The 52,031-nt window shown below is 44.4% G+C and overlaps 1 protein-coding gene across 2 annotated transcripts; it reads left to right on the forward strand.

The window, feature by feature from the left end:
• The first annotated feature begins 3,196 nt into the window (after positions 1–3,196).
• Positions 3,197–32,813, forward strand: TNNC2 (troponin C2, fast skeletal type). 2 transcript variants are annotated; one of them, XM_029612811.1, is made up of 6 exons: positions 3,197–3,215; positions 25,451–25,505; positions 27,381–27,524; positions 27,630–27,744; positions 31,160–31,296; positions 32,357–32,813. In XM_029612811.1, exons 1-6 carry the CDS (start codon positions 3,213–3,215, stop codon positions 32,386–32,388), a joined length of 486 nt encoding a protein of 161 aa, XP_029468671.1. In that variant the 5' UTR covers positions 3,197–3,212; the 3' UTR covers positions 32,389–32,813. The 2 variants fall into 2 exon arrangements, with proteins under 2 accessions (XP_029468671.1, XP_029468670.1); XM_029612810.1 differs by lacking the exon at positions 3,197–3,215 and adding an exon at positions 24,444–24,629.
• Positions 32,814–52,031: the final 19,218 nt, after the last annotated feature.

Below are 52,031 nucleotides of genomic sequence, written 5' to 3' on the forward strand. Positions count from 1 at the left end.
CCGAGAAACTAAAATCTTTGTAGAGAAAATGTTGGCAAACAGTGAAGCAGAGTCCCTGTGAGCTGCAAAACCCTTTGCATTATCAATGTTCTCCCAGTCTGTTTCCATATCAGATTATGTGTTCTGTGCTAAGCAAATCAATGGAAAAATTGTTGAACTTCTGGATGTTGAACAGTGCACTGCATACCAAGTGACTGTTCTGTGTTATGTATGGAAGGAGAGATGCAGAGACCAGGAAAATACGGGAATAGTCCCAATTGTTGTGGGTGCTACTGGTTGATTAAAAGAACTTACAAGCCCAACTGGATATGTTGTCTTTACATATTACACCTTGAGAGCTCCAGAAGAAAGCTCCCTTTGACACACTGCAAGTCTTCAAAAAAGCACTAGCAATAAATTTGAGTGATTGAGATCATGCCCAATAACAAAGTATCCTGCCTTAAGAGTGAGGTTCATTCCTGTCAAGGATTGTGCGTGGTGTGTCTGGACAGAAACAGACAAAGGTGAGGAGATATTACACGCTGCACCTGGCATTACTTTTACCTCTGCTGCATGACCAATAGAAAGATGAAGGTGGAAATGCCTTTGTACAGAGCACTGGTGACACCGCACCTAGAATATTGTGTCCAGTTCTGAGGGCTGTGCATCACTGTCCACCCAAACAAATTCTGCATTCAAAGAACATGGAGAAAGCCACTGCTGCTGCCAGTGGCCGATAAGTCGAAAGATGATGGTGATGATGGCAGGATCAGGGAAAAGCAATGATGTCACTTTTATCTTGAATTCAATCAAAGACTGATGAGGACTAGGCACATGCATCTTATGTAGATCGCCATCCTTTCATTTATCATTGGATTTATCATTGGATTCCACATGATGTTCTCCATCATGAAGAATAACCTTCTCCAATTCTACCATTTCTTCTGTCAAGTTTAAATTAACAGTAGCATCCTTTATTGATGATGTGTCATAGCCTCTGGTTCTTATCATCTGCCTCTAATTTTGGGTGAGTCTCTACCACTTTGATTAACACTGATAGTATGAGCCGCTTGGACATGCAATGTATTCTCTATAACTCGATTTGGACAATTCAAGACGCAGCTGTGCTTTCTTTGGCTGGCCGGCTTCAGTGGCTCAGCTCATTGCACCACCAGTGGCAGAAGCAGGAGAAGGTAATGCCGGGCTCGATGTGGTGGTCTGCATGGAAGTGGCCCCAGCGGCACAGCCGCCGACTGCCGATACCGGTATACCGATTTTTCTTTCTAAGTGCGGAGGCGGTCGCCTCACAAGCATTTTCCCAACCACTGCCACGTGTATGATCATCAGCCCCACCTCATCCACTGGTGGCAAACACTTGTTCATTTTCCACAGACGCGTAGGAACCTCATTGCTGCTTTTCTGGGCTTTAGTCATAATACCAGGAGACGTGGTTCACACAAACTAACTCTGCTCTAGAAGGAATGAGTGCCCACTGCCTCAGCACAGGGTGGGGCTTGCAAACTGGTGTGATGCCAATGGTGGGCACTATGACTATGACTGGCCTGGTGCATTAAGCCCCACAGAAGCTGGGCAGGGGGCATAATCAAACTATATTTTCTTTTGGAAGGGAAGGAGTGAAGTAGAACAAGTTTCTCTCACAAAAACAAAAACTTGTTTATTAAATATAGTTTATAGAACCAGACAATAAGAACCTGTAACCTTGCCCAGTGGTTCTAATCCTAGAGACCAACCAGCAGGTCTGATTTTCAGAATATCCAGAATAAATATTCAGGAGACATATCTGCAAGCGTATGGTCTAAGATCAAGGTTGATTTGCATATTTTGGGTACCATAAAATGCAGATCTATTTGAGAACCAGTGATCTGGCCTGCCCTGGTCTACTCTAACCCTTCTGCCCATGAGAAGATACGCAGACTACACCCCGCAGAATGACAAATATGAAAACACAATCTTCATGGAATTACGTCAATATCCATGACTTGCCCGCGGGCATGAATCTGCCAAATTTGTGATATTCATTTCAAATCATGAATTGTTCACCCTTCTCTCCACGGCAACAGACAAGCACCACACACAAAAATAAGAAAACAGCAGACATCCAAGCATACAGCTACCTCACGGGAATACAGACACGCTGTGCACACCACCAACATATATGCACAAAGGAACCTCACACATGTCACACATCTCACAATATCCAGAAATAAACACAACAGCCTAGCCAGAAGCAAACAAGCAAACATTACCAGTGCATGCATAACACAAGCACAGACAGACAGATATACATGCTTCGTCGCACGCTCAAACATACAGACATACCAAAACCTTGCTCAGACCACATCACGCATATAGATCAAGTCTCACACCCACTCCACTCCTGGTCCTTCCACTCCACTACACTCCACTTCACCCCTATCCCTCACCCCCACCTCCACTCCAGTGTCTTGTGTAAATTGGATATAATTCATGCCCCGATTGAATTTTCTTGACATAAAACATCTTTTTGCTTGCTCGGTTGGCTTTCCCATCAGATACCTTAGCTTCTCCTCTTGTTTTCTTTGCTTTCTATTTCTAACACTGGCATTGCAGCCAGGGGTGTGTGTGTGGGGGGGGTCGGTCACATGGCCCTCTTTCCTCTTGTTTCATCTTCCAGAACACTTGGTTCAGCGTGGGGATGGGGAACAGAACACTGTAAATCCTGCAAGGAGACCACCAGAGCTATGTTGAAGGATTTTAGGGTCTGGAAGGGAGGGGACAAGCTGACACTTTTTACTGTTCCCAGTTTGGGTCTCTTGCCATATGTTCCTTCTCATCAGCTGCTTAGAAGGGATTAACATTAAATTCCTCCTCCCCTTCTGGTCCTCCCCCTCTCCTCCTATCTTTTACCTGATAACTATTTTTTTTCCACTTCACGCAATTCTCCCCCCACCCCATTAATCCTCTTTCTAAATTTGGTAAAATGCTGCTGCCAGGGATCAGAAAATCTCAGAGATGGATTGGCCGATTGGAGAATTGTATGCGAAGGCATGCCGTCCTGGGTGGGGGGCTGGCACCGGCTGTTGGCTGAGAGGGGCCGGTACAAATTAGAGGGTGCAGATTTTGAGAGGAAGCTTCTCGGTGCCAAGGAGGAGACGCGAGGCAAACCTTCTCCCTGCCTTTTCTTCTTCCCATCTTTCTTTCAGCTCTGCGGGCATTGAGGGTGAACAGCCAACATGGTAAGGACCTTTTCCATTCTGGGTTAGCATACAGCGGCTGTGCTGTGGGGGTCAGGGCCGGGGGGGGGGGGGGGAGAATCCTGCAGGGGATTCAGAGGCTGCTGTCCGCCAGGCAGGAAGTAACCAATGTGCTGGCAGCTCTTTGCTTTTGCTAGACTTTTCCTTTCCTTGGTGGAAAGATAAGCCTGGAGCATCAGATCAGGATCAAACACTTTTGGATGCAGCACCTGGGCCTCAGCTACAAAGTGGGGATTCTCTGGCACAGTGACTGACGGTGCTTCCTGGTCATGCTCCAGCAGCGTCACGGTGGTGGCTTGTAGAAATAAGAACTTTTTACCTTAAAAAAAAGTATATTCAAGCTATTTGGGCTTTTAGCTTTTACGACACATTTCTCTGGCATCTCCTTCCACTGAAAAGAATGGGTGTGTAAAACTACAATGTTTGAATTGCACACATGAGCTCAGCAGTCCAACTCAAAGGTCACGTTTACTCACTTTGGGCCTCATGCACTAAAGGATTTTGCCCATTTTTTTCTGGGAAATTGCTCGGTCCTTCACACCCTTCCTTAACTAGAAATCATTCCCCCCCCCCCCCCCCAGTTACTGCATGAAGGATCTGGTTTATGAAGCTTAAGCTGGGTGCTCTCTGCTGCAGATGCCACCAGAGAGAGACTTCGGCTTTGGCCAGGTAGAAAGAACAGTCCCCAGTTTGGGGGAGAGAGGGGAATTCAGGAGCTTCAATCTCCGCAGGGAGTAAAGAAACCAGATTTTAGAATGACAGCTGCAAGAATAAAAACCTTTCTGCCACTTTTCTTTGGCCCAGGAAAGGAGAGGCTGGGTGCTGCTGGATTGTCACTAAAATGGCCCCTTTTTATAGGATAGCAGCCGACCCCCGTTTCTCATGCATGGGTCTCCTTGGCAGATTCCGTGACCTTTGACTTTTTAAGCATAGCATGAAGCTTGAGGAGGAAGTATTGAAAGGCAGGAGAGTTTGGATTCCAGTGAGGAAGTCTATTCCTTACTGCGAGACAGGTTGGTGAGAGATTAGCACCCATCACATTCTTTCTATATGATTTCTAGGATCGATGTAATAAGGGGCCCTAGCAGGGCGTACATTTTAACCTGCAGGTGTGTGCATACTTTTTGTGTGCGAACTTTGCTGCCAATGTGGCAAGGAGTCTGTGCGCACGTGCAGATGGTGCCCTCTCATGCACATCCCATGCTAATGATGGCATTAGCTATTACCCATCAGACACCGTGAACGTCCCAATGTCAGAAGTAGAGAAAGACGGAACATCTTTCATTAGCTATTACCCATTAATGCAGAGAAGTGCGCTGGCTTACCTCGTGTTTTCTTAACACTGGAAACTTAGCTCCTAGTCTGAGGTGGAGAAAAGATCCCAGGGCTAATGTTAGTCTTTGGGCAGAAGCCAGTGCCCATATAACATGTTTTCTGTGCATAAAATATGATTTATATACACACACACAAAAAATGTTTTCTGTGTTGAAAGCATTTTTGTGCTCAGAGGTTATGTTTAAGTTAGGAGCTGCACAAAGTTGTGCTCCAAATTTAAGTTACTGAGATTTACACACAGACAACATGCACAGAAAATGTGTGCCAAGAAAATATGGTTGATGTGCACAAATCATGATTTTTATGCACTGAGAGCTAACATTGTTTAGTGCATGTATGAGAGACTGCCCGCTGAATTTTAGCATTAGCATAGCATTAACTTACTGCATGGGGAGTTAACATTTTTAGTGCATGTGTTAAGAGATTGCCTGCTGAATTTTAGCACGCTGTTTTAACACACATCTCCCTCTCTGTTCCTACAATGAGTGATACTGAGCAGCAGTGTATGCCCACGCCACAAGCTAACTCCAAACATCTAATCTTTGCAAAGTGACTCGTGGCTTGGGAAGGACACTTTAACTCCACTGTCTGATCAAGAGACTCTGCACATGTCTGCCTTTCTAGCTCTGCCCACAAACTTTGCCCCTTTGAAATGTGATTTGATGGGCTGACTTTGTTTTATAAAAGAATTCCAATGCAGCAGAGTATTTTTTGAACAGCAGAGTGGATTCTGTGCTAAGAGGGAGCTCCCCACCCCCCTCTTCAAATTACTGTACAACCTTTGAAAAGAGGGAAGGGGTAGGGACGTGGGTGCCGAGGGCTTCTGTTTAAAATGAAACAGAATATTTATTTATTTATTTAAGGCTTTTATATACCGACTTTCTTGATACAAATCAAATCAACTCAGTTTACATCGAACTAAGCAGTTAACCATAACCAATTAACAAATAAATAGGGTGTCCCAGAGGCACAAGGAGTATCATTAACACACCAGAAACTATGCAACAGAGATTTTACCCCAAACTCTCTGCATTCACAGAACTCTCAACCCTCTTGCACTGGAAGACGAACACAACTCTCTCAGGTTTGGCTGCATGATCATTCATTCCCAAAGACTTCAGCAGCAGCATCCCTTTGACAATCAGCAGGTCTCCAAAGCACCCAACTTCCACTTACTTGTAACTTAAAAGCTGGCATGCAGGCTATGCACATTCTCCGCTAAAAGCACGTGCAGAGCCTTGCAAGCAAGCTGAGGGCGATAGCGGTTCCATTGGCTTAATGATGCATTTGAGAGTTATCCTTTCTTCATTAAGTCAGTGCAGGTGAGGTTACCTGAATATTAGTCCCTGGGGTATTGATCTGATGTAAGCCATGCACAAACTGGTTGGGTTAAGACTGTGAGAAATGAGCGACGGGGACATTAATGTGGTTTGAAGCTTTGATGAAAGCACAGCTACTCGAAAGATTCCATCCGGTGCTAACTCAACACATTCCCTGTGTAGGCCTAATAAAAAGGCGCTGCTAGCAATTTGTTCACAGACTCTCGGTATTTCTAAGGGCTAACATAGCGACCATGTTCCTTTTACTGAACATTCCAACAAAAGCCAGCAATAAAACAATGCTTAATAATTTCTAAGAGTGCCCTGGGGCTGTGAGACTGAAAGAGTTATTCTGAGCTTACCTACAAAAATAATGCACATATCTCAGAGTATATTATAAATCACTATTTATAATTAGCTGTGTGCTTATCCATGCAAAGATGGACATACAAAAATCCCAGCAGGAAGGAGATAATTTATGTAGAGCTTTGCTGTCCTAGGGTTACTGCATGCAGGATCTCTTTCTGAATGTATTGTCAGGATTATTCATAGAATCTCCCATGTCTTCTCTATGGACATCTGCCTCTGATAAATCCCATATGTCTTCTTTGCAGCTTCGCTCCAGCATAAGGTGTAATGAATGCCGCCCCTCCCCCAATCTTAGTGCCTACAGTACTGATTAAGATCCTGAGAATCTTATTTAGGAAAAGACTGGGTGGTGTATTTTGCAGGGGTTACAGGCGGCACATTAGAAGGAATGCTATGGGCTCCAGGGTTGGAGAATGAGAGAATGCAGCAGCCTTTTCAAAGCAGGCCCTTGTGTCTTTACATTGGATTTGGGGTAATAGAGGTATCTTGGTGCATTCCTAGGGTATGAATTACATCTGAGCTACTGTGCCCCTTGAAAAAGGGCTGTTGAGCAAAAAGCCATCTTTGTGAATCATTTTCTTCCTTCCACCATTACTGCCTTGGAGATGTTTTGAAGGTACATCTTTAATATGATGTCTCTTCCTTTGCACACCTTCCCCTGGAAACTGCCATGATTCCCAACTTAAAATGGCTCAGTGTTTACCAGATTTCTTTCTGGTAGTACAGTAGAGTCCTAGCTTATAGGACAGTGCTGAGGGGAGATGGAAGCTGCAACTGGGATTGACAGCTAACCAATCCTCATAGCATCCTTGGTAATAAATAAAAAAAAGAAAATTGTAGTAGGCTTGGAAGTTATTATTGTGCAGCACCCAGCTATGTTGTATTAATTTCTGAAAAACCTCTCGCTGCTAAGAAGGTTGATGCACCCTTTCTAGATTCATTAGTGTAATAAGCTCTCAGCATGATCTAAGGAACTTGAAAGCAGATGTGAGTCTTGCTACACACAGGCCTGGGCTTTGCTTTGCTGTTTATGCATGGGACATTTATCCTTTTTATAATGATGACAACCTTTTTGGGTATAAAGTTGTTAGGATTTGTGGGTTCGTGGGCCCTGGGCCGAGGTGAGAGATGGTACCGCCCACAGGGAGGAGCCCCGTGAGCCTCACCGTAGGGAGGCGAGGTCTCAGCTGCTAAGTGTGCAGGACAGCAGGTACTGGAGAGAGAGTAGAGAGAGAGGCACTGCCCGCGGAGCAGGGAGTGTAGCAAGAAAGTCACACAGACACAGAGGTGCCACAGGATCTGTGGAGTGGGGTATAACCAGGAGAGAGGATTCCTCTATAGAGATGATACAGTAGTGGTCCTCAGGGCGGGGTACACCGATGAGTGTTCGTTCCTCAGTAGAGAGAATACGGTAATGGTCCGCAAGCGAAGTACTCACAGTGGAAGTAATGATAGTTCCAGAGGGAGCCCCGGGGAACGGGGTAGGCAGCAGTCATAGGCGAAAGGCCTTCCGAGGAGTGGATAGCCAGAGACGGGGAAAGGGCCCCCGAGGAGCGGGTACCCGGGACGTCTCATGCCGAGGAAGCAGGAGCTGGAACGGAAGGTTCGTAGTGAGCGAAGCGGATTCAGCAATGAGGGAACTCATTGCCAAGTCGTAGGCAGGCAGGGCCAGCCGGCTTAAGAGTCCATGGAGAATGACATCATCCGAGGGGGACGCCCCCGAGGTTCCCGCCATGGCATGCATAAGACTGACCCGGAAGCGCTCACGGAGGCCTAAGGAGCTCCGAGGGTAAGATGGTGGTCGGCAGCGTCCACACCGTCCAGGGAGGCCCGGAACAGGGGCGGGAGGGCAGGCCGGCGATAGCTGGCAGAGGCTGCCAGTCTTCCTAGTGGAGTCAGGGCAGTAAAACAAGAGGTGAGCAACAGCAGTCGCAGCCATCTGCGACTGACGGGCATAAGAAAAGTACCACGTGAAAGGCAATTTTCAAAGAAATTTTCACAGATAGAAAGCATTTTAGCCACATTCAGCCACTGCCTTAAAATCGCTGTACCTCGATGGAGTTAGATGTTTGCATGGCGTTGGACAAAGGGGATGGGCTTTCAGCCATATTGAGAGGAGGCACATGCAGACTGGAAGAGGAAATGTGCATGTATAAATGATGCTTTCCAGTCTTTGCTTATGGTTTTCCAAGGAGTCTACCACAGATAAAGCAGATACTAGTGACCCTGGGCAATTTGTACCCGTCCTGTGGCCAAATGCATGCGCACGCTTGCTCTCTTTGAAAATTGATGCAATGCTTACAAAGTAGAAAGCTCATGGAGTGTTTGTCCCAATAAGGATAATTTGGTAATTGCTCCTTTGATTAATAAGTGCAGGAAATGTTATGTAGTGGAAGCTCTTGGTCTTACCAGTGGTGTGATAATGAATACACTGGAAGTTACAATAATTCACCCAAGAGCGGTGGGAAATGCTGGCTAGTCTGGAAAATGGTTGTGGAATGACATCTACCCAGATTTCAGACAGGAATCAATAATGAACTTGCTTTACTCAAAAGTAAAATTAAAGCAAAATAGCTTTAAAATACATTGAAGAACCATTTGCTTCCTAGTGAAGGTTTGACCTCATGGCACTTCCTGGGCCTATGAGTGTATGACTGCCAAGTCCCAGTGTCCCTTTCTACACAGCTGATTCTTCCACTCTGTACCTACAGCAAACTGGCTGGGAAAATTGTCCACTCCTCTGGATGTCATTAGACATTAGACAATGGCCAACAGAACTCTAGCGAGAGGGCCCATCCAAAGCAAGCATGAAGAGGGCAAAATATGTGTCAGCACATGGTCGATGTAAGTAGAGTCTAGTGCTTTCCCGTCTCAAGCCTATATTCAAATAGATCCAAAGTATGTCATCATCAATACTTGGAAGGGTTAATTAAATAGTCCATTGTGCCCCTAAGCTCATCCAGTTTTTTCAGTCTGATCCTTGCAGGATTATGCCACATCCATTGCTGTAATGCCCACACACTATTCAAAGTGGGGAAAACATAAACCTGCACTCCACTTTGGCATCTACATGCTTGCATACTCCAGGCTGGTGCCCACTTTGGCGGGCGCCCACCCTCACCAACAGGTCGATACAGTACAGTGCGCTCCGACGGAGTGCACTGTTAACCTGCTCTTTGACGCGCGTTTTCCCTTACCCCTTATTCAGTAAGGGGCGGAAAACGCGCGTCCAACCCGCGGCACCTAATAGCGCCCTCAACATGCAAATGCATGTTGATGGCCCTATTAGGTATGCCCGCGTGATACAGAAAGTAAAATGTGCAGCCAAGCCGCACATTTTACTTTCAGAAATTAGCGCCAACCCAAAGGCTTTTCTGTGCACCCTCCGACTTAATATCATTGCAATAATAAGTCGGAGGTCCCGAAGAGTAAAAAAAGTTAAAAAAAAAATAAATTTGAATTCGGCCAGCGGCTGTCGGGCCAAAAACTGGATGCTCAATATTGCCGACGTCCGGTTTCCGAGCCCGTGGCTGTCAGCGGGCTCGAGAACTGACGCCAGCAAAATTGAGCGTCGGCTGTCAAACCCGCTGACAGCCGCCGCTCCTGTCAAAAAGGAGGCTCTAGCACCTCCTTTTGCCCGTTTTTACCGCCGGGCCTAATTTAAATACTGAATCGCGCGCACCGGCAAGTGGCTGGTGCGCACGGCAAAAGAGCGGGCGTTTGCCCGCTCTCCCGCGGACTTTACTGTATCGGCCTGCAAGACCTGCACCTTCTTTTACTCAGCTTCCCATGTGCGCTGTCTTTAGGTGGATGATAATTTAAACAAAAGGCAGTCATATGCATGGTCAAAATCTCATGCTGGTCCATCCTATTTCTTTTTACCTTTCACCTCCATGGGTTTTTCCCCTCCAAAGGATAGAATGGAGACAGCTGTCATATATCAAACCAGTCATATCCCCCAAAAATAGATCTTATATTTTATTTGTTAGAGTAGACAAATTCTGCTTTAACAAACCTTCTTATAGCAAATAAATTGACTTTGGGGGGAGTTTGCAATCAAGAGATACCCCTGCATCTAGAGTAGCTAAATGTAGCAAATACAGTTGACACTTGAATAGAGAGACAGGCATTGTAATCAAGTGATACCATGGTAAAGTTATTGTAAATTGCAAATAAAAATAAAACTCAGAACATTAAATAGAAAATTCAAATTTCTAGGAGCCATACTGATCCTGGAGAAAACTCAACTCTTTTCCAGGATTTGAAAGCTTGTACTGGACCAACATAACAATTACCCAAAGGTGTTGTGCACGGGTGTTTGAGACCATATAAATCCCTCCAGGAGATCTCGGAGGAAAGAGCCTATGTGGCATCTGAAGGGCAGACTCAATGTCATCATGAGATAACTCTTATATTATCAGTTATCTTCAAAATATGATTCTAGGAGCCATATGATTCACGACAGCTTAGTCTTATAAACAAAAGAAAAAGGAGATGGTGGCTTCCATATATTTTCCTAGTGCTATACAAATAACATCCATTCCACTATAACACTCCTCTTAAATCTGTTTCTATTTCTCCCTGGAGACAACTAAGCCAAGTAGTTCTCCTCCCTCAAGGAGCACAGTGACTTTTCCCTTTACTTAATTTAATTTCTATTGCATTCCCTCGCTATATAGCTCAGAACAGAATTTAGCAGATTCGTCTTAAGCCATCTGTAAGATATTTGAACCATCCATGCAAATGGCTTGTTACACTGGGACGTACACGAAGCAACAGCTGCAGTCCAATTCCCAAGCAACGATTCCAGGGCTAATTAGGAATACATCCTTTGATGTGCTGGGGGAGTAGGTGTGGTTGAGTGGGTCATGCTGGTATTCAGAGTGCTAAATAAAAAAAAAAAAACCACCAACTCCATTAAAAACGAGATCTATTCATAGCCAAGGAACAGCTGTTGCCGTACGAGCTCTGAGCTGACATTTGAGGCGGGGAGTGGCGGAAGAAGAAAGCAGGGTGGAAATAACCAGGTGCACGATCCGGGCACAGGGAGCTGGCAGGTCCTGCTTTGCAGAGGATGTCGATTCTACGCTTGTGCATATGCCAGGGGTGCGCAAGTACGGGGTGGGGGAAGGCCGGCCTGATCCTGAAGGGGAGGGGGAGAAATGGCTGGCTGTCTGATAAAGACCTATAAACATGGCTGCGCGCTCACTGCAAGCTCAGGAGGCAGGCAGGCAGCAGAGTGACGTCATTGCAAGCCGGCCACGGCTTAAGCCGCATGTCTGGTGCAGTGGGTCCAAGAGAAGAGCCATTGCAGTGAGCTCTTCCCCTGTGGCAGGGTCGGGCGTGGGGAGGATCTGCCTGTGGTAGTCCACTGATCAGGAAGAGCTGCCATCCTTAAAGCCCCAGCCCCGGGAGGAGTTTCTACTGTCACCTGGTCCCTGTTCAGAGAGAGAGAGAAAGAAAGATTGCAGCTACTGCTACCTGCCCAGGGTGGGGGGAGGGGAACAACTCGTGTGGTAAGGGATGGGAATGGGCAGACAGGCCAGGAGGAAGGAGGTGAGAGGGACGAGATGGGGGAGGCAAGTTACAGGTTAGAGAGGAAAATAAAGGCAAAACGTGTTAAACAAAATTAAAAAGATGAGCAAATTAAGAAAAAAAATAGAAAAGAGTACAATAGGATCAATTAGTGAAAACTTTAGCATGTGCCTGTGGTGTGTGGGCTGTCTCTCTCTCTCTCTCTCTCTCTCTAGTCTAGGTTGGCTTGCCAACTTTTCCATAGGCCAGGGCTGGACACTTGAGGACCGGGGTTGGGGTGGGGGAATGGTACCCCCTCATTTGCATCAATTTTAGATCCTGCCAGTGAGCTGCCTAAACAGTGTAACTATGTATCTGCAGAACCACTGGGAGCTGAGGGCTGTGCTGTCCAATCACAGTATGGGGAAGGAGGCAGGGATACAGCACAGCTCTCCTCCCATAGGCTCCGGCCTGCCTCTCTCTTCCTCTAACTAAGAGGCTGTGGGAAAAAGAAGGATCCACCTGCAAAACCGGACATTTAGTGTCCGGTTGGTACTTCTGACTGGACACTGTATAGAATGCCTGAAAACCTGGCTGTCCGGTCCAAAACTGGACGGTTGGCAACCCTAGGTCTGGGTGTGCAGTATGTGTGTTTGTGTTTATCTGGTCTGTGTGTGTTTGGTGTGCTCTGTCTACCTATATCTGGGTGTGCAGTGTCTCTCCTGTGCTTATCTACATGGATATGGTGCGTCTGTCTTGTTTGTCGGTATTTAGATGTGGGTCTCTGTGCAGGTGGGATCTCTTGTGTCTTTCTGGCACCAGGAGCCATATTCACAACTACCTGGGAATTCCCCCCCCTATTTTAATAGACCCTCCCACTCCTCCTGGTCTCATCATTGCAGTAACGGTCCCGAGGCTGGAAGTCATGCTCCAGGGCTCCTTCCAGAAGGACTACTATGTACCCTAAATCTGCCCTGGATTAACCATTAAGCAAAATAAGCACATGCATAAGACACCGAGAGAAGGAGGGCACCACAGAGTGTTGAAAATTTGCATTTTGCCTGTTGCCCCCTAGTTATAAATAACAATTTGCTTATATTGCTTACTGCTATTTAGTGTTAAATACAATTTTTAAAAAAGTTTATATTTAATATGGTTGTGAGGTCTGGCCTGGGGAATGGCCTGGAAGAAAACTGAATTTTGAATCTCTTATTTCACCTTCAGCACTTATTGAGTCTTAATGTCTTGTCAGTTAAGCAATGGAAGGCCTGAGGGAGCACCACTGTTGGGCTGTGCTTAGGCCATCAGTTGATCTTAATCTGGCCCTGCCCTAAATCCGACCACCAGGTGCTGCCCTTAATGATGACCCTGCGGTGGTGCTTTGCCATTGCCTTCTGCAGCCCACAGCACCAGGTCTTCCCTGGCATTCTCCCATGTGGCTAGGTATTAGCTAAGCCCATCCCTGTTTAACTTCCAAAAGCTGACAGGCTCACACTTACTCAGGGTTGTGTTGCTGGGAGTGGCTACTACTACTCTGCGCTACATGGAAGTAGTGGGAGCAAAAACAGTAACAGAAATTTCAGAATGTATTGAACAAACACGTAGGATCCCGAGTGAGTGGGGAGAAGCGGAGAGTGAACATTGGAAATGAAGCAGAGCGTGTGGTATCGTAGTGGGAAAGGAGGAAGAGCAGGTGAGATAGTCCTTGAATCTATTACCTTTCATCACGCTCTACATGTGTTGGGCTGAAGTTAAGAAATGCCAGGTTTGTCTTTGTACTGTCTATGCTAACAACACTTGTTCATGAATTGTTGGTCCTGGCAATGCCTTCTCCATGTATGGGCAAACCACTGGACCCTGACGGTTCCACTGTAATTTGTAACTGCAACTTGCATAGTTGTGGGCCAGCCCAGTGGCTCAGAAGTAAGTGCACCGCCAAATGGAAGGTCTCTGGCTCAGTCCTCGCTTCCTGGGTTGGCTGGGACTGGGGATGCTGAAGTGGCATCCCCTAGGGCAGTGATGGCGAACTCCAGTCCTCGAGTGCCACAAACAGGCCAGGTTTTCAGGATATCCACAATGAATATGCATGAGAAAAATTTGAAAGTACTGTTGCCATTGTATGCAAATCTATGTCATGCATATTCATTGTGGATATCCTGAAAACCTGGCCTGTTTGTGGCACTCAAGGACTGGAGTTTGCCATCCCTGCCCTAGGGGGGAGGGAGTCACAGTCATTGCTCAAGGGTGCCACCAAGTGGCCGGATTCAGGGCCCATGGTTGCAGGGTTCCAGAAGGAGCCGTGGTGCGCAGTTCCTGGCCCAGGACTGCCACGGCAATGACCAGACTTGGTATGTGGAGTGGGAGTGGGGAGGCGGGATATAAAACAGGGAAAAAAAGTCCCCAGTGAATTATGAACGACGGCTCACAGTGCCAGATCCCGGCCCTAGTTCAGCTGGAACTACAAAGAGGCATCACAATAGTGCAATAAATGTGCATGATTGCTAATTCCAGAAACAGCACAGCTGTTATTATTTTCTCATGTTTCCAACACAAAGCAGAGAAGACTCGCCTGAACGAATGTCTTAACCGAGCAGAACCCCCAGCTCTAAGCTACTTCCAAGTGGCGACTCCTTGTGCATTCTTACTGTGAAAAGTGAGATGCTGGGGAATTCTGGCCCTCGAGGAGACAACCATCAAGAAGCACAGACATGCTTCCCTTGGACACATTCTTGATCATATTTCAGTATCAGGATCTCATATCTCTTGGCACAGTTGGTATGGGAGGTTACTTGTGGGTGATTTGCAGAAAACGCATGAGTAGCTGCTCCATCTGTCATTCACTGGCAGCTTTCCTTCTCATTGGGACATAGATTCAGACCACAATTTTTTGGGGGGAAGGGGGGGGGGTTGTATTTTATCTTTCCACATCATGACTTCAGTGTGTACAGTTTGCTTTCTGGTTACTGTTTTACTACTGGAATATCTTGGAAGTCCCCCATTCCCCCTGAAAGCCGGAAGTAGCTGAGGCAAAATGCAGACTTTGGGATTCATCCCCTAATCTGTCCCTTTTATTCTCTTAAAGTATGGAGGCAGAATGTTTAATGGATGTCTGGGGCAGAAGCAACCCTGGGGTGTAAATTCACAGCCCTTCCTCCAGGACCACTCCCTGTGAATCTGGTAAAATCCCCCCCCCCCCCCCGAGTTCATTTCAATATAGTTGGTTAGTGCAGCTACTGCTGTTAACACTAATACATATCCTGGTTCCCTGCCTCCTTGGAAAGTTTTTTTGTAGTCCAGTGGCAAACATTGCCTATCCAGTCATCCATCCCAGAGGTGCTGAATGCATGCCTCTGACATATTTGAAAAGCATGCTACAGTGCTGATTGCATGGAAGGCGCCAGAGTGTTATTGCGGATAGAGATGTGAATCGGAACCAGAATCGGATCCGATTTCAGTTCCGATTCACATCTCTATAAATGTGAATCGGAACCAGAATCGGATCCGATATCAGTTCCGATTCACATCTCTAATTGCGGACAGTAATATTATTACGGTAAATAGGTAATAGATTTTACAGCCTTTAAGGGTATAAGCAACTTGCATTTACTTATTCAATGTACCATATCTAAGTTTAAAATGAGCAATCCCCAAGATCTGCCTCCTCAAGGGAAATATAGCTGATCAGTCACTGGAAAAATGAAACAAGATATGTAATGTACTCGTACTTCTTAATTTCAGTAGTTTAAGGGTCAACACAAAAGTTGTAGGTGGCACCTTTTTATTGGACCAATTTAATCCATCTGTGATGAGCTTTCTATTAAGTTACTCCATAGAAAAGGTATCACCTACAGTTTATTTGCAGACCCTTATTTCTACATATTTTACACTGCAACCAAACTACTGTGCTTAAGTTTAGTACGTAACACTGTAGTGCTCCTAAAATACTCCTCACCAGTCCTCTCTGAGGTGCCTCAGGCTCTGGGTTCTGTTCATCAGCTGATGATGATGTCTGCCCCCCATCTGTTACTCCTCCAGATTAGCACCCACAATGCCTCCACTTCCCTCCCCCCCTCCCCTCCACCTCCATCCCGAGCAGGCAAGTGTACTGGATGTGCTGCTTGGGAAGGAAACTGTAGGGTACACAACACTGCACAGCCTGCAAGATTAGACAGATATTGTGCCTGAAAACCACCACAGAGCATATCATATATACGGTAACATTTATTTATTTTTTTAGATTAAACTGTAACATTTACTTACAGATCATAAGAAATAAAATACAATGCAAATTAGTGTTCACATATGCAGTATAGCCACAAGTAGAAGAGGGAGCGTCCCCAGAAGTGCGCATGACATTCTTTTTTCCCAGGGATGTACACGTTGCACCTGAGAGAGTGCCGTCCAGCTGGTGCATGTTTGCTCCAGCTATTTTCCCTTACTGTGTCCGTCGTGACTGACTCGTTCAGTCCTCTGCCTTTGCACATACCTGTCGCCCTTCCCCGGCCTCACGCCGCTTTCAGTGTCATACAGCACGAATAGCGTAGCTCTTGTGCAAGCTCTCCCCCTTCCCTTCATCTACGTCTGCCACTCTTCCCCCTCCCCGCACCCCCTGCCAGCACTGCATGGCATTGTTTTTATGGAAGCACTGTTTCCTTCATGTACAAGAGGGCTAGCAAGTCACGACAATGCATAGCCCCTGCCCCCGGCAAGATGTCAACTGCTGGTCAGACTTTACTTGCAATTTTTCAGGTAGGGTGAGACCAATAACAACAGGCATCCCACCAAAATCTCTCAGGCATAGACAAACTGACAGACATGTCTAGGACATAAGGCTTTTTCTTGCACAAAGAATGCCTATATATATATATATATATATATATATATATATATATATATATATATATAAGGGAAATAGAATATACTTTTTGAACAGCAGGAGGCGCTGAGGCCCACTATTATCAGCCTGAGGGAAAAAAAAGAAGAAAGACGTCCCCTAACCCTCAACACATGCACATTTTAACCTATGTGAAAAAGATCTTCAGGCCCAAGATCCCATTCAGCACTTAAGATGCTTCAAGGTTTCATCTCATCACTTCCCAATTAACAAAAAATTATGAAGTTTGAAACAGCCGAGAACATATAGCAGAGAAATAAGCAAAGGTTTTGTGAATGAGAAATGGGGAAAGAGAGATGTGCTTGGTTCCTGCATTAGTAGGCAAAGATGAAAAATAAAATTAGAAAAACCCCAGGAGGAAGTAAAAAGCTAAGTGAGCGTCAGATCAGTCCCAGGAATTTGTGGATTTATAATAAGAGAGGGGAGCAGGAAAAAATGCGAAATCTGAAAAGAGCAATTAGATAAACAGCACTGGACAAGACCAAGGGCTTGAGTGAGTTTCAAATCCAGAAGGAAGAAAGTAAAGCTAGAAGATAAAACTGGAAAATGCAGCGTGTGCCAAGTTTCAGAGAACCAGGACAGGATCAGATTGTCAAGGGCCGTTCTGCAGGGCAGGCATTAGAAATTGCTTTATCCTGGGCTGCAGTACTTCCCTCCTACCAGGAGAGGGAGCACATAACATTGGTCAAGGGGCAACACCAACAGCAGAAGCCAATTACCAGTTTAATTAGATTGCAAGAAAGAATAGAAAATAAGAAATAGAAATAAATAGGGTTTGTACAACAATAAACTCCGTTGATAGGAAAGGAGAGGCACCATATCATTCATCAAGAAGGAAACCTCCTGATACAGAAAGTGATTTGTTTTTAAAACATGGACCCATGTCACAGATAGAATGGGGATCTATAATTGCATATCAGAGAAAAGTTATATATCAGATTTTATTTGCATATGAAAATAGTGAAAACCAATTAGACATTGGACCCATGATTATACTAATGGCTCAGTAAGAGGGAATAATTCTGTACATGCCAAGTGAAGCCTATGAACGATGGTTCTTTTATGAAGGCTCTCTATAGGTGATCATTATTTTAACAGATTACAAGTTGTAAATGGGAAAGATTTATTCTTGAATATGTACATATTGTCTCTCCCTTGCTTGGATTCCTTTTCATTATTGCTCAGCGACAAAGTATAATATTTATACAATTCCCAGGATCAATTGACCAGACTTAAACTCCTCCCCCATCTTCTTTCTGAGAGCTATGGGAAGATCAAAGGTTCACTAATATTTATATGATTTCTGAGCCATGCATTCCTCTGTCTGCTGGAATTTTCCTCTTGGGCAAGCTACTCAGGTCCTCTTTTGGTCTCACTTGTCAATCACTCTTTCTTGTGACAGGTCAGACATGTGGTGCCTGCTGCAAAATAAGGGTGTACTTCCATTTACAGTTCTTATCACTTGGGCTGGCAAAGAATCTGGCTTAGCTCTGATTGTTCTAGCTTTCATTATCTGCCCAGCTATCAGAGTCCAGCTCTGCATTGGATGTGGGATGAGCTCATATCAGCTTTCTTGCTATATTATTTCAATTTCACATGCACACAAGCTGCAAGAGCTTTCACAGCCCCTGGGAGGAAGGAAGTCATGGTCATCGTTTAAGGTGACACTTGGGTGGCTGGATTTAGAGCCCGTGATGCAGCGTTGCGGGAGGAGCCCTGGTGCGTAACTCCTGGCCTCAAGGCTATTGCTGCTATAACCAAAGTAGAAACAGTGGATGCAGGGAGGGAGAGGAAAAAATTGGGGAAGGGGGAGGGGGAACATTTATTAAATTAAGGAAAAAGCCGTGAGCAGTTGCAAATAAAGTCTTCTGGTGCCATAATCCCAGCGCTGGTTCTGACTGAGCAGGAAGCAAAAGGAGAAAGAAGGAAATGGCAGGGCCAAAAAAAGGAATTCAAAGATCAAGAGGCTGATGCAATATAAGCACGTTAAAAACGGCGCTCGTATTGAGTGCCCGTTTTCCTAATGCACACCCATCCACCTCTCCTGGGCGCACGATGCAATATGCTAATGAACGGCTGCATTATAAAGGACACGCTAGGGGAAACTGTGCATCCCTAGCGCATCCTTGGCATCAGGCACCCAGGAGACATAGCCATGTGCAGGTTAAGAAAATGAGCGTCCATTTAATCCTGTGGCAGCTAATTGACCGGCACAATATACATGGCCTGGAGCGTGCATATTGTGGGTGTATATTGTGCACCCAGAAATCTATTTTTTATCAGGCAAGCCTTTTTAATTTTACATGGTGCTGCTTTCAGCAGTTCCTCCAACTTAAGATTGCAACGATACTAAGTAGGAGGAACCACAGAAAAGTAGTATTTTTTTGCTCTTAAGTTGAGCCCTTGATGTATGGCAAGACTTAATGCCAGCTCCGGGGCAGGTGTAAAATTTTCTGTGTTAAAAAGTGCACTTTGTGCACACAGCGATTTTTTGCATTGGGGTAATAGCTAATAACCTCATCTACATGGCATTTACATGTGATGAGCGCTATTAGTTATGCGCTTGTTTGAATGTGTTTTGGACGCATTAATCCCATTACTGCATTGGGAGTTATTCTAGTGCATCCAAAATGCATGTCCAACTGTGCATCAAACTGTGCACTAGGTTGAGTGGACTATATTGCATTGGCCCCAATATGTGGTGTTTCGTCCTAGCTTTAATGCCTAAGTGTGATGTGGATGTTTATAATCCTTCTTAGGTTATTGCTTACTGTGCTTTTTGTCCTTCAGGTTTCTTGTTGAGTGATCCCAGTGGGATGTTATCAAATGACTCAACAGAGAGTCTGTCAGGAGCCAATGCTGGCCCTAAACCCATAGTTTGGGAAACAGTGCCCTAGTCTGACACGGTCCATGTTATGAAACTGTTGTCATCCTTCACTCTTCTGCCCATCCATTATCTTCTCTCCCCTCTCTTCCCTTCTCTCTTCTCTCCTCTGGTACTTTTTTTTTTATTATTTCCCCAGTATCAAACGATCTTTCTTCTTTCTCTCTGTGTCCCAGAGTTGCCATGTAGGGACAGAAGAAGATATTATTTTCCCAGTGTCAGCCTCCAGAAAGTCCAGTCCCTCCAGTGCAGGTTAAAAGGGAGATTTGAGACATCTTCCTCTTTCTTCCCTCAAGCCCTCCACTTCTCATTACCTTCTCTCCCTAGCTAGTGTTTGTCCCTTTTTCCTTTGCTCTCTTTCTCTCTCTCTTAGTTTTTGGCCACCCTTATACTTCTCTAGGGACTATTTCTCCATGCGTCGCTCCACCAATCTCTCCCTCTCTTGATGTTCCTGTCCCTTGACTTCCCCTTTTCATTTATTTTCTCTTGCTTTCTCCTATTCTTGTCTTCATTGTCTCACTTGTTCTCCTGAATCCTGTTAATAGTCACATAATGTTTTTGCAATCTGCCCCCTACAACGTTTCATTGTGTTTCATCCGGACTTTCCTTCTCTTCTGACCACAATAAAGTGGATGTGAATAGAAAACGTGAGAATGTGGCCTTCCCTCTGTTCGCTCTGCTTCCCTCTTTTATTTTCTTTCTCTCATTTCCAGCCCATTCTCAGCGTCCTTTCCCTGTCCCACTCTTTCCTTTTCCGTCTCATTCTCTTGCCCTCTTTTCTGTAGTACACTTGCTGATAGTTTTTTTTTCTTCTCTTTTCCATTAGCCGTTCTATTTATTTCCTAGTTTTGAATAGAGTTTCTCTCTATAAAGTGAACACGCGACTTCTTCTCTGATCTTTTCCCCACTTATACCTTGTTATGCTTTCCTTTCCCTGCTCAGTACTCTTGCCTCCCCTTCCTGTCCTTTTCTAGGTCTCCTTTCTTCTTTCCTCCTTCTCCCTGCTTTGTCCTCTTTTCTTCCTTCTTCTCTCCCTTTTGTTCACGTTTTGCACCTCCTTCTACTTCCCTTTCAGTCTCTGCGCTTCCCTAACCTGCTTTGCACTGCCTCTGCTGCATCCTCTGCGCTGCTGCTCGTGTTTCCCTGCTGACCTTGGCAGAAATTGCCAGCTGTCTGTAAATAATCTGATTTAGGTGCTGATGTAGTTTGGGAGGAATGGCCCGTGGGTCACTTACGATGACTTCAGGCCCTTAGAAGGCAGGTAAGGTGGGGAGGAAGGTGGAGTGAGCTGTCTACAGTAAGTCCAGATAAGAAAGGATGGAGACGCTGGTGGTGGTGGTAGATCATTGTTAATGACCCCATGGCCATAAGGTGATATCTTTTTGTTGGACTAATTTAATACATTTCTTGGCAATGTAAAGCATGGCTCTTTACTGGAGGCTTTAACTGATGTATTTTATGACTTATGATTACATCTAGTTTGTGTTGTATTATGTGAATTTTTAATTTGTTGATGTACCATTCTGTACACTGCTTCGTAGCCTGTGGGAAGAGGCAGTTGATAATGAATCTAGAAATTAATATCTTTCAAGAGCTAACACTCCCTTCCTCGGGTCAGAATAGAATGAGTAAAAGATGACATTTGCCAGAAAATAGAAATGAACCATAAGACATTCCAACAATAGTGTGACGGGGACAGGGGCAGAGGTGTTTCATGGGTGATCACAAAATGACAGGCAGTATCATTTTATGGCTCATAATGAGATTAAAACCTAAATCTGAGTTGAATCCTTTCTTTTAAGTTCTGGTGTTGGAGCATTTTAACTTAAAAAGTCTGATTTTTATAACTATCCCCAGGAGGTGCTTTGCCTATCAGTACTCCCACTTCTGAGCTTCGTTGCCATTCTCAGCTATCACAGCTCTTAACCCTGTATGCTGACCATCACCACTCTCTGCTCCGAGCACTTCCTATCATCACTTCCAGCCCTAAGCTCTGTTGCCACTCCCAACCTTAAATGTTACCTATCAGTGCTTGCAGTCCTAAACTCACTCACCAGTCCCAGCTCCAAACTCTTCCTGTCACCACATTTAGACCAGAGCTTTGCTTATCACCATTCCCAGCCATATATGCGATGACCAGCACCATTGCCAGACATCACCTGATCATGACCACTTCCAGCACTGGGCTTTGATCACCATTGCCTTGGAGTGTGGAAATTGGCCCTGTTTTTAAATTGAAGGCTGTCCAGAGATTAAGGACATTATCATTGCTAAATACATTGTAGACCTGATATAACGTGGGTGTTAGGATCTGAAAATGTATTCCTCGTTATAAGTGAGCCTGTGTTATATCAAGCTGTGTTACATCAGATCTACAGTGTAGTATTGATTATGCCCAGGGTGGCTATACCCTATGCACCTGCCCACATTGCTCACAGTTATTAAAAGGTGACTACCACCTGAAGTCTAAAAATTGTTATGGGAGTACCTATGCTACTTAATTATTGAAAGTGATTATCTCCTATAGAGTTTGTCACTATTGGTTACCAAAGGGTCTCTATACCTAATAGCTACTGATTAGTATACACAGGGTTGGTGCTAGTTTTTTGCTGCCCCACCGTTCATTCATTCTCTGTCCTGGGCCCACCAAAAAAAGCCCAGCTCCCTTCAGCAATACAAACTTTAAAAACTGACACCCCACCCCCTACCAATGGCTGGTGCAAGGGTATTAGGTGCCCCAGGCGAACCTTTTAGCCTCGCACAATGCGCCCCCTCCTGACCCATTCCACACACTCAGTAAAAAGTTATGCATTTATATTTTACAAGAAAGATATCAACGTACATTATTCTGAGGTAAAAATATCACTTACATTAAGTTTACATGCACTGCGGTGATGCCAACCAGAAATCTCTCCAAAAAAGACACTTGGAACCCGTATGGTATTAGGCCTATTGGGATGTGTGCTGGGTGTGGGCTTGACCCTCCGAAAGCCCCAAAACACTTCCTATTGGGAAAATGCCTCACCTCAGTCACAAATGCAGAACATAAACCTACCCTCACCAAATACAGAATAGAGCAACCATAAAGTAGAAATACAGGAAGCTCTAGCACCACAAGTATTCAATTCCGCAGGGCCAGCACTGGAGGAGGAGCTGAAGGATGGGTTTCCTCTGCTGTGGCCTCCTGCTTCTGCCACCGGTGGGATTGGGTCCACTGGCGGCACCACGAACCTCCTTCTTCTGCCACTGGTGGGATCGGGTTCACCAGTGGCAACACGGGCCTCCTCTTCTTCTGCCGCTGGTGAGATCGGGGCCACCAGCAGCAACACAGGCCTCTCTCTGCTCCTGATGCTGCCCCACCGGGTGTGCCGCCCTGTGCAATTGCACGGTTTGCACACCCGGTGGTACTGGGCCTGATTATATGTTGTTTACCCCCAATAGCACTACTGATTGATAAAGGGTATCCATCCCTTATGGAGTGGGGTATGGGTGGCTACCCCATAGCACTGGGCAATATTGGTTAATAAAGGGTATCCATCATCTTGGGAATGAGACACTTTTGACCTGTCTAAGGTGCTTCTACCCTGTGGATCTGTAAAAAACTTAAGTAAGTAGTGATTACTGAATTGTAGTCATCCTGTAAAGGTTTACCATTATTGAAGTGTGGCATCTTCATTCATTTGTCCATGGAACTAGCAATTTCTTTTAAATGTGGCAATCATTTGTTGAACATTTAAGGTAATGAACACATTTTCTTCCAATAAGGAAAATTCATATAAGGAACACAACAAATGCCCAGTTTATATATAGTAGTTTAACATTCATTACCTTTATTTTATTTTAACAAACACAAAAATGAGTATTGTTTATTTAGTGGTGATCTCTGCACCCTTCCAGTGAGGCACATTCTTCAGCAGATAAGGGTGCTAGATGCAGGGGTTGGGAGATCGCCCATTAAACTGGGTGGATTCAGGTGCTCCTGGACATTCATCCACTGAGGTGAACAGCTACAGGATGAAAGTACAGGGAGTTCATTTATTGATTTCAATGGGTTCAGGTGCAGAGTTGTCATCTATTTGATCTGAATGTATGCAGATGCTGAATGTTCATCTGAATGGGTGCAGATCTGAATGGGTGCACGTGCTGGATGTCCATCCAGTGATCTGAATGGATGTAGGTTCAGGGTGCTCTTTGACTGAGGTCAATGCAAAATTTGAGTGCCAGAGATTGATCTGATTGGGGAGATGCTTCTAGTAGGTTTTATTTATTAAAAAAGAAAAATAAACTATAGAAAACATGTATTACTGTATTCCCTCCAACATATATTTTTCTCTTATTATCAGGTTAGAGGGATTTGGTATTAAGACATTCCCCTAATTCACTCTTTGTGCAATAATGCCACAAATGCAGCATAATATTATTCAGTGTCTGGCTTATTGCCTTATTTAATGAGGCCAACAGTATTGCAATAGGAAGGAAAGTGAGCAGACTAGATGCCATCACTGTCTATTTATCTCTATATATGTTCATGCAATGTCCATCTGTGGGGAGACAGTAGAGTCAGGATATAGCCTTTATCAACTGCAGTTAGAATTGGATGGTCACCTGCAATATGCAATATAAGATCATAAATATTTATAGGAAAAAGGGACTGTTTCCAGCTGTATAACCTCTCTGCATATGAGTAGACTCAGTTGTCCTTTTCTCCTCAACGTGGTGCTCTAGCAATGGCACTGGGCTTTATAAAGATCCACCTTACCTGGAGGACTCAGATGGTGTAACTTGAGTGCTGTGTGCTATGTTGTCATCATGGCTGCACAGTCTGCAGTTGAGTATATTTAGCTGTGGATCATAAGACAACCCTTTTCCCACTACTAGAAGTTCACTAGCAATGATCTATCTCAAGGAGTAACTCAATCCTATGCCCTGCACCTCTCCCTATAAGGAGACCTGGAGTGTCTGCTAAGAATACCGGCAGATAACTTCAAGGCAGAGCAACCTGCAGCCCAGAGCTTTGGCATAGACAGCGTAGGACACTCTGAGGTGCTGGTGGCCTCAGAAAAGCCAGCATCATGAGTCAGGTTAGTGAATGTGCTGGAGACATGGGGTGCTTGGATATCTCCATGCAGCTTCCATCAGGGATGCATTCAAATCACTAGCTGGTTTCATTTTTTCAGAATGTGGCAAATGCCTATGTGGATTTCCTTTGTTTAAAGCTCCTATCACAAGCCTTTGTGAGCCATGGAGTAACATTCATGGCTGATTTTTTGGCAGAAATAATATTTTAAAACCAGAGCAAGAAATAAAAAGTGATTAGAAGGGCTTTGGGTATGTTGCAGATGCATGGGATAGTCAGAAAGATAATCTTCTGGTTCTTTTAGTTTTTGGAATATGGATTCTTTTCTGCAGCCAACAGAAGGAGAGCGCCTGCAGGGCATTCTAGCCTCAATATCTCTTGGACTTTTCGTGTGCAGGGGGTGTTGCTTTCTGTTCTGGGGTTCATTGATCTTAGGGTTCTCTGGATGCTCCTTGGCTGTGTTTCCTGGAGACAGGTTGGAATAAATACAATGAAGAAAACCCCAGGGACCACGTTGTGATGTTTTTACATCTGACAGACGTGCCTTTCTCTTAGTGGTGAGGCTGGAATTTTATTCTCATCCTCCTTCTTCATGCCCTACCTTACCTTGAAAGAAATTGGAATTAGACAAGACAGCTTATTCCTCTCAAGTTTTCTTCTTTTCAGTGAGAGGCGTGAAAGAGGAGAAAAGGGGAAGAGGGGAGAAGAGAGGCAATTACACTTTTCTTCAGCTTAGGACGTCAGTGGCTTCCTCTCTAGCAGTTCCTGGTGGACATCAAGTTTTTTACGTTTTCGGTTGATGTCTTTGCTTTCTTTCATTTGCAGCCCACAGACCAGCAACAGGACGCCCGGTCCTTCCTCAGCGAGGAGATGATCGCTGGTGAGTTCCCTTTCTCTTCAGGAAATTCTCAAACATTGTAAGAACTGGAATTAAAATGGCCATCCTCTATGAAAAATTCTAATTTGCAGTGAGGATTCATGTAGGTAGGGCTCTGTTATGCAGAAATAACTGATGTGTCTTTTGATTTTTAGAATTAGAAAAGTTAAAAAAAAATCATTATAAATTAAGAGGCCCATGTTTGGCACCATTTGTCCAGCTGGCGCCATTTAATTGGACAAATGGCAGGACTGGAAAATCCTGGTGTGCTAACTGGCCCCGAATTAGCCAGATAACTTTTTATCCAACTAAATAGTTGTCTGGCTAACACGGGGGTGGGGTGGAGATGCTCCAGGGCAGAGGTGGCTTTCTGGCTAATGTAGCTGGATAACTTTAGGACAACTGAGATATGCCCACACCACCGAATTATCTCTTCAAAATTAGCCGAATAAATTAATCCAGCTAACTCTGCTAGCTGTCCAGAGGCTGAATAGGGATCTTTAATTAGAATGCCAGTGGATTTCTCCTTTTTTCTCCTCTGTGAATTTTATTTATTTATTTATTTAACTCTTTTCTATACCGACCTTCATGGTTAAAAAGACCATATCAGATCAGTTTACACAGAACGGGGTAAACTGTAACAGAGAAATTTCATTGAATGTCCCATCTACTGGGTTCTTTCTTAAGGAATAGTATATTGTTTATTGGATGAATGATGAGTTTTACAGGTGGAGAAAGATAGAGATAATGGAGGACTGACATAGTGAGTCTCTGTGTCTGACAGATTGCTCTGTTTTGCTCATTGCACGGAGCCACATTACGTCTCTTCTGTGTGGTCCTGAAAACGTTTGTATAACAACCTCTCTCGATAATTCATATTTTGGCCCTGTAAAAGGTTTCACAGTTTGCAAAGACTCCAGCCTTGAGTCTTTGACACTGTTGCTGTAAGAACTGATCAGCATCAAATCCCAGCCAGAAAGTTCAGTTTCAGGCCTGCCAATAGACTGGAAAGATTAGATTTTGCCTTTATCCTCTGGAATAGCTTTTGTAGTTTATACTGTAACTTTAGGACTATGGTGGGTGAGGGAAAAAGAGCTGACTACTGATCCTTATTGGAATCTGCTGATGGTCACTTTTGGTTCTGTTTCTCAAAACAAAACAAAACAAAAAATCCCACGTCCACTAGTGTAACACATTTCAGTGGAAGATTGAGTTGAGTCCCTATTTACTCTCTACCTCATTAGAGTTTTGAAGTCTTGGCAGATCAGAGTAAAGGTTGTTCAGAACATAGAACCTTGAGTTATCGTACTTTACTATCTACGTCAAGACTCCATCCCATGGACCACAATATACAAGGTCCATCTTTCTGCATATTGAACACCTGACCACATAATTTTATCATTGTGGATTAAGTGTCTTTTCAACAGCAAACAATGTTACTGGCTACAACTGCCAACAAGTGACTGAGGTCGATTGCTATTTATTAATCGCTTGTAGACACCTAAGAAATTTACAACCAACATGTATAGTTAAAACAAAGAATTTAAGAGAACAAAATAAAGATGAAAAATACATAATCCTGGGGCAAATAAACCTTCATATGAATCCTGGCTAAAGTACTTATTCAAAGGCTTGTTTGAAAAGATAATAAGATTTTAACATTGATTTAATAGCCTTTGAAATCTCTGTCAAACAGAGTGCCTCTGGAAGAGCTTTCCACAGATAAATAGTTAAATTATTGTAAAATTCATATATCAAGTCTTCCACATGCTGTTTTTCTAGAATCTTCTCTGCTGGCTTTGGATCATTTGTAAAAAAGCAAACAAGCAAAAAACATCTTGTTTGAAGGTGAAGTTTATGTCTGAATCTTTATTCCAGAGTTCAAGGCCGCCTTTGATATGTTTGACACGGATGGTGGTGGTGACATCAGCACCAAAGAGTTGGGGACAGTGATGAGAATGCTGGGCCAAAGCCCAACCAAGGAAGAGTTGGCTGCCATCATTGAGGAAGTAGATGAAGATGGTGAGCTTTCTTTTTACATGGACGTATTTGTGGAGATACCTGTGGCTATGTTTGCTGTCTGTGGGCCACAAAAAATGTGACCTGAGCTTGATGCCCTTCTTCCAGGTAGCGGTACCATCGACTTTGAAGAGTTCTTGGTCATGATGGTGCGCCAGATGAAAGAGGATGCTCAAGGAAAAACCGAAGATGAGCTGGCAGAATGCTTCCGCATATTTGACAAGTGAGTCCTCCTCATTTATCCCCTTCCTGATTCCATGCTTTCCTGTTATGAAGCAGATGAGTCCCAGCTGTACTGAGACACAATCAACTTCTAATAGTCAGTGAACCAGATGACTTCAGACTGAAGATGGGAATAGAATCAGATAATCTCCCGCATAACCCTCCCCCCACCTCCCCAATCCAGCTGAAGCATGTCTGCATCCAAGAATTTATGAACAAAGCCAGCTGAGAAAGAATTTAACCTGAACTCAAGAAATACTGGATAGGTCTGGCTTTACTTTTCTCTAGTTGTTAGACATTAAACAGATTGCTGGGCTTCAAGCTACAGTTATACTGATGTGCTCACATGCAAATAGATCAGAACCGTAAAGACACTGGGATACGATTTCTCTTTCAGAAACATAATATAACCCTACAGACCTCATTTATCAAAAGGTTTTCATATAAATACAGACTGAGAGAAATCCTTTGTTCAATCTGGCCCCATGAATTTGTTGGACCTGACTTTATATAATTTTTTTTAACTGTATTTATCAAAACAAGCAGGCAAACAATACTTCACAGGGAAAAGTACAATTATAGTAGATGATAAACAGTAACACTCAACAGTAGGAAAGATATCCCAACTCTGGGCAACAGATACCATCTGGAAATACATAAAAGTAACATCAGATACCGTGAAGCTGATATTGCAAACCAACTGTGTGGATAGCAAGAGTTGCCAGGCACATATTCCCAGTATTTGCCCCATATTTAATATAATTTAATTTTTAATTGTTTTTAACAAAATTTATTTTAAGTAGAAGATCACAATTTTGTCAATTCAATAATTACATTAACTGAAAGAACAGAAAATTGTCAAGGATAGAACTCAAATGAAGCATGTGCGAGATCAGAATCTGATTCAAGAATTCACTGAATAAAAAAGACTCTGAAACCAGGAGCTATAGGGTTCTTCCTTTCTTTAGCTGGTACTACTGAAAACTTCTTACTGTGAATTTCCGGATATAGTTAAGGATTTCCTGTTTCCTTCAAGTAATTTTCATGAAACTAATAAATAATGAAAATTTGCAGGAATAGAAATTCTATTTTAATAAACACAGCACTTTTTATTAGTCCTCAAGTCTTTGCCCATTTCTGTTTTCGAAGAGGAATTTGGTTAGATAAACAGGGGCATTCTGGGGAGGAGCAGAGTTCGCTAAATAAGTTATCTGGCTAACTCCAATATTTAGTTAGCCAGATAACTTATACACCTAATTCTGGTCATGCTACAGACCTGTCCTAAAGTTAGCCAGATAAACTTATTCAACTAACTTTAATATAGCCGGGTATATTCAGCAGTGAGGTCGAGCTGCTAAATATACTTGGCTAGTTAGCCGGCTAACTAGCTGAGCTGCATAGTGGCTGAATATGGACCTCAGTGTTCTGTGTTCTTAGATTCATATCACACACGTATGCTGTATTTATCTCACATTCCAGATAAAAAAAATCAGAGAATTCTTTTTTCTCTTGATAAGACAAACCGTTCTTAAAAGGCTTTCATTGTATCACATGAACTCAGCTGAGTACACTAGGAGCTACTTCAGCAATTTCATTTCATCTGGAAATTGTGGTACATATTTAACACAAGCAGATTCTTTTTTTTTTTTTTTTATAAACCATCTGGTCCCAGGTCTTTCATACTGCCTCCTATCTGTTGGGGAGAACAATTTTCAGAGCCATTTACTTCGGTAAATAGTTGTTAACCCATGTAAATTGGCTATATGAAAATTGATATTCCTCAATTCGCTAAAGCATGCATGGTGTACCACAATGCAAATAATTTTAGCCACATTTAGGTGGAGTGTTTTGGGCAGGATCTAAAAATAATGATAACTTTAAAATAACTCCATGTAGCCCTATATATATGTGTGTGTGGTCAAGCTTAGATCTACAACAATATTTTATAACCTGCACTTATCAGGTATGTGCAGATTATAAAATATGCATATGTCTACCACCAACATACATGCATATGATTGGTTACATTCAAATACTCACAATGCATTGAAAGCTTGCACCTTCCTATGTATTAGAAACCTATGCATGTATATTGTATGCACAAATAAAATATAACTTGCTCATATAAAGCCCTGATTTATATACAGAAGTCAGTTTATTTGAAAACATGTGCATGTAATTTAAATTGTTAGTTTGCTGATACCTCCACCAGTTTACCCAGCTTAACTCCAGGTCATCAAGAACTTTCTAGTTCTTCACCCTGACCTCCCCACCCCCCAGTTCACTCAGACCTCCACCCAACTAATAACAGACAACAGATGATTCTGATATCAGTTGCACTAGATAATTAGCAAGGGTAAAATTGCATGAATGTTACTTAATGTATTAATGTAAATCTCTTATAAAATAGCAACTTGCATGCTTACCTCTCAGCCCTGCCCCAGAACACCCTTAGATCATCCCTTTTTGTGCAGGTAGCTGTGCATGTGAAACCAAAAATATGCACATACTTTTGATGTTATTAAATAGGATATATGTGAATTCAAGCTACTTACGTGCATATATATAAATTAACCCTTATAACTCTTTTGCAAATTCACCCCACTATGCATTGATTGTATTTTCAAATCAACGTATGTTATTTTCCTTGCAAAATCCACCATCACAGAAAGCAGATACAAAAATCAATGGGTAGAAAGTACCCATGGCTTTTCCCCAAAGCAGACAGTCTGAAAATTGCTTCCATAGTGCTCATACCATATATTGCAAGTGTGTGTGTAAAAATACTCTGAGTCCATCTGTGTACCATGTATAATGCTTCCTACAAAAAAATCCCCAAACTTATTCTAACCAGAACTGAAAGTCCTAATTTCAGCAGAATTCAGAGCTATAATACCAACATTCATATTCTGAGCCTCTGAGGGCAGTGGAATTGCTATACCTAGGCACTAATGCCAGAATTCACATCCACAGCTCTGTATTTGTATATCTGTGGAGAATATATCTACATATGGTATGCATGTATACCTGGCATATCACCCTTAGCTTTGGTTTAATAATGTGTTTAGAATTTTCCAGTACAGCTTTGGGAGGTGATGCATGAGGGAAAAAAATCTATTAATCTATTGTGAGGCTAATAAAAGATAAGATCTAGCACTTGCATTTTCTTACATCCTTGCTGCTCTGCCAAACATATGTTACTATGAGGACTGGATCACATAGCAACGATTCTTGGCCTCCATCTTCCCATCCTTGCTGGAATGCTGAATCTATTTAGCAGCAGACATCATATGTTTGTTTGATCAGTCTCCTTATCTGTGTCTCTCAGGGGTGTGTTTTAACTTCACTCTTTTGCCTCTCTTCTCTTGCACTGTTTATTACCCTTGTGTTCTGACAGGTGCTGCTCTCTCTTTCAGGAATGCTGATGGTTACATTGATAGCGAGGAGCTGGCTGAGATCCTGCGCTCTTCTGGGGAGCATATCACAGATGAGGAGGTTGATGAGCTCATGAAAGATGGAGACAAAAACAATGACGGCAAAATTGACTTTGATGGTGAGGCAATGGCTAACAGTGTTCTTGTAACCCATGGCTGGGGGATGTCAATGATGTGGAATTCACTACCATTTCTCTATGGCCATATGATCCACAACACTAAACTGGAAAGGCCTCGGGGTTTCATTCAGCAGAGTGACATTCCGACCTTGGCAGAGGGCTTGTTGCTTAGATTCTAATCTTGGATACATTTTTTCTGTGTATCCAGGATAATAATGCTTCCTGCAGTGGCAGCCCTACTAGGATTAAAGGCAGCAGAATTATGAGTTACATGCACTCTGGCAGTTCTATTCCACCATATTAATGCCTAGTTTCATTTTCTTGTATATTAAATACCAGGATTCACACTTCTAATGCCTCAATGTGTTGGGGTTTTCACACCTATACACTAGTGCCAGGCCTCATATGGCCAACTTCTGAACAGAGTTCACCAGTGACTTGCTCCCTATTTTCAGCCTCGGAATGACATGGGAACCTCAAGCAAATGTTTCATGATTCAGACACAACTTGTCTCTGGGTGCAGGAGAAACTTCATACAGGTGCACTAGCATCAGGACTCGTCTGTCCATTAAAGTAGCTGGAGGGTTTGCTGGTCTGAATCTCTGATCTAACAGATACTATTGGGTTAATTTTCAAAGAGTTTAGGTGCCTAACTTAGGAAGTTAGGAGCCTCAATTGCCCCTTTGACAACTGATTTAAGATGAGCACATACATTTAGACTCCTTATGTCCATAACCACCCAAATTTAGATCCCTAAAAAGTAGATTGGCTATGGGGAGGCAGAGTTAAAGTGGAGACAAAACACGTTAGGAGCTTAGCACTGATTGTCAGCACTAGGTATCCAAATCTAGGCAAATGAATTGCAGGCCTAAATTTAGGTGAATATTCAACTGAAAACTTAGGTGTCTAAATTTGGCTGAAAATCTTTCTAAATGTAGGGCCCTAAAACATAGGCACCTAATTTAGGTTCTTAGCGTTTTTTGAGACTTTATTACTCTCTGTTCGTGCATATTGGTGCTTGGACACCTGATCCTGATCTATTTTTGCTTCTGCCTTGCAGAGTTCTTGAAGATGATGGAAGGTGTGCAGTAAATGTCCAGACATTCCTCTATAGTACCCCGCGGCCCTCTTGTAAACATCAAGCTACGCTACCATCTTGTACCAAACTCAGGCCAATCACTTTTCAGCTTAAAACAGAGCCTGAAGAAAAAGATCTGCCAGACTCAACAGACACCATCTGCCTTCATTTTGTTCTGAACTTCTGACCTGCTTTTAATGGCTTGGCAGCATTTGCTCTAACCACAGAGACAATGTTCATCTGACCTAGGCAGCCTATGCTCTTCTCTGGCATCGTAACCTTCATAGCTAAATAAAGCAAATGGGGGAGGGGAGTCCTACTCTCGTCTCTGGAATCATTTCTAAAGTGATCTGTAAAGTTTCTACTTTTTTTCCCCATATGGTGAAGTGTTGTTTATAGTGCTGAAAGATCATTAAAAGGTAAGCGTTTTAAACTTAAAGTTTAATTTTATGTGTTCAATTTGGAAATGAAACAGCAGAGTGAGAAAGATTTTGATAAGTGTGCACACACACACACACCTATATATATATATAGAGAGAGAGAGAGAACAGTAAGAAGAAAAATACATATGACAGATTAAGAGAAGGAGATGAATCTGAAGTCCCAGACAGAGCAGGAGAAAGAGTATCTTTTGAATGGTGGAAAAAGTTTAGAGAAAACATGGATCACGTGAGTGATTTTCTTGTTCCTGTGGATTATATTCTTGCTGGCTTTTCTGTCATTCAAACCTCCCCAGAGGTCAGAAATCATCTTGCAGGACTGGCCATCACACTTGGCTGGTGGTGGTAGGAGGTTAACCTACCGGTGTCCAGAACTGACCGCAGCAACCTGGCATTGTCCACTAAAGTGGCAGAGTCACACACTTCATGTGCGTGATTTAATGTGTTCCTGATTCATTCCAGAACATGAAGATTAGTCAAACAGATGCCATCAACACATTGCAAGTGAAGTCCATCTTACCTCTGTATTAGGGAGTCGCGCATGCATCAAATCAACTCCATCAATTAGGGGACTGAAAACGAGAAAGCCTGCCTAGTTTTAAATCATGAACCCATCATCAGTATAAGAAGAGACTTCTCTTGCCTGGGTAAGGCTCTTCTTGTCATGGCAGGAGTCCCGCGGTGCCCAGGACCTCTGCTTGTGAAGTGCTCTGGGACACAGTTAACATGGAAAATGACACAGAAAACCAAAGTCTCTTTTCTTTCTTCCTGTAATGCTATTTCCCCAGTCAGGTCTTGTGATAAAAACAGAGAGAAGAGAGTCCAGGAGCAGCCACCCAAAGCCAGAGTCAATATGATTTTGATGAGATAACGCACAAAACTACCAACCTGAGCCACTCTTTTTTTTGGCATTATAGGATTTGAAAGTGGGAAGAGGAAGGGAAAGGCGAAGAAGAAGAAATGTATCTGGTCTTTCACATAAGAGTTTTTGAGATTGTGGGCTCTGTTGTACCAACTGCAGACCCACTATAGTTCTCCCCCCACAACTCACCCATCGACAATACAGAAATGTGGTTGGGGGGGGGGGGGGAAGGGGGGTGTTTGCTCATGGAACGTCTTCAGTCTTTGCCACCATCTCTCACCTCTCACATTTCCCCGACAGAAATGGACAGGAAAACCTACCACATAAAATATGGAAGAGGAACTCAAGGCTGGAGCCCTTCTTCCAGCTTGGCGTGCTGAAATCCAAATGGCATTTGGGTGCTTAAGAAAAAACTGCTGGAGTAGAGAGAGGGCAGTTGCATTATGGGTAAGATGACAGAGAGGGGATGGCTGGGAAAACAAGCCTGGGAAAAGAAGCGCAAACTTTATGAGACGATCCATTAATTATCTTAGATTCTAGCACAAACCCATTATTTATTCTCCATGTAGGATATTCCAGATATTAATCAGTGGGGGAAATAGCTTTGCAGCAAGGTGTTGGCAGTGCATATGTTAAAGCCTTCTGTACTGGGCTGAATTTTCCTCTTGCCAAATTAAAGTGAGATTCTCAACCGTGGGATTTTCCTGTGCTGTGATTGTCAGAGGTGAGCCAGTCCAGTCCCTCTGTAGAGGTCTCCCAGCTGCACTCCAGAAAGCATTCATGATATTTCATCTGGAAGAAGGGCATAGATTTAGGGCCAGATTAGGTTTCTAACAAAACAAGGGCAAAAATGCTAGCAAAGAGACCTCATACTAGTTTGCTTGCATAGTTTTCCAACAGCACATCCTTTGACTGATGATTTAATTTCTAAAATTTAGGCAAGCATTACCTTGTTTGATAAATGCTGCAGAATGTTTGCCCAGAAATACTAAATTTAAGAACTGGGCAAAAGTCTCAAGGTCCTTTTTGTACAAACTACTTGCATAATGTTTTTATTTTTGTCTTTTATCTCTCGGTAGTCTCTGTCATGCCTCCCCCCTCTCCCAGGTGGACTGCTTGGGCAGCACTGGTGACCCTTGCCGGTCCTGTAACTGGAGGGACGTCTCCTCCAAGATTTGCCATCAGTGCAGCTGGTTGGACGGTAGGGTCTGCCGCAGGGGGCAGTAATCTCTTCCCCAGGCCTGTGCGTGCCACCTCTGCAGCACAAGGCCCTAACAGTTTCATCAGATGGGGGATATGAACCCAGATCCCCTGTCACAAAGCTGAACACTGCAACCTATACCACAGGCTTAGCCTCACTTGGAGCTACTGATCTCTGACTGTGTGCTACCACTCTACCATGTCGTACCTCACCGTGGGTGAATCTATTATTCCAAAAGGCAATTAATAAATCTAACATATAAGTAAATAAAAAGTATCACCCTTCTGGATGTTTCAGGAAATTAAATTCTTGAGGAAACTGTACAAGCAAACTGAATTGCAAATCTTTTGCATCATTTTTTTGCCCTTACACACTTATTTTTTTCAAGAGCCACCAACTTGAGTAGGTAACTTCTGAAAAAGACTGTGAAATTAGGGCAACATTCACAGCCAGCCCCATCCCCACCACCAACACCCAAGGTAGGATCAGAGGATGCCGTGGGGGCAGCATTTCGATCCCGGGCCTGTGCTCAGAGTCAGGAATAACTGAAGTTAAACTTAGCTCTGAGTGATTAAGTGCCTGCATTCTGCGCATATCTAAGGCCTTCTTTGCAAAGGACACGACCTCCTTCCCAGTGCTCGGCGCGGGCTTGGCGGCTTAAAGCTGAAGGGTAAAGGGCAGGTGGAGAAAGTTTGACTCTTGGATCTTCCTTGGAATTTTTGCCATCCCAGGCTTAGGGTGTCAGTTTCCCTAGAAGGTTCTTTATATCCTTCAGCTGCCAGACCAGGGTAGGATGGGAGAGAGAAGAAACTTTCCCTGAATAAGCACCTTCCCTCCGGATCCAGTTCCCTCCCCCTCCCTCTCTTTCAGAAGATTGCCCCTCATCGGAGTTCAGCCAGAAGGCAGCACGCAGCCTCTCCAGGGTCCAGCAGCCATGGACAGGAAGACGTTAGGCTCTACAAGACGTTGCCTTAAAAGGATGCAAGCTTGTTGTCTGGCCCTTGACATTTGACCTTCCCGGCTGATTTTTTTTTCTAAAATGTTCAACTAAAAATACAGAGTTGCATCATTTCTGTGCTATCAGCATGACTGAGAATTTCATTTCAATATGGAAAAGGGTCAGCATGAAAAAGAACACAGGAAGCAAATCAGTAAATCTATTCAATATACACCATCACTTAAAGCAGCCTTCATATCAACCAGCCTAGCACGAGCCATGATCATATTAGTACTGCCTGTCGCAGCTCTGTGGAGGAGGAAGGTGCAGAATCAGTGAAACGATGTGAGTGATCTGTTCACAGCAGATCCACCCAGGTCAGAAGCAAACTCAAATATCACGGTCTGACACTACGGAGGAACTCGGTCTCATGCTAATAGCAGACCACATGAGGATTTCCCAGAGGGTCTGGGTCCTAGGGATGTGAAATAGTAAGTACAGCTGAAATGCATGGAGATGAAGTTTAATAAGCAGGCAAAAATAAAATGAGGCCTTTTTATTGGACTAACTTAATCCATTTCCGGGAGCTAGGCTCCCCTCCTCTGGTCCAAACAGGGCCAATGTAAGAATATTATGAGCCCTAGGTGAACTTTCAGCCTTCTACCTCCCCACTCCCCACTCCCAGCTCCAACCTCGATCTGCTCTCCCTGGCGCACCTCACACACAATTAAAAATTATGCAATTATAAAGATTTATTTTTACATGAAAAAAGACATTCAAAGTACAGCTTTCAGAGGTAAAAATATCACTTACCGCAATGCATATATATCTGTATAGAAAAGCCCCAATTCCTTTATTGCAAAAACTATTATACATACAAATTTTATATAATGTACCCAAAGATTTTTAATTCTAAAAAACTTTATTAAACCCACAAAACTATCTAAAACCACTAGCACTTTCACTTCCACATACTCCCACACACATTCACATCAATCTTAAAATCTAATGACCTAGGTGATGAAACAAAAGTATCCCACTCTCAGTCACAACAAAAAACAACAATGTATCCTTCACAATGAAACATCATGTCCCTATTACTATCCTCAACACAAAATGAAAGATAACTAATTATACAAAGCATTTCATCACTTCATTAGACTCAAAGTCCTTCCTTCAAGACTTATATATAAAGAAATCCTTCCTTAAGAACTAAGAACATAATAGATTGCCATACTGGGTCAGACCAAGGGTCCATCAAGCCCAGCATCCTGTTTCCAACAGTGGCCAATCCAGGCCATAAGAACCTGGCAAGTACCCAAACACTAAGATCCCATGCTACTGATGCCAGTGATAGCAGAGGCCACTCCCTAAGTCAACTTGATTAATAGCAGTTAATGGACTTCTCCAAGAACTTATCCAAACCTTTTTTAAACCCAGCTACACTAACTGCACTAACCACATCCTCTGGCAACAAATTCCAGAGCTTAATTGTGCGTTGAGTGAAAAAGAATTTTCTCTGATTAGTTTTAAATGTGCTATTTGATAACTTCATAGAGGGCCCCCTAGTCCTTCTATTATCCAAAAGTGTAAATAACCGATTTACATCTACCTGTTCTAGACCTCTCATGACTTTAAAGACCTCTATCATATCCCTCCTCAGCCGTCTCTTCTCCAAGCTGAACAGCCCTAACCTCTTCAGCCTTTCCTCATAGGGGAGCTGTTCCATCCCCTTTATCATTTTGGTCGCCCTTCTCTGTACTTTCTCCAGTGCAACTATATCTTTTGTTTCTGGTTGCAAACAAATGTGCACAGAAAACTAAAGACCCTACAAAGGCCTTTGTTTCATCCGCAGTCGAGGACCCTCTTGAACAGAAAGAAATAATAGGAAATCGTAATACCGCCACCACTTCTCAGTGACACACATGCGGACAATAGTATTAATGTTCAGGGATACTTGTTTCAGTTCACAGTGGCGTTAAACCAAAAAACGTTTTTGGTAGTAACGCTACCTCTTCTCAGCAGCACAGATCCGATAAATGATATTCAGCGTCGCTCTTTTCCAAACTCTCAGCGGCAAACATACAGAGAGTTCAGCAGTGTTAATTCTCAGCTGACACCATTTCTCAGGAACACAGATCATGAATCCTGTCCACCTTCTGCAGATTTACAGCACTAATTCATGTTTAATTAAAAATATTTTTGCGCATTATATAAAAATTTGTTTGATGGTGTTTCATTTATATGCATAATAGTTTTTGCAATAAGGGAATTGGGACTTTTCTATAACATCTTTAATTTATTACTAGACCCTTTCCCTTATTTTAAATGGATTGCCTTTTTTTTTTTTGTTTGTTTTTGACTTTACAACCTAAAAACCCTGCTACAAGGCAAAAAAAGACATTTGGAACTCATATGGCATTAGGCCTATTGTATAAGTGTGTTAGATGTGTGTTTGGTCCTCAGAAAGCCATGAGTACACTGAATTACAATTACAATATAGTAAACCCTCCATATCAAAATAGCACTAACTGCCAGCACTTACTCAGGTTTCTGAAGAATCTTGCTGGATAAGTTAAGCGTTATTACCTGGCTAGATCCAAAGAGGTAAAAACTGTCCTCCGATGAGCAGGTAAATATACCCGTCTAGTTTTACAAGGGTATGTGTAGCCCGGCAAATAAAAAAATAATCTGGGCTACAAACTTCAGGATTGGTGCTGTGATCTTATAAATAGATGAGGTGAGGTCCTTTGCTTAGCATTGTAGAGTTGCTCCTGAGAGAGGTGCGGAGGTAATAATGTCCGAGCAATTTGTGCTCAAGGCACAGACAGAGAGCAGCACTAATCTGTGTCCTGTGGAACCTAAATCCATAATGTCACTGGCATGCAGGGACATCTAACTCCCAGGCCATCAGTGGCCCTCCAGGCAAAATCCCTAGGAGATCAATGATGGCCCTTGTCTAATAATTCATCACTTGTTTCGGCAGTCTTAACATATAAATCTCAAGCCAGGGACTAAGCAGCTATATGTTTATTGGAAGGGAAGCAGTGCTGGGTGTCCAGATGATGCACTTGTTGCTAAGTTGTCGAGTTTTGGGCTTTTTAAAATTTATTTTTTTTTTTTTTTTTGCTGTGCTCATTCCACTGTAGTTGTGTTTCTACTGTGGAGTAATAAAAATAGTGCCAACCGGTTCGGCAGGGTTTGCTTCACAGATACTCAGGGTTATGGACCTTCCTCATCCAGAATCCACAGCCCTCAAGTTACCAGGAGCTCTGGAATATCCCTTGTGATCCTTTCTGAAATGCCCCTTTGGAGAGGGGCAGGGGGCAGGGCACAGAGAGCAGGCTACCACTGAAATGAGCCACCACAGGAAGAGGCAGTGTAACCTGAGCTGCCATAGCAAGGCTAAAAAGATTATCCGACCCCCTACTTTGAAGGGGATCAGCCCCTGCTGTAAAATCTGAGTCACGTTTCAGTCCGAGGATTTGCATATTTATTTATTTACTTAATTTCGCTTGATTACACACATAACCCTCAACCTAGAATGAGTTACAACAGACAAATTCACTGAAAAGGTAAGCTACATTACTGCCTCTTCCTGTGGTAGCTCATTTCAGTGGTAGCATGCTCTGTGTATATATATATATATTAGAGATGTGAATCGTGTCCTCGATCGTCTTAACGATCGATTTCGGCTGGGATGGGGAGGGAATCGTATTGTTGCCGTTTGGGTGTTTAAAGTATCGTGAAAATCGTGAGCCGGCACACTAAAACCCCCTAAAACCCACCCCCCGACCCTTTAAATTAAATCCCCCACCCTCCCGAACCCCCCCCCCAAATGCCTTAAATTACCTGGGGGTCCAGCGGCAGTCCGGAACGGCAGCGGTCTGGAACGGCCTCCTGCAATTGAATCATGTTGTCTTCAGCCGGCGCCATTTTTCAAAATGGCGGTGCAAAATGGCGGCAGCCATAGACCAACACGATTCGACTGCAGGAGGTCGTTCCGGACCCCCGCTGGACTTTTGGCAAGTCTTGTGGGGGTCAGGAGGCCCCCCCAAGCTGGCCAAAAGTCCCTGGGGGTCCAGCGGGGGTCCGGAAAACGATCTCCTGCCGCGAATCGTTTTCCGTACGGAAAATGGCGCCGGCAGGAGATCGACTGCAGGAGGTCATTCAGCGGGGGTCCGGAACGCCCGCTGAACGACCTTCTGCAGTCGATCTCCTGCCGGCGCCATTTTCCGTATGGAAAACGATTCGCGGCAGGAGATCATTTTCCGGACCCCCGCTGGACCCCCAGGGACTTTTGGCCAGCTTGGGGGGGCCTCCTGACCCCCACAAGACTTGTCAAAAGTCCAGCGGGGGTCCGGAATGACCTCCTGCAGTCGAATCGTGTTGGTCTATGGCCGCCGCCATTTTGAAAAATGGCGCCGGCTGAAGACAACACGATTCAATTGCAGGAGGCCATTCCGGACCACTGCCATTCCGGACCGCTGCTGGACCCCCAGGTAATTTAAGGCATTTGGGGGGGTTCGGGAGGGTGGGGGATTTAATTTAAAGGGTCGGGGTGGGTTTTAGGGGGTTTTAGTGTGCCGGTTTTCCTGCCCTCCCCCTTCCCCCGATTTATGATTTTTTGACAATAAATCGGGGGAATTGGTATTGTATCGTGGCCCTAACGATTTTTGACGATTTAAAATATATCGGACGATATTTTAAATCGTCAAAAAACGATTCACATCCCTAATATATATATATATGTATATATATATATATATATATATATATATATATATATATATATATATATATAACAAACCTCTGAATCTTAATGCTGAATTACAATCAAATATCACTTCACAGACTAAAAATAGCAGTCATAAATTGCAAAATATTAACTAAAAGAGGAATCTGGGTTAGAAAGAAGCTGAAAGATAGTCTTAGCAAACAGATGGCTCCACACACTGAACGATAAAGGAGTCGAAAGCCTTGAACACCTGGTTCTCTTTGTGGCTGAGAGGAGGGAATCCCTCCAAGCTGAGTAAAGTAAGTGGCTGGTCATGGAATTAGCTGAGACGGAATCACTGAACACTGGGTAATCTATGATCCTAGCTGTGCTATAAATCTGACTAATGGCAAGTTTTTCCACGGAGGAAGAAAACCTCAGGATGGTGGCTGTGCAGAGATAGAGTGGGGTTCCTTAGGAGGATGTTGACCCTAGTGGCTGATGGGGAGGTGGATTTGGGTTCTCCAGGAGGGTGTGGACCCAGTAGTAGAGCAGAGGTAGAGCAGAAGAGAGAGCAGGAGCAGTCTGGACACAACAGATCTCTGCTTCCCTTTATGACCAGCAGTACCCACCAGCCCAGTTGCATTTCAACACATGAGTGAGACTTGGGGTAGAGTGGGAAGGGAATGCAAGAGCTTATTTCATTTCTATATGGTGGTATTTTGTAGGGACTACCACCCCCAAGTAGCTAAATGTGCTGGTTCACATTTTAAAGAAATGCACAGCCGTGGAGTTTAATAAAACTTGTACATATTTGTAAATACTGCCAGTTTTATTTACAGTCCCATCTATTTTTCAAGTATTCCTGCGATGAAGGGAGAAAATTCTCAACCATTAATACCTTCTTCCCCAGGCAGGAGCAGCAGGCTCCGAGCTCACAAGGACTTACAGAGTCCACCTGAGGGGGAGCTCCTGCCAGCTTGGTCCCAGTCCTAGGAATGCGCCTGCTAGGTAACTGGGCATGGGGGCTTTACTCTTATGAACAGGGCTGCTGCTTCCATTACGCAAACTAGGCAGTCGCCTAGAGGTCCAGACCTTGGGGGAGTGGAGGGGTTGGCAAAATCCCATCAGTGCCAGACCACCATTCTGCTGGTGGTCAAAGAGAAAGAAGAAGCTCCTGGGCTACTGGCAGGGCTCAGCCCACCGCCGTCTGAAAAGAGCAGAGCTGCTGCCGGGAGGTAAGTGGGGGGTGGGGTAGGGGGTGAAAGACCAAAGATTGCCTAGGACATCAATTGCCCATGCACTCGTCCTACTTATGAACCCCGGAGGGCCAAGCCATGTCCTTAAGGGCAGGTCTGCAGGACTGGGCTAAAAGCAGGGCATTCAAGTCTTGTCAGTTTACTTGAGTGTAAACAGACAGACCCACCGGGTGGCTCACAGAACACAAGCCCTCTGACGGGGCAGATCCTAGCTCAAGACCAAATCTGCCTCTTGTTTTCCCCTTAGGAAGGGAGCTCACCCTGGTTTTCTTGAGAAATAAAGGGAGCTGAATGGCTGAAGAAAATACCAAGAAAATTCAAAGAGAGAAAAAGTGACCAATTAAAAAAAAAAAAAAAAAAAAAAAAGGCTATAGCAGAGTAAGAATGTTAATGAGCCAAAATGATTGAAGGATGAAGACCTTTGAAGCAGTGCCTTCAGCTGTAGCCTGTTTGTCTACGGGAGAGGAATCCTGTCACCTGCGCCTGCCGGAGGTTGAAAATCCCTAGAACCAAGGAAACCCCATCAGGAATGTGTCACCCTAGCAAAGAGTCATAGTTAATAATGGCGTTGTGTTCTAACAGCAAGGGGTTGGACAAAACTTGCCATGAAAAAATGATTTTTGGAGTTATTTGCTACGCATGAAGGCTCATTTGCAGGCCTCATAACATTTTGGAAGTGCATCCCAGATGTATTTAAAAAAAACAAACAAACAAACAAGGAATTTGAGGATGAGTAGAGCAAATTCAGCACACGCTTAAGAAGGAATTCACATATGAGAGAAGTACTGGCCACTGGTGTGACTGAAGCCTCTCTAAAGTGCTGCCATTTTATTGGCAAGATATGTCCTGGTTTAATTCTTCCTTAGAAGGGGGGATTTGCATTAATAAATCACTGTTGCCATAGCTAAGTAACTGGCTTGAACCCTGATAAGGTGATTTATAGAGGCATTTGCTCACTTACAGATGTACAGCATGTCTGGATACAGACAGTCAGGGTGCTGACAATCAGCAATGAATCAAAAGCATCCTAGAATAAGAACCTTTTCCCCAGGGCGTCTTTGAAGTTGTACTTTAATTGGTTTTTCTGAGTGTATTTACCACATGGTATGCATTTTCCACTGACAAAAAAAGTAAGTAAACAGAGCAGAAGCTGAATCATCTTTTCCGTGTTGTTGCTAGCAGGCCTTGGGAACTCTGCTGATCTGTAATGAGAACTGTGTACTGTGCACAAGGGCTGGAGAAGACAGGAAAAGTCCCAGTGTGGGAGACCTCATCTGCAACCCACAGCTTTCAGTGAGTTCAAGGACTACTGTACCCTGGAACCGAAATGTGCCTATGAAGTTTGTGGATATTGGATCTTGTTAGCTGTCTTGAGTGGCTGGTGACTGAAAAGGCAGGACACACTTTAATAAATCAAATCCAGCAGGATGGCCAGCTGCCCTGCATTTGGAGTTTGCCCCTTGTAAAGAAATGCCACAGTTTGGTTACAGAAGTGGGCTTTTACTGTTTGCTCTGCAAAAAAAAATCATCCGATCCAGTGCATTTCAATGGGACTTCATGACATAGTCCTTAGCCCCACTACTCTTGTTACAAAATGTCCTGCAAAATAGTATTTGGTCATCTTAATGTGAAGAGACTTCTATGGCATCTCTAACCAGAGGCAGAGGAGGAACAGCTGGGATGCCTTCAACCCTAGGCAGGGAGGGATTCCTGTGGGTTCTCGTTAACCCAGACATAGAAATAGATTTATTTTTTTTTTACTTCTAAACTAGGATAGCAACACTGCAATATAAGCCATATTACCTGGGCTATGTCTAAATAAGGAGCTGATTTATTAGATAGTAGATCTCTGGAGCACAGATTGCAAAATCCCTAGTAACAATACAATATGGAGCATATGACTAGCACCTCTCCCCCAATGCATCATAAGGGATCTTTTCTCAAACTCAAGTAACCACCTGCTAGGGACCCTGATAAAACTCCATGCAGCAAAATCTTCAGACATTTCTGAAAATTCAAAAATTGCAGGCAAAGCTTATGAGCAGTCTTAGCCTCAAATCTTGCAGCAGGTAAGGTCATTAAGCCTAACATTAGACTCAATGAACTGAAACATAACATGAAACATAATAGATCCTGACAGCAGATGAAGACCACTATCAGGCCTCTTCTATTGCCATGCCGCAGTGTCCACCTGATCTCTGACTTTATCCTGGCTTCTTCTCACTTGAGATTTATCCCATGCTTTCTGGAATGTTGTTACTGTTTGTTGTCTCCACTATTTGGGGGCCTTACCACGCAACTACCACCCTTTCTATGAAATATTTCCTAACATCACTACTGAGTCACCCCCTTTGAGCCTCATAGTATGAACGTTCTACAATGCTCTTATTGCTGAAAAATGCTGCTTGTGCATTATTTTTATGTTTGATGTATGTGAATGCCTCTGTCATATCACTCCCCCCCCTCTCTCTCGTCTCCTCTAGGGTGTGCATATTTAGGTCTTACTCCATGGGGTGTACAAGCTGTGGACCATTTTGATAGCCTTTCTCTGGAATGCATCTACTCTGTCTATATTCTTTTGGAGCCACAACATCCAGAACTGAACATAACACTAAGAACATAAGAAATGCTATGCTAGGTCAAACCAAGGTCTATCGAGTTCAGCATCCTCTGACTGACAATGGCCAGTCCAGGTCACAAGTACCCAACAGATCCCAAAAAGTAGATGTATTTCTTGTTACCCACCCCAAGCATAGCAATAACTTTCTTAGTCTATCTGGCTGATAAGGTGTCATGGATTTTTCTTCCAGGAACTTGTCCAAACCTCTTTTAAACTCTGCTAGTTACCTTGAGCACTTCCTCTGGCAACAGATTCTACAGCTTGATTTTTTTTTCAGATGAGCTTTCATCAACACAGATGTATTATCACCTCTTATTTTCTAACCATGATACCTCTCTCTCTATGCAACCTTACATCCCTCTGCCTCTACTACTACTACTACTACTACTACAACTGCTACACTATCTTGCCACTTTGAGAGCATCAGATACAAACAATCCAGAAATCTCTCTTCAGTTTGTGGCACATTATTTTATTTATTTATTTATTTTTAATTTTTATATACCGGAATTCATGTATGCAATACAAATCAATCCGGTTTACAAGTAACGAAAAAGGTTGCCCTGGTCTGGGAGGTTAGACCGGGGTTATTTACATAGAACATTGAACAGTAACAATCAACCATTGAACATTATTACATTATTACAAGGAACATTGCAAGTAACTATAAATATTTAACAAATGACAAATAACCTTATTCGTGTTTTGAATAGTACGTGTGTGTTCACCTTTTTTACAAGGTGAACACACACGTTTTTTTACATTACTGCACCAATTGTAAGATGACAAACCAGTCTCTGGGAAATGTTCTTTTTCACTATTGGAAGTGAATGTGTTTTTTCTCCATGGGAAAAAAAAAAAAAGTGTCCACATTTCTGAAAACCAATTTTTTCAAATCCAGTGCCTGGGTTGTTTTTCCAATACAGGGATAGGCAACTCCAGTCCTGTAATGTCATAAGCAGGTTTTTGTTTTTTTTATATCCACAATGAATATACACGAGATAGGTTTGCTTACAGTAGAGAAAGTGCTTGCAAACACCCCACACATATTAAGGATATGCATTTGTTGAAAACGAAATAAAAAAATGTCATTTTCAAAACCGAATGATAGAAAAACAAAAAAAACAAAAAAATGTCTTTGGTTTTCCTTTTGAGACAAAAAGCTGAAAAGAAATCCCTCTGCTGCCAGTCCAGGACTCCCCTGAGGCCTCCTTGGGGTTCACTCCAAAAAACTTGCTGAGGCCTGGACCTCTCTGGGCCCTCTGATCCAGCCCCCTCCTAGACCCTCTCTCCCCACCACCCTGGGTCCCTCCGATACCCCTTCCCTCCTGAAAAAGGGGCCCAGGGATTGGCCCAGCCTCTTCTTACTCCTTCTGTGAAGGTTATATCAGTGCCCACTCATCTCCTGCCCCCTCAGATGTCCAGGACCTGTGCCTGGGGAGGGGCAAACGTCTGGGGGCAGAAAGCTGGCTGAAGATTTGCTGCCTTCCAGTGGGGCTAAATCTCTTTTGGCAAAAAAACCAGCCTTCCCCTTCCTGCTTCAGCCCTGCCCCTTCCAGGTGAGAGAGATGAGCCTGGAGCAGAGAAGTTAGGAGAGGCTGTGTGGGGATCATGGGGGGGGGGGGGGGGGGGGGAAGGAGAGAGGATTGGCTGGGGAACGTGTCTGCGTGAGAAAGAGAAGTGAATGGGGGAAGGGACAATCTTCGTGGGTGTGAGAGAGAAGGGATTGGTGCCAGTAGTTTCTGGCTGCTAGATTGAGTGGGAGGTTTTCGGGGGGGGGGGGGGGGGGGGGGAGGGGAGCTACAGGGGAGTTGGGACCGAAGCACGGTAGGAAAATGCGCCTTCCCCTTACTCCCATCAGTGCAAGTTCAGATCCTCTCTCCTTTGACCTTGGAATTTTTCCCCCGATCCTGGAACCTCCCTTCCTTTCTACCTCTCCCTTCTCTCCCTACCCCCCCCCCCCCCCCATCCTGCAACCAATCCCCAATCCTTTCTATTCCTTCTCCCATTACTCAATCCCAGAACCTCCCTTCCTTTCCTTCCTCTTCTCCATCCCAGACTCCTGATCTCCCCCTCTTCTCTGCCTTCCCCATCTCTTCACCCCATCCCCAGTCCTCCCCCCATCCCCAGTAACTCTCACCTCCCTTCTCTCCCCATTCCTGATCTTTTACCCATCCCCGAGATCTCCTCTCTCTACTGATACTTGGGATCTCTTTTCCTCACTCTATCAAAAAAAATATACAGACACAAGCAAGGTCTGAAAAATACTTCAATGGGACTTCATGACAAGTAAACCGAGCTGATATGCAATCCTGCATGAAGCCCGGTATATAAAAATGTTAAATAAATAAATAAATAAATAAGTAAGATGGAAGCGTTTGCCAATGTGCTTCAGAATTTTTGTGTTTTTGCCACTGAACCTACCCCAGAGCTATAGCAGGAAACTGTAAGGCTGCTTCTTAGGCCTTCTGAACCCTATTATTTGACCTTATTTGGGGGGCAGGATGCTTAGGTGTTGTAAAACCCTAAACCCATTATTGCCTACGTCCCCTTAAAAATGGCACCAGCCCCCTCCGAGACCGGCACCACGGTGACATGAAAATGGTGCCGGTATCAGGGCCAACTGGCGTCATTTTGAAGCAACATCTGAGGGGGCAGGTGATAAGCAGGCACCCCTCCTTTCACTAATAGGACCTTCCCAGAAGGGGTCCGTGGAGGCTGGGTGGTCCCGGCCCTGGCAACCTTTTCAGGAGGGGTCCAGAGAGGCCCTGTTTTATTGGTTTTTGTTTGTTTATGGGTTTTTATTTAATTTTTTTTTTAAAGTTTGGTTCAGCAAATGACCCAAACCAAAATAAACATTAAACAAATCAAAACCTGAAACTCCCATCCCCCAAAAATGAAAAAAAAAAAAAAAAAAAATCCAAAATTCTGAGGAATGCACATTCTTAATACATCTTCAATGTGGATATCCTGAAAACCAGTCCTGTTTGTGACACTCCAGAACTGAAGACGTCTAGCCCTGTCCCAATATATGGTTAACTCCATATATTGCACGCTGCTCGCAACCCTGAGAAGCACACAGTCGGCACCGAAACTGGTAGGGGGGGGGGGGGGGGGAGGGCAGCGCAAGGATTGCCTAGGGCGCCCAATAGCCTTGCACCGGCCCTGCTCCCAAAGCATCATGTAGCAAAGCAACTTTCATCATCAGTGTTCACAAGGATCCAAGTAATCTTTGAAATCTGTCCTGAGGGTTCAAAAGAGCTAGAGCTTTTCAAAGCCAGTTAGTGATGACACTTCAAATCTTTACATTTGTTTGAGTTTGTTTACTGTAAGTGGTGTTTTTTGTAGATAGCAGGATGAATTGGCAATTACATGTGGCTGATGTCATCCGGAGGCACCTGTGTTCTAGCTAGTAGAGCTTTGAGATCTACTGAGCATGTGTGGGAGTTCCTACATGGGCATTGCCTTGTGAACATCTCGTCAGTAGCAAAGGTAAACTAGCTAGGTAGTTGACACTCCAGGGAGGCAGGCAGGTAGGTATTCCATGGCTAATTCATTCTACTATCCATGGAAAACACCATTTACAGTAGGCAAACTTGCTTTTTCCATTGATAAGCAGGTTGAATTAGCCATTACATAAGGCGTCTCAAGCTGAGAGTTGCAATAGAGCATCTACTGGGTAAGCAACCTGGGCCTTATTGTGGAGAGTAGACTACAAAGAGAATAAGGTAATCAAATCTGTTTGTCTAAATTTACTGCCAGTCTTTGGAAGACTGTTTAGCCAGTAAGTGGACACAAGGTGTGAAGTGATAACTATGTTACAAGTCTGCAGGTATATTCTAGCAACCCTATCCTGGGAAAGAGCCATCAAAGTAGATTATTCTCAGTTGACAACTTTGAATGGTATCTGTGAGCTGTAAGCCTGCTAGAATGCAGCAGTGTGTGATGCAGCGAGTTAGCCAGTTGGACAGTATAGGATGGATTTTAAAAGGCCTGCGCACGTAAAACCTGGGATTTATACATGAGGTCGGGCCTTGCGTGCGCCGTGTGAATTTTTAAAGAGGCCCAGCCACACGTGTAAACCCCAGTATGCGCCCAAGTGCCTGGCTTCTTCAAAGGGGTGGAACAGGGGTGGGGTCAGGCCAGGACAGCGCCATCATACGCTGTCCCGATGACCCGCATGCTGGCAGACAGCCGGTGTATGCAATTTACTTCAGCTCCGGCCTTGAAATAAGTTGCGAAACAAACAAACAAACAAAAAAAAAGGATAGATCAGTAGGGTTTAGGGGGTGGGGAGGAGAGGGGAAAAGGGAGGGAGTTTAGGTAGGGGGGGTAGGGAAGTTCCCTCCTAGTCCGCTCTTTAATTGGAGCAGACTGGGAGGAAACTGGGGAAGGGCCAATTGCATCGCCACGCGGAATTTGCAAAAGTTCACCTTCCCTTGTGCAAGCGCCGCCCACACCTGCACGAGCGAATTGTAATATCCGGTGCACTTGCTCATGGCCACCCGATCTTATTACATGCATGCACCAGCACGCGCACGTTATAAAATCGGCGCATCCGTGCGCGCGTGCCAGGAACCGCGTGCACGCATCTTTTAAAATCTACCCCTATATGTTTGACCACTGCTTCTCCAGGCCCGTGAGAATAGTGGGAGATAAAGAGATGAGAAGTCTGACTTGTAGGTCGAGTCCTTCCTTTGTAGCAAGGCAGCGACCCTTTTTCACTTCATGGACTGAAGGGATTTTCCTTTTCCTTCTGTTTATTATTTTTTCTAAATGTGGCTTCAGAAAGAACACGATGAACTGAGTATGGTAAAAAGAGGACAATTACTATTGACAGAAAAACCGAGGGCAAGTGCAGAGCAGAATGCTCTTGTGAAAGAACCACATAGAAAAAAGATAAGCAATCAAGGCCTGAAAGCACTGAGGTTTCTGAGTGATGTGATGGCTAAAAGGAATAGAACCTTTTTTTTTTTTTGTCAGGAACTAGAATGAATCCAAGTCCAGTGGATCAGTGGCCTCATTAGTTGTACTATAACCATGGCAATATTCTGTGATAGAACAAGTGATTCGACATCTGGAGGTGTAATATTCCAGAAGCCTTTCATGACCTCAGAGAATAAAGGATGCGCGAAGCTCAGGATACCGTTGCTAAGTCACAATGGCCCTCAGAACTAGTGCTATAGATGCAGTGGTATAAAAGAGGAAATGGGAAAAGAGGATGTAGTTCAGCAATCCATGGAGATCATATGTGAACGGATCGAAGGGACGGTGATATCATCCTGCAAAGAGAACGCTGTTCCTTAAATCCGTAATCTCTTCTAGTCTGGCAGATAGTAGGGAGGATCTGGTAATTATGGAGTGTTCAATATCCAAACTATGAGGGAGGAGGAAGAACGGACAAAACATGTACCTATTCATGAGTCAATGAGGAGGAGAGTGACTCGAGGGATCGGAAAGACCGCTGACAAGCCATACCAGACATGTGGCAAAGATGTCTAGGCTATACTGGATCTATAAGAATCAGTCAGATTCAGTATTCTACAAACCTATAAGACGTACTGGCAATCAGCAGCAGCAGCTGTTGCAGTTGGGTGCTGCGGGCAGGATAGTGGACCCTTGGGCCGGCCCACCTGGAATGACAGGGTAGGCCGGGAGGCGGAGCCACAGGCTGGCGGTGTTCACCCGGGAACCAGGAGCCCCCCAGGAGGAGCCCGTAGGGTCCTGGAACCTTGGGACTTGGTGTAACAGTTCAAAGTCCAGTAGCAGAGAAAGCCTGGGCTGGAAATGAGTATGGAAAGTTCAAGAGTGAAAGTCAATCTGTAGGACCGGCCGTGCAGGTCGAGGGCCAGCTGATGACAGGGCAGCGGGCGGCAGCGATACCTGTAGGTAACCGGGCCGTGCGGCAGGGTTGGTAGCAGGCTGGGCCGGGAGCAGGCTGAAGGCTGTGATAGGAGCGGTCGCAGACCATGGACTGGAACAGTCTGTAGAGTGGAACGGAGTCTGTAGCTGGCAGAGGACCAGAGCAGGCTGTAGACAGGAACGGAGTCTGTAGCTGGCAATAAGCTGAAGCAGGCTGTAGCGAAGTCGGAACGGACCAAGGTCTGAGGCAGGCTGCAGGCTGAAGTGAAGTCAGGAACGGACCAAGGTCTGAGGCAGGCGGCAGGCTGAAGCGGAGTCAGGAACGGACCAAGGTCTGAGGCAGGCGGCAGCGGAGTCAGGAACGGACCAAGGTCGGAGGCAGGCTGCAGGCTGAAGCGGAGTCAGGAACGGACCAAGGTCTGAGGCAGGCGGCAGCGGAGTCAGGAACGGACCAAGGTCTGAGGCAGGCGGCAGGCTGAAGCGGAGTCAGGAACGGACCAAGGTCTGAGGCAGGCGGCAGCGGAGTCAGGAACGGACCAAGGTCGGAGGCAGGCGGCAGGCTGAAGCAGAGTCAAGACAGTCCAAAGGTTAAGACAGGAACGAGGTATAGACGAAGCGCAACTCAGAACTACTAGGCAGTAGTGAACCTCGTTGCAAGGCAAAGAGAAGGAGTCCGGACGCCGGTTATATCGGGCTAAGGGCGTGGCGTCACGGGGCCAGACTTACGGGAGCTGTGCGCACATAGTGGGCGTCCTCACGTGCGCGCGAGGCAGCGGGGAGACGGGCAAGCAATGGCGGACGCCACGTGGAACTGGTAGGACCGCAGGAGTCTCGGGCATGCGGAACACGGCGTTTCCAGCAGCGGAGGTAGGCACTATACAGGGCTAGAGAAGGGGAAGCGGCAGAGACCGCAACAGCAGCAGCAGAAGAAGAAGCAGATACGAGATCTGCATCCTGAGCACAGCGGAGGTTGCTAGAAAGAAAGGTGTAAAAATGCTTGTAGATTTCTGTTGGGGGTCTGATGCAAATAGCTGAATGATCAGAAGACCGCATCGATTGGCTAGCCTTCTGATTGTTGAATGTTGGCTAGAAAATTTGAGAAGGTGAAATACGCCACTGAGGTCTACCAATGTTGGAGTCCACCAGGAGTCAGGTCAAGTGCCACATGGATTCATGTCTGCACACTCACCTCCATCTTCCATAACTAAAATAATTGTTCGATAGGGATGAGCATTCGTTTTCAACATATTGGCAATCCGCAACGTATATGTCCCTATTCGTTGTATTCGTGGGTTTGCGAAACGATCGCAATCCCCCACGAATACAAACATATCATTACCAAATTGTTTGTGCGTCTTAAGGAGCGAATATAAAAAAAATTAACTAAAACCCCCACCCTCCTGTCCTCCCCAAGACTTGCCAAAAGTCCTTGGTGGTCCAGCGGGGGTCCTGCAGTGATCTCCTGCACTCGGGCTGTCGCCTGCCAGTATTCAAAATGGCGCCAATAGCCTTTGCCCTTACTATGTCACAGGGGCTACTGGTACCATTGGTCAGCCCGTCACATGGTAGGTGCCATGTTGAATACTGGAGGCCGACGGCCCGAGTGCAGGAGATCGCTCCAGGACCCCCGCTGGACCACCAGGGATGTTTGGCAATTCAGGCTAATTCAGCCTGCTTATCAACAGACAATTGTCTAAGTTGAAGTTACTGACAGAACTTCATGTCTGGTAGTTTCTACTTCTTTATATTGGACAAAGGA

The sequence above is a fragment of the Rhinatrema bivittatum genome, chromosome 8, assembly GCF_901001135.1.
Source record: "Rhinatrema bivittatum chromosome 8, aRhiBiv1.1, whole genome shotgun sequence".
Lineage (NCBI taxonomy): Eukaryota > Metazoa > Chordata > Amphibia > Gymnophiona > Rhinatrematidae > Rhinatrema > Rhinatrema bivittatum.

What these genes read in the sequence shown, in the direction of transcription:
- TNNC2 (XM_029612810.1), top strand. An exon ending in TGAGGAAGTAGATGAAGATG is followed by an intron (nt 27,525 to 27,629) that starts GTGAGCTTTCTT and finishes CCCTTCTTCCAG; the next exon opens with GTAGCGGTACCATCGACTTT. An exon ending in CGGCAAAATTGACTTTGATG is followed by an intron (nt 31,297 to 32,356) that starts GTGAGGCAATGG and finishes TCTGCCTTGCAG; the next exon opens with AGTTCTTGAAGATGATGGAA.